At 36.8% G+C, this 72,089-nt stretch overlaps 1 protein-coding gene and 1 long non-coding RNA gene across 3 annotated transcripts; one reads left to right on the top strand and one right to left on the bottom strand.

Moving 5' to 3' along the window:
* The first annotated feature begins 24,991 nt into the window (after nucleotides 1-24,991).
* On the top strand, nucleotides 24,992-43,507 carry LOC121247633. The gene is made up of 3 exons (XR_005937267.1): nucleotides 24,992-25,002; nucleotides 29,290-29,296; nucleotides 43,368-43,507. It is a non-coding gene; the product is annotated as an uncharacterized LOC121247633 (long non-coding RNA).
* A 5,794-nt stretch (nucleotides 43,508-49,301) lies between these two features.
* LOC121247632 (protein trichome birefringence-like 25) lies at nucleotides 49,302-61,550 on the bottom strand. Of its 2 annotated transcripts, XM_041146025.1 has the most exons (6): nucleotides 61,326-61,550; nucleotides 61,036-61,189; nucleotides 58,425-60,621; nucleotides 57,957-58,017; nucleotides 57,632-57,855; nucleotides 56,162-56,628 (listed from the first exon to the last, which is right to left on the bottom strand). In XM_041146025.1, the coding sequence occupies exons 2-6, from the start codon at nucleotides 61,148-61,150 to the stop codon at nucleotides 56,571-56,573; spliced, it is 2,655 nt and encodes an 884-aa protein (XP_041001959.1). In that variant the 5' UTR covers nucleotides 61,151-61,189; nucleotides 61,326-61,550; the 3' UTR covers nucleotides 56,162-56,570. The 2 variants fall into 2 exon arrangements, with proteins under 2 accessions (XP_041001960.1, XP_041001959.1); XM_041146026.1 differs by lacking the exons at nucleotides 56,162-56,628; nucleotides 57,632-57,855; nucleotides 57,957-58,017; ... (1 more) ...; nucleotides 61,036-61,189; nucleotides 61,326-61,550 and adding exons at nucleotides 49,302-50,396; nucleotides 51,497-51,780; nucleotides 52,167-52,623.
* Between the last annotated feature and the right edge of the window lie 10,539 nt (nucleotides 61,551-72,089).

Here is a 72,089-nt window from a genome sequence, read left to right as displayed (position 1 = left end):
CCAATGATCAGATAAATCTAAGTTACAAAATTTCTACAACCACTGATGGGACACAAAGTAAGAAACTGTCAATCCCTCAATACATTGAGAAGATGTTGAGAGATTTGTTGCGGAAATGATCATTATAGATGAGATGCCTTTTCTCACCGTTGGGGGAAATGGCTTTCGTAAATCTGTACAATGTCTTGAGCCTCGATTTTTCATGCTTTCACGGTATACAGTAATGCGAGATTGTTTGAAGATGCATGTCAAGGAGAAGGTCCAGATAAAGGAGATATTTATTACCACTGGTCAGAGAGTGTTATTTACGACTGATACATGAACGTCAATACATAATCTTAGCTATATGTGTATTACAGCCTACTTTATTGACAATGAGTGGATAAGAAGGCATGAATATGAAAATTCTACCTAAAGTTAAAATGAGATTAGGGCATGGATAAGAAGATAAGTAAAGTTTTGGGCTTCCATCAACCGGATCCAATGCTCTGACTTTTTCAATCCAAACTATATACACAATTAAGAATTATACCACCAAATTCTTAATTGGAAAATATGACATTATATTTATTTACTTTCTCAAATTTAATTCTAGAATTTATTCTCCCTTTACAAACTACAGTTTTCATATATAAAAATGAATATCAGATCTAAAGACGACATTATGTTCTCAAACAATAATGTATCAAAAGATTACATCAATGGCATGAAAAGTCTGTTTAAGTCACAATCATATATTTATAATCTTATAGCTCAACAAATCAAACCATAGCAAAATTTAATATAATTGTCTCAAACTTATAATATCCAAAACAAATATAAAATTGAATCCTAGAATCTTAAATAATAAAGGTTAATCTATGAATTGAAATAAAGTCAAACTATTTTCACCGATCAATTTCCACCCTATGCTTTATCAAAGATTTAGTTCTCCATAGAAGAACTAAAAAATAAAAATGGTATTTTTTTCTTCTCTAGATCTATGTCTCCTCCATTCAAAAACATCCAATTTCGTGCTAATGATATGCTTATATAGGGTAGGAAAGAAACCCTAATGTCCTCATATTTTAGCTTAAAAACTTGCCTAAATTTTAAGACTCATCTTGGTAACTATGTATGCACTTCAGAAGTTCAAATTTAGAAATTCTTATTAGAGATAAAATTGTATCCCTTTAAGATAGCTTTCCAATGTATTAAGAATCGTATCAATCGGATGCGTGAGTGGAAAGTTATGATCAAAACACTAAGGTATGTTCAGACTGTCTCCTAACGCGTTTTGAACTCTGATCCAAATTACTCTCAAACCCCATCATTATCCTTATTTGAAGAGTCATACACTCGTTGAAAGTTCTTAGGTTGTTCCAACGTCTTGCCTACTTGAAAATCTTTTGAATTTGATTGGTTTTGACTTACTCTTTTATAGACCCTGAAATTAAATATAAAAATCTACTTAGAAGTATCCCACAGTAAATAGTAACTCAATTAAAGAATACACATTGATTCTTCTGATTTTTATTTACATTTTAGCATTTTAGTACAATAATAAGATATTTAGAGTACACTTTCATACACTCATCACACCCCTAACTTGCTTATTGCTAGTCTCTAGCAATTTCTAGACAAAAGAGATGAAAAAGGCTAAAGAAAATCACTTAAACAGGCCACCAATTCGCATTTTCCAGATTCACATATCAAAACAATCTAAGGAATCCAATAAACCATCAAGATTAATCCACTTATAGCAATTCATAGAGTGTGTGCGTTCTCCAAGCCATAACCATCTTATCACTAACCTTGACACATGCAATATCAAGAACATCTTAAGCAAAATGTTCAACTCTATAACTCACGGGTATAATAGTATTTCGTGTAAGGGTTCTCTCTATGGAGTTGACAACTGGTGTACACACATTCACATAAAGATTTAGGTAATTATGAACAAGTAACAAGTAAGCATTGATCTTATGATAAGAACACTAACAAATGAGAATTCAATAATTCTTTCCACAGGTTTACTTGGGATCAAAACGGTCAAAACAAAAGGTTGTAATGTGGCTTAGGTTAGACCATATGACAAGAAAAGGAAATAGATTCAAAAACTTCCAATTACATATCTAAGGAATCTTATTGAACATCTCAATAAACTACATCTCTCACTTAATGTACTCTTCAACCTTTCAAATCACCGAATAACGCGATTTTTTTTTTCATTTGTTACTTTTTTATTTTCAACTCAACAATTTGGTGAACAAGTATATGTCACCCTGATATTCTGCTATTTCTACCAAGCCTTAGTATTTTTGCCTTTGAAGCTCACTCACTTGAACACCTTGTAACTCATGTTCTTCCATTTTTTTTCTCTATTTTTTTATTCATTGCCAAAAAAAAAAAAAAGAATTACACATCTAGTACACACTTGGAAGTAAAAAGGGTAGGAAAAATCAGTGTATATGTTATATTCTAATGTGAAGAGGTATGAATAATGTAAGTATATGAAGAAAAAAATGTTATATGTGTTTCTTTGCTCAAAGTTGGCTACTAAGGATCTATAATTCAAGGGGTTGGCTTGAAAGGCTCAAACGTTAATCCTAAATTGACTTTCTTCATATCCCAAGTATATCCGCCATCATACCACAAACCATACAATGATATTCTCAAAAAAAGTGCCCAACTCAAAAAATCAATGAACGCTTATCACAATTTCTAGCATTTGTTGGCTCTCAATCCTCTCCAAAAACTCACAAATAAAGACTTAAGCAAAAGTTTTCTCTAGATACATATGTCAAACCACCATCTTACCACAAAACTTGGATGAGTGCATTAGATATCCTATAAATACCTCAGCATAATGATCAAGATGGGTTTCTTGAATTCACTAAGATGGCTATGTATGAGAATGAGTACGCATGTGAAAGACTATATGTCTGATGCTAAAAAAAAAAATTTGACACATGTAAATGTGTCACAGAGTTCTAACAAGCATTTGTAAATGCATAATTTGCACCACCCCTCAACTTATAAGATACACAAGGGTTTGGGGGCGAATGATCAGACGAATCTAAGTTACAAAATTTCTACAACCACTGATAGTATGCAAAGTAAGAAACTGTCAATCCCTCAATACACTGAGAAGATGTTGAGAGATTTGTTGTGGAAAGGATCATTACAGATGAAATGCCTTTTCTCACCGTTGAGGGAAATGGCTTCCATAAATTTGTGTAGTGTTTTGAGCCTCGTTTTTCATGCCTTCACGGTATATAGTAATGCGAGATTGTTTGAAGATGCATGTCAAGAAGAATGTCCAGATAAATGAGATGTTTATTACCACTGGTTAGAGAGTGTCATTTACGACTGATACATAAACGTTAATATAGAATCTTAGCTATATGTGTATGACAGCCTACTTTATTGACAATGAGTGAACATTGCATAAGTGAATTATTAGGTTCAAACAAATTGAAGATCACAATAGTTCATCCATTGGAAATGAGATGTATGATTGTATAAAAGATTGGGGAATTACAAAAGTACTTTGTAGTACAGTTGACAATGTCAGTGCTAATGACACTAAAATAGATTGGTTCAAGAGTAATACTACAGTAAAAGAGGGTACAATTCGTGATAACGAGTTTATCTATATTTGATGTTGTGCTCATACTAGCAACCTCATAGCTTTTGAGAGGTTGAAGGAGGTTGATGATTCAATTACAAAGGCCTGCAACCTTGTGAGGTACGTGAAGGCTTCCCCCAAAGGTTTGGCAAGTTTAAGGTTATACCCAAATATATTGAGATCCCATCTTCTTGTATATTGAGTTTGGACGTTTCCACTCGATGAAACTCCACATACAAGATGTTGGATGTAGCGCAAAAGTACCAGAGAGCGTGCGAGCGGATGAATGTCGATGATGGAGTCCTGAGAGATGCTTTGCTGGAGCCAATTAGGGGGGAGAAGGGAGCTTAGTGTGCCAGACACTGTTGATTAGGCAAATGTGATGTGCTTTGTTCAAATTTTGAAGTTATTTTACAATATAACTGTGTGCATATCTGGTTCCAAATATTGTGCTGCGAACATGTACTTTAAGGAGCTATCGAGACTTTATAACCACTAGCAACAAAGTTGTGATGATAGTATTGGATTGCTGAATGGTATGGCTATGAGGATGAAATCCAAATATAATAAATATTGGGGGATATTGAGGAAATAAACATTATTTGTGGCTGCGATTCTTGACCCCCGATATAAATTGGCTATTCTAGAATTTTAGATTAGGGAAGTCTTCAGTGGTGGAAGTTACTTTATTCCACCAAATTTTTAGTCCTTTCTCGAGTAGCCTGGGATGTGCTAGCCAATTCTATCACTATGATTGTCTCTAAGTCGGCGTTTAGTATCGGAGGTCACGTGTTGGATGCTTATCGGAGTTTATTGCCTCCAACCACCGTGGAGGCCCTCATTTGCACGCATTACCGGCTAAGGTCAACGTCTATTAACTTAGATAATGTTGATGATGATGAGAGATATAGGCACGAATTGGGTAACTTTATGCTTTTAGCTCTCATTTTTAAATGATTAATTACATATTTTAATTATTTAAGTTATAGTTTTTATATTTTGTGGACCTAGTTGTGAACCCCAAAACAATTGCGGATGATTGAGACGCATCGTGAGAGGGAGTCCAAACAATCCAGTAGATCATTAACTTTCATGTGAGATACTTTATTGCTAGTATGTTTAATTTGGCTAAGTGGTATAATGTCTTAACTTTTTTTAATTTTTAAAACAATGGAGGATGCTTGGAATTGGAGGAAATTGGTGCTGGTAATTTTTATTGTAAATTATAGCTTTTTGTTTAATTCTGATACATTATTACATTGTAAATTGGTTGAGGACTTTGGTGAGATTGGTTAGGGTTGGTTGTTATTGTGGTGGAGTAGTGATTGTGATTGTAATTGTGGTGGTTGTTTTATGGTGGTTGTAAACTTGTGATTTTTTTAGGTTGTTTGGTTGTGATTGTGGTAATTGTTTGGTAGTTCTAAGCATTTTTAATTTACATTGGGATTGTGATTGTGGTGTTGGGGTGTAATATTGGTAATTTCCTCTTTTATTGATGTGATTGTTGTGATTGTGATTGTACATTTTTTTACTCTTTTGTTTTATAATGTATGTAATTTACTCATTTTAATTATATTTTTTTAATTTTTTTTCACAATATTTTCTATAGTGGGTTGAAACATTTTTTTTTTCCACACACCACACAATTTTTTTTTTCTCTTACCAAATATGTGGTGTATAGATGAAAAGTAGAAGAAATCAATTACTATAGGAAGAATAAAACAAAACAAAATAAAATAAAAATTAATTGTAGTATGCGATGTGTGGAGATGATGAGTAGTAAAGTTTTTTCAGAAATGGAGAGTCTAAACAGATATTGGGCCTTGGGCCGGCCCAATTCCGATCATCAATTCTGAATTTCAATCCAAGTCAAAATCCACGGGAGTTGGAGTCAGAGTCGGAATCTGAAACTAGCTCTAATTCCCAACAGAGTAAGAGTCCACCCCTAGCCTTCATATAATTTTAATTTAAAAAATTATTTATATATATTTTTTTTAAATGAGATAGCTTACATGGTATATAGATGCAATATATCACTCCTAATTGGCTAACAAATGTTTCATCACATGATAATTCTCTCTTTTATAGAACATCGAGAGATAGACATTTAAACCGACTAAAACACAGATTTATTAAAATGTTAAGATGTAATATATATATATATATATATTTATATATAAAATTTGAAAATTCGGAGAGTTATTTTTAGAACATGAAAATCCATAACCTAGTTTTACAACTAACCCTAAGATTTTAGAATATGAAAATCTTAGAATATGAGACGGTACTTATCCAAATATTAGAATATGAAAAATTTTATTCTTTACTTTATAAGATTTTAATCTCAATCATGATTTATTACAAGTTAAGTTTGTTTCCTCTCCCTCTGAGTGGAGGTTCTTCTCTCTCGTCTTCTTGGTACGAGTTTATTTTGGTTTAGATTCGACGATGGATGATGATACTGAGAGCATGTATGCTAACTTATCGTTAACAGAGAAGGAGTGTGAGGATACTGTGGTGGATTTCCACCAAGTGAGGAAGTTCTGGCTCGAGGGGAGAATTGTTTGCTTATCAAGTTGTTGACTCGTAAGCATTATAACCATGAGGAAGATTTGGAGGCCTGTGAGAAGTATTAAGTACTGTGATCTTAGTTCGGTATTCACCCTAGTTGAATTTGAAGATCCACAAGAAGTTAAAAGTGTTGAAGGAGGGGCCATGGTCTTTCGACAAACAATTGGTCCTCGTAAAGGAGTTTGATGGTATGATTCAAATAAATAGTCTTATTCATGCACCTTTTCGGATCCAAATTCATGATCTCTCTTTAATGGCCCGTAATATGTATATTGACAAGTTGATTGGAGGATTGTTGGGGGAGGTCTTAGAACTTGACTTGGATGAGGGTGAAATGGAGTGGGGTGAATTTATGAGGGTAAGAGTGAAGCTGGATATATCACAACCTCTGCAATGTAGGAAACGACTGAATTTGTTTGAGGGAAAACCTGCTGAGTTCGATTGCCGTATGAACGATTACCAGATTTTTGTTTTACTTGTGGAATATTGGGGCATACTCAACGTGAATATGACTGTTACTGCCCAGAGTCTTCAAGGTCAACTTGTTCTGCTTATGGCTCTTAGTTATGGGCTAGTTTTTTTGTTGTGGAAAATCGAGGCAATAGGCCCATATGGGGGATATAGAGGGTGACTGAGCCACCAGTGCAAGCAGTGGTGAGAGAGTCTCAACTACACGAAAATGATGGGTCTCAAAACAAACTGAAAGATGTTGTTAACAGAGGTGGTTCGGCAGCGTGCTTAGTAGCTACGAAAATTGCAATAACAAGCGTTGGATGTGGGGGGTTAGTTTCGAAGTTACTTCCAGATGAAAGAGGGGAGGCTTCTATAATCTCAGGTGGTGAGTAGATTTCAAAAATGAGTGATCTCATAGTGGAGAATTTCATGGAAGTAGTTGAGGAAGTGGAGGTTGGGCTACGAATAGATGTTCCGATAACTGAAGACATGGGCCCTATGTTGGACTTAAAGTATGCTGACTGAGGTCTATCTATTGACCCACCTTCCCCTATTGACCCAGTTAGTGGGTATTCTATTTCGAAGGGCACCGATCCAATGGAAGGGACAAAGGAGAGTGCTAAGACTCTATTGAGGGGAAGAAAGTAAAAGGGTTCCATGATTTCTTAGTGTGATGAGGATCGAAAATGCAAGGAAATACAGTTGGATCTACACAACCAGTATGCGCCATAAGAGGTTTCCACTGGTTCCTAACTTGATGATATTTGGCAAGGGAGGAAGATTAAGTTGAGAAAACAACTATGAAATGAGATATCGGCAGTGGCTGTTGAATAACCCCGCCGGACGCCATGAAGCTCTTCAATTGGAATCCTCGTGGGCTTGGGAACCCACGGGGCATTCGCACACTTCATGATCTGCTCGTGAAGGAAGATCCCAAGGTAGTGTTTCTACAAAAAACTCTTTTACATTCTCGTCGTTGGGATTGTCTGAAATTTAAATTTGGCTATAGAAATTGCTTTATGGTAGATAGCGTGGGTCGTAGTGGAGGGTTAGCTTTGTTTTAGAGGGATGAAGTAGATTTATCTATCCTCAGTTTTTCCAAACATCATATTCACGCTAAGATGAAAATTAGTTCTGTGGAATGTGGGGAAATTAGGATTACGGGTGTTCATGGGCACCTTGAAGTGGCACATAGAGCTGAAGTTTGGGCCCTAATTGAGAGTTTGTGGCCAAATGAGGAGTTACCATGGGTGTTGTTTGGAGATTTTAATGAAGTTTTGTATCAACATGAGATATGGGGGGAAGAATGAGAAGTGAGTGTTAGTTGGCTACTTTCAGATCTGTTTTGGTGGATAATGCACTTAGAGATGCGGGTTTTGCAAGGGTCACTTTTACTTGGAATAACAGGAGAGAAGGATTGGAAAACATATCTAAGAGGTTAGATCGTTTTCTTGTTAATTTAGCTTGGTGTGAAGCATTTCCAAACTTGAGAGTACAACATGGGGTTGCCTCTTGTTCTGATCATGTTCCATTGTGGATGGATACTCTTGGGGCAGTTGTTAGAAGCAATGGAAAGAAGATGTTCAGATTTGAGGCTATGTGGTTAAGCAATCCTGAGTCTAACATTGTCGAGAGGAATTGGAATAGATTGAATGGCTCGGGTTCAATTTCTTAGTTGATGGGCTGTATTAAGCAGTGTGGTGAGGTTTTAAAGATTTGGAATCAAAACACTTTTGGAAATGTGAAAAAAGAGTTGGTGTTAGCAAAGATGAGACTGCAGCAAGTTAAAGAAAATAATCCGACTTGTTCGCATATTTCAGACCATAAACAGGCCAGTGAAGAGGTCCAGAAGTGGTTGGAAAGGGATGAAATCATGTAGAAACAAAGGGCAAGAGTTATGTGGTTGAAAGAGGGCAATTGTAATTCCATGTATTTTCATTCAAAGGCATCGGGACAACAAAGAAAAAACAATATTCTGCAGCTTCAAGATGAGTATGGAAACTGGAAAAAGGGGTTCCAAATGGAGCATTTGATCACATATTATTTTCAATCTTTGTTTACTATTGCCGCAAATGTTGATATGGAAGAAGTCTTGTTAGGAGTAGAATTAAAGGTGACTGGATGTATGAATGATAGTTCAACAGGGCCTTATGATGCTGAAGAGCTTGAGGTAGCAATCAATCAAATGCATCCTTCCAAAGCCCCAGGACCAGATGGGATGTCTCCAGTTTTTTATCAAAAGCATTGGAGGGTGCTAGATAAATCTATCACTAGTTCTGTTTTATTTATTTTAAGTGGTGAGGACTTTCCTAGGGATTTAAATCATACGCTTATTACCCTAATCCCTAAAAAGTCAGATCCGATTAAAGTGGCAGATTTTAGACCTATTGACCTTTGAAATATGCTTTATAAGATTATTTCAAAAGTCATTACTAATAGGCTAAAACAAGTCTTACCTGAGGTTATTACTGAATCCCAGTGTGTTTTTGTGCCTGGGAGACAGATTACTGATAATGTCTTAATTGCGTATGAGTTATTACATTATCTTCGTCATAAGAGAAATGGGAAAAATGGTTTTATGTCCCTTAAACTGGATATGAGTAAGGTGTACGATATAGTAGATTAGGGATTTTTGGAAACAATGATGGGTGTTTTGGGATTTAATTATGGTTTTATCAGCTTAATAATGATGTTTGTGCGGACTGTTTCTTTTTCAATTGTAGTGAATAGTAGTCCAACAAGTACTTTTTTTCCAAATTGAGGGTTAAGGCAAGGAGATCCTTTGTCTCCTTACCTTTTCCTGTTATGTATAGAGGGACTAATCAGTTTATTAAAAAGGAATGATTGTCGAGAGCGGGTGGAAGGTATTATGATATGTCGGGGAGCTCCTAGAGTTAATCATTTGTTGTTTGTGAACGACAGTGTGATATTTTGTAAGGATGATAAGAGTACTACTGAAAAGATTCATTCTCCTCTCAATAAGTATGAGAAAGTTTCAGGGTAGTGCATAAACAAGGAAAAGACTTCTATGGTCTTTAGTAAAAATGTTAGTGAGGCTGGAAAGTTTGAGATCATGCAGCTTTGAGGGGAAGCCACACTCAACAATATGAAAAATATTTGGATTTTCCTCCTATGGTGGGAAGGTTAAAACAGAGAGCTTTTGCAAATATTAAATAGAAGTCATGGTAGAAATTGTAGCTATGGAAGGGTAATTTGTTATCTCAATGAGGTAAGGAAGTCCTTCTTAAAGCTGTCACCATGTCCATTCCCATGTATGCCATGAGCTATTTTTTATTTCCTACTTCCTTATGTCACGAATTAGAAATGTTAATGGCTAATTTTTAGTGGGGTTATCAAGGTCAAGGGAAGAAGATTCATTGGGTTAGCTGGACATGGTTGTGTGACTCAAAGTTTAAAGGTGGTATGGGATTAAAAAATCTTAGGATTTTTAATTTGGCTCTCATTGCTAAATATGTTTGGAGACTTTTGCAAAATGAGGGATCTCTTCTGTTTAAAATGTTTAAAGCAAATATTTCCTAAAACATCTTTGTTGGAAGCTAAAATGGGTGTAAATTCTTGCTTTGTTTGGCAAGGTTTTGTCAAGGCCTTTGAGTATTTTAGAAGTGGGTGTTGCTGGAGGGTGGGTAATGGAAGAAGGGTGAGGGTGTTTCATGATCCTTGGATCCCTTATGTTGATGTACATGATCTTCAAACGTGTGGTCCAGATGTGGATTTGAATCTAAAAGTTAGTGATTTACTGGATGATGTATCGGGTTGGTGGTATGTTGAGGTGTTGAGAGCTATCTTTAATCCAAGAATTGTGGCACAGATTATTAAACTTAATGTGTCCTTCAATGTTGAAGATACTTTGTTTTGGTTTCCAGAGAAGAGGGGTCACTACTCTGTAAAAAGTGCCTACAAGCTGTTTTTGCATCTAGATGGACGCCGGGGGGTGTGGAAGCTCTAGGGAGAGATCCATTAATTCTTTTTGGAAGTGTTTTTGGCATTTGAAGATTCCAAAGAAGATAAAAAATTTTGGATGGAAAGCGTGTCATGGGAATCTCCCTACTTCTATTAATTTGAGAAGAAAGAAAATTATGGTGGGTGATAATTGTGCTTTGTGTAATCAGGCTAGTGACAATGTAGCTCATGTGTTGTTCTATTGCTTAGATGCTTTTAATATTTGGTCTCACTATTTGCCTATTTTGCATAATATTCAACCCGGTTTATCATTTTGGGAAGTGGCTGAATTTATTAAGGAGAAGGGCTCAATAGATGATTTCTCAAAGTTCTTTTGTATTGCTTGGGATTATGGTATAGACGAAACTAGTTTCTGTTTGAGCACAAACTTTTGGATATTAAATATGTTATTTGCTTTTCTTTGTTTGTGCATTACGAGTTCAAGCAGGTGCAAGTATTTGATGTGGGCTATAAAGATATTAAAAGAGTGGTTTGTTGGGCTCCTCCTCCAATTGGATTTTTAAAGAAGAATGTTGATGGCGCTACTTTTTTTTATCAACAGAGTGCGGGTATCAGTGTAATTCTTAGAGATGAAAAAGGTAGTGTGATTGTGGCCTATAGTAAAGTAGAAAGGGAGGTGCTCTCTTCAGAATTTATTGAAGCAATGGCTATGTTGAGAGGTTTACAGTTGTGTGCTCAGTGGGGGGTCCCGAATTTGCTACTTGAAATTGATTGTTTGGTTCTGGTCAATGCATTACAGGATGGCTCTACTTTTTTAACAGATTTTGATTATTTACTCAGAGATATAAGATGGTTGATGTGTGGATTTAGAGATATTTAGATTTCTGATATCAATAGATTGGGAAACTCAACTGTTCATCTCTTAGCAAGACATGCATGGGAGGTAGAAGATATTGAAATATGGTGGAAGGGGTGTCCTTCTTTTGTATCTCCAGCTGTTTGGCTTGATAGAAGTAATATTGTATAAGGACAATTGCTTTGTTTGATTCAATGAAATCTTTGATTATCAAAAAAAAAAAAAAAAAACTCTCAATCATATTATATGTTATGTGAATGTGAAATTACAACCTGTCTAAAAAGTTTAAACTGATCAGAAGAAGATGTAGAATTTAGTTGTTCGTATCTTAACACTTCTCATACGTAAATCGACCAGACTCTTCTTCAGGCCTCGTTTGAATTCAAAACCCACCTCAACTCATTTTATTTCATTTTATCATTATAATTTTCTCAAATTCCCACATAAAATATAATAAACAATTCAACTTTTATTCTACTATTCACAAACTATTTGAACTTATCTCTGAATCCAAACCACAGTGAGACCAACAGATAAAATCACTAATTAACTACAGAACTGATTTATAGGGCGGATCAAATGTGTTTTTGACGTATGTTCTTATTAAAAAATAGAAAAAAAAAATCATGATTTACATTCTGCTAAATCAAAATTGTTAATTCCGAAATAAGAACACGATGACCTTAAGAATTTTGGCTACTTGGGAATTCACTGGGACATAATCAGTCGGGCCTTGCGGCTCGTGCGCTCGTCCTAGGAAATGGGTTGCTCAAATCCTCAAAATTATCGTCTATATATAAATTAGCATTAAATATAAACGCACAATTAAACAACTGAAAAAAGACTCTTAATTTTTTGGTTTCATTGCATGAGTTGCTCTCCTTTGGAAAGAAAATAATCAAATATTAATTATTACCTATTTTATGCTCTATTTGGTGAGATTTGTCATAGTTTTCCAACCAAAATATAATTAATAATAATAAAAATAAAAGTAACAAAGGAATGTAGTACTATTGTAGTGATTTACAATGTTAAAGTGTGCAAGTCTTACTTCCCTTTGAAAAAAATAGCTAAATCCGAGATTTACATAATTTTTTTTTTTTTTTTTTATGATGGATCTTTTATTTTTTCAAAATGAGTGCACCGAATTTCCTAGAAGGCGGGCAACTAACACATAATTATTCATTGATCCTTTTGGATCGCCATGATGACGCATAGAGAATTTCTTTCTGTAATCAAGTTGTCGATTCCGTAGGGTCGCCTTTGCTTCTCCAACACTAGGATCAATATCTTGTGGGTTTTTGCTCTATATATATCTTTTGTGGGGTTTTTATTTTTTGGTCCAAACATAAAGAATCACGTGTTTGTTATCATGGCAAACCACGACTAGCAGTACCTAAAATTGTACCGAACTACCACGTCCAAGTTTATCTTTATGCGGTTGATCATGAGTGGAAGAAGAACCCATTTTTCGTATTGGGGCCTTTGTATATGGTTCGCCTGTCTTCCTTGCGATCTCTGCAATTCTTCTTTTAACCATTTGTGTCCATGTAAGGAATTTCTTGGTTATGGGGAAATTTGTTTCTCAAAAACTAAATCATATTCATGACAATTGCCGCCAACAAAATAGAATAGTTATATTGTTGAGTATTGATATTGTTAATGTAAAAAATTTCACAACAGGTCAAAATGGGATAAAGTCATTTTCGACCCACAAATGTGGCCCAGGTCTTGATGAAGCGGTTTGAAGACCATGGTGGCAGTTCAGGGCGTTGATATAGTGCCCTACGTACATTTATAACAACAAATAAAAAAAGAATATTGAAAATATAAATAGAGATGGAAACACACAAATTTACGTGATTTTGTAAAAGGCTTACGTCTAGTAGTCATTTGGAGGGCAAATCCACTATAGTACGAGTATTATACAGTGTCTTATGATCTCTCATTTTGCTCTGTGTAGTAAAGGTTGGAGATCCCTTTGCCTGTGGAAGATAATATCTATGGAGGTCTCATTGTGAGGTTGACAATGATCCATTTTCTTTCAAATCTCCCCCTTTTTCTCATCTGATCAATCTCCTTTTATTGAGGCCCTACCAGTGATAGGTGAGAAAATCAGCTTTATGTCACTTCTGACTCTTTCGTGTCTGACTTGCTTCCCTTCCTTCAACTTTTGCTTTTTCTTTCCTTCCTCTCTCTTCATTTTTCTTCCTGATGGCACCTTTATCATGGACTGGGCTTGGTGTGTCTTGGGCCTGGAATATTTACCCCCAATAGTTGTCTGCGATTCTTAAGGTTGATTTGCTTAGCAGGAAAGCCTTGAGAATCTTCAAGTCAAGTTGCGATAGAGATAGTCTGTACAAAACTATAGAAAAATAAATTATAGGAAATGATCTTGACGTGGAGAGGTGTGAGCACAGAGCTTGGCTTAGAGAGCTAGGCGGGGAGATGACTCAATGGTGCCAAGTGTGAGCATATAGCTCATCGTGGAGAGGTAGGCGAGAGATATGCTCAACCGTGCTAGTTGGGAGTGCGAAGCTCAGCTTGGAGAGATAGGTGGGAGATGTGCTCAACCGTGCTAGGTGCGAGTGTGGAGCTCGACTTGGATGCAAACGTGATAATCGAATGTTTAAAAGGCTGCATGTGACCATTTGTTGTTAGCAAAGTGTGTTTATTCTTTCGATCGTTTTTATTTTTTATGACGTTAGCGGATTTTTTGCCCCTTGATGTGAATGTTTGTTTGATGTTTCCATTTTGGTGTTGACGTTAGAGTTTGTTTGTAGAAACTTGCGCTAAGTGGTCAAGAAGCCCATCGACCACCTGGGTCCATCTCAAGCAATTTTTGCACCGGTCAACTCATTCCCGAAGTGAGGTAGTTGTGGAGTTTGGAGGCTCGTTCCAGGAGGTAACCGACTAGCAATAGTTGTGGCACGAGTGTAAACACACTATTTGCCAAAGAAGATGTTGTGCTAACGTTGTTGTCCAATACGAGCGTAAAGGCACGTGGCTCTAAGGAGCGAGGGTCGAAGCAGTCAAGGGACTGTCACCGCTTCATGGGCAAGGGTCGAATTAGTTAAAGGAGCGTCATCGTCGTTGTTAGCCATGAGTTAAAGGATTCGGCTTCGTGGGTGAGGGTCAAAACAGTCAAGAAACTTCCATCGCCATTGTTCGCCACAAGCCAAGGGACTCGGCTTCGTGGGTGAGAGTTGAAGCAATCAAGGAATTGTCATCGCCATTGTTTGCCGCAAGTCAAGAGACTCAGCTTTCGCGAGCGAGGTTCGAAGTTGTCAAAGGACTATCATTGCCGTTGTTTGCCTCGAGTCAAGGGACTTAGCTTTGTGGGCGAGGATTGAAGCAGGCAAGGGACTATCATCGCCGTTGTTCATCGCGATTCAAGGGACTTGGCTTTTGTGGGTAAGGATGAAAGCAATCAAGAGACTGACATTGCCATTTTTTGTTGTGAGTCAAGGGACTTGGCTTTGTTGAAGAAGTTGCTTGATCGTGTTGTTGCTGCTATAAGGAGGGTCCAACCCCACTCTGTGGTGGGAGACTGAGCTCATCCGCACTCTTGTAGTTAGAGGCCGAGCTCAATTGCATTGCTGTGATAGGAGGCTAGGCTCGACCGCGCTATTGTGGTGGGAGGCCGTGTTAGATCACTCTACTATTGCAGGAGACGGAGCTCGACTGCAATGCTGTTGTGGGAGACGGAGCTCAATCGTGTTGCTGCAGTAGGAGTCAAAGCTCGACTGCATTGCTAGTGTGGAAGGCATGGCTTAACCACGCTATTGTTGCTAGAGGAGAAGCTCGATCGTGCTACTATTGCGGGAGGTAGGGCTCGACCACGTTGCTGTTGCTGGAGGTGAAGCTCGACCGCCCTTTTGTTGTGGGAGACAGAGCTTGACCGAGCTGCTGTTGCAAGAGACAAAACTCGACCATGCTATTGCGACCGGAGAGATAGCTCGACTGTGCTAGGGCGTTTCCACAAAACCCAAAATGGTCAGTATAGATAATCCAAATTATAAGTTTGAGATTTGCAAACCTGAGCCATTTCGTTAGAGTGTGGTGAAGACCTGAGGTGCACAGGCGAGGCCAACAGTGGCAACACTTTCGCAATGATAAATATTCAGGGCGCCTACGGTATCAAGCGGTCTATTTTGATGGAAGCAAATTTAAGATGCTCGCACAGTATCGAGGAGGGGGTTTGCAGCCAGACGTGCCATGCGGGTGATCTCCAGCAAACTATGTTCTCAGGCTGTGCAAACATTGGTATTCTCCTGGAACTTGAGGAGTTTATGCGAGAAAAAACTTTAAAAACCAAATTTTTAGTAAATAGGAAATTTAGATAGAAAGTTTCAAAGAGACAAACTAAAGTAATTTAGTCATTGTTTTCAATTTTTCCCAACTGGGATTGCTCACTACCGACGAATGTTTGCCTAGTGGAAGTTTGTTCCCCTTGTTTTTGTTTTGTTTTTTTTTATTTGAACTATATCGCCGAGCGAAATTCACTGTTCACATAACTTTAATTTCCTTGGTGTTTTACTGAATACGACCTAAGAGCTTTATTTTTTAGACGGGATTGGTGGATCCATGGGTTGTGATTGTCGATCAAGTTTGGTGGCACTGTGGTGTGCAACTAACCATGGTGAGCAACCTCTTGCGTGTGGCTGAGTAACTCACAATGGCCAGGGGAAGTGGTGGTCAAGAAGCTGTAAGTTTTGACCGAGGTACTCACAGTGGTCGAGGAAGGTGTTGGCTGCGTTTGGTTGTTGTTGTTCAAGCAGCTTTACATGCATGTTCAGCTACGCAGCAGCGAGAGGGTGGTGAGATGTAGCTCATCATGAGGATGGTGAGGTACTACTTGTTGCCCACCATGAAAATGGAGCTCGACGTATCTGCATGTTGGCAAGAAGCTCGTGGTCAGTCAGCGCACGTTGCATGGTCCATGCAATGGTGACAAAAAACTCAAGTGGTTGCCCGCCACATGAAGTAGCAAGTTGGGTGCATGAGGATTATTGTTGAGTAACCCTCTACAGCCAAGTAAGCTTTGGACAGGCAAGCTCTAGTAGAGTAATGGTTAGGCAAGCCCGGGCCTAGGAGCTTATGGCCAAGGGACTTCGTGCGGCCGGGCAACTCCTAGGCTGCCGCGTGTTCGGTGGAGAAAGTCCTACCAGCACTTCTTGTTGTCTGGGACCACCATGCCAGCTATAGAAAACGTCGGCAAGTCCAGTAGTAGCCGCCGGCACCCTCACTAGGCTCACGACTGGTCCCCGCAAGCCTCCTGTGCCGTGCACCAGTTGCATGGACTGTGCATGACCCCGTGGTCGAAGAGCAGCTCAGGTTTAACAGAAGTCACGGCAGTCCACGTGATGGCCGTTGGCATCCTCACTAGGCTCACGACTTGCCGTCGTGAGCCTCCTGAGTGCATGACGACGTGCACCCAATACGCACTATGCATGCAATGCACAGTCTGTATGTGCATAGTGCACGCCCGGGTACTGATTCTCGCCTCTCAATTGTGACGTGCCCTACATGCACTATGCACTTTAAGTGCATAGTACTTGCCCGGGTACTGGGGTCTTGCCCCTTTTGTTCTTTCAGCAGCATCATTAATTAAAATAAGAGATGGTAAGTCAAAAACAATTTTCTTAGAGGAAATAATCTGCTCCTTCGGTGATGACTTCGTAAGCCAAAAAATCACCATTCTCTCACTTCCGGTGTAGAGAATAAACTGATTCCATAGACAACGCCAATTATTAATGTAAAAAATTGTACAATAAGCTGAAATGGGAGAAATAATCATTTCTAGCCATGGTCTGTTGAGTTCCAAGTCTCAATGGTGGAGAGTGGATCCCAATTGAGGAAATCAAACAGAATGATTCTTGTCCTTGGAGATGTTGGAAACAGAGCGTGTGTGTTGATTCTCCGTTATGATTCCCACTAGAGGACCTTTGTGAAGTGGCACTCCAAGAAGATATATGTTCAACGTACAGTCTCTAGCGCCGAGCTGCAAAGGGGACGACACATCATCTCCGCTTGTTCAGTGAAAGGAAATGAATCTTGCTGAAGATCATCATGTTCGAATAGGCAATACTACTTTCCAGTTGATCACCTTCCAAAGCAATATATAGCTTTAGTTTTTCATGAATTTGGGCCGCCTATAGTTTCTTCCTCTCTTTGGGACACACAGAATTATTACTATCCAACAGAATTAAGACAGAATTATTCACCTTGAATTCTGTCCACTTTTACTTGCCCTTTTCTTCTTTTGCCTGTTTTTTTTCTTGCGGAAAAAAAATTAATTTCTCGTCCCAAATTATCTCTTTCACAAACTACTACCACATTTTCTCAATTGGGATCCCCTATCCACCTGCCTAGCTACTTCAATCTAAAGAAAACTTAGGATCTGGAGTGAATTGTCCAAAATGCTGTCTTTGTAAAGGTTAATACGCTTTTTGGCTAAGGACTGGTTTGGATAGTGAAATGAGATGAGATGAGATGGTTTTAGATAAGTTAAATAAAATATTAATGTTAGAATATTATTTTTTAATATTATTATTGTTTTGAGATTTGAAAATATTGAATTATTTATTATATTTTGTGTGAAAATTTAAAAAATTTGTAATGATGAGGTGAAAGCATCTCTAAATCTAAACAGGACCTAAACTACGACTAGTACCTCTTGATCATCGACACGAGGAATGGTGGTAGGGATGGTACTTGGAGGCGGGGAGTAGAAAGTCCGGACCTTCCTCTCCAACCCCCAAGCCACCTAAGAAGTCCAAGCAGCAAATGTCAAGACAAGTAGTTATATATATAAAGATCTATGTAGCTTAATACAGAGAGACTCAACAGCAAATACATGAGTAAATTATAAATCCAGCACCAAATCACCTAGTCTTCGTGAGTACTGGGAATCCTATGCTTTTATTATAATGTTTGTTTAAGAACTGTTTGGCGTAAATCAAATGGGTTTGAGTTGGATTCTGGCCGTTAAATAAAGGTGATACAGTAGAATGAGTTAGATACATAAATATATTCTTTATTCGCCAGTCACTTTTGAGTTTATAGAGTTAGAAGACTCAAACAGTTTAAAAAAAAAAGAAAAATTAGGGGTTGGGGACTGGTTAAATCATCGATGCTGCATGGCTGATAAATTTAGAAGTATTTTATTTAATTTTTATTTCTTTTATATTTATTATTTATTATTTTTTTACTATTGTTATGACTACTCTTATACTAAACTCTAGAGTTCTATTTCATGATAGTATGTCTTGGACCTTCTCTCGAACTCAGAAAATTATAATAATTAAAGAAAAATGATATTTTGGCAAGATAAATTTATTTATAAGCCTCTTTATTGACATATTAAACAAGAGCAATTATATGCACCGGTTATTATTTATTTTCACACTTCATACTTATAATTTTTTTTTTCATAAGATGTGGGGTACTTTTCATAGGATATGAAGTGTGAGATAGTAAATAGTAATTGATGAGAAGAATTTTTATTTAAACAAATATAATACAGAAGTCCGTTACACCGATAATTATAAAAAAATTATTGATATTTTAATTTTAATTTTAATAAAATATAATAGATCTACAACAAGTGTCGTCCTATAAATCAGACTTCTAAATAACTAAATTTTAAAAACTTGTTTAAAAGGACAATAATATCAGATTGATATTGAATGGGAGAATTCATTTCAGGTGAGGGGATAATCTAAAAGCATCTATAAGGTTAGATTGAGATGGGTCATAAAACGGATAAGGGGATAGAAAAAAAAGGCACAAGTCTAGAAAAAACCTTGGGGGAAAGCCAAAAGCTGCACACACTTCAATGGGGAAGGTACAATCTTAGAATAATGAAGCCAAGGTCAGCTTTTTTTAAGGCAAAAAGCAGTGAACGAGTGAGGGAGTGGTGGATATGATTCCTCAAGCAAACTCATCTGCGTATAATACTCCAAACATGCAAGTTTGGCACATGCGTTGTCTTTCGTTCCATTCTTTCCCACACATCTAATACTCCAAACATGTATACACAGCTACAGCTTCAACAAAATTCATCAAATACGACGATCTACCATTCTCATGTCACAATCTACCATTCCCCCAACTTCTGATCATCTTTTTTATCATCTTTTTACTTATAATTAAGTTAGTGTACATGATATATTCTTTACATTCCTGACGTAACAATGTCAATGTCTGATTTATAAAATAAATTTAAAATAAAATTCTCTTATTTTCTCTTACTTTTAAGTGATCTCTTACAAATCAAGTGACGTGTTTGCTGCATTGACTTGTAAATATAATTTTTCTTTTTTATTATATAAGCGATCGGACTTTCGGTTGAAAACCCTCTCCCCATTCATAAAGGGTGCAGCAAGGAGGGGAATATCATAAAGGGTCGTAGCTTCTAAGGGTGCACTATATAAATATATAGTCAATTGTTTTGGCACTTTAAATGGGATTTTCCACTTTCGCTACCTTCAAACCCACATTCATGAAAGAAAGAATATAAGAAATTGTTCATATCACAGGCGACTTAAAGGTGGTGCATGCCAGTGCACTATAAATACTAGTGCGTGGGAATTGGGGAACATGCATGTGTGGGTGGTGGAGCGTTTGAAGGTTGAATTTGTTGTGAAAATACACAGCGATGATAAAACAAATTAAAGTAAATACAAGCAGATCAATCACACGATAGAAAATTAATGTGGTTCGGCAACATGTTTATGTCCATAGAGCTGCAAATGATTTTATTATACTGAAGAATCACAAAATACACTTTGGGGCGAAATATCATTGTTCAAAAAACTCAAGGCGTACTAAACTATTCATTAAGTATATATTTATAGTGTCATACAACGAAAACTTTAATTTTCACTTTTCTATGTTATTTGCTTGAGCGAGGTGTCAAGCACGCCTCGAATGAGATCTCTATCCGATTCTCGCTTAAACTACCTGTCAAGTGAGACTTGAGTAAATTTTCTGTCTGAGTTTCACTCGAGCCATCTGTCGCTATAATTATGCTATAATTCTTTACCAAGGGAGCCTTTTTCCTACTTCTTTCCTCCCTAATAAACTCTTTCCATCTCTCTAAGCAACTCACTGTCTATCTTTAAGAAAGGAGAGTTTTTGTAGAAGATGGAAAATATGAGGAAGCTGTGGCCCTCTTTTTAAGAGTTTTTGAACTACCTATTTTGTAACATTTGCCTAAGAGATTTTGAACTACCTATTTTGTAACATTTGCCTACTTCTTTGTGCCAAATTTTAGTATTTATTTAAACTTTTGATCAAAATTTAGCCATTAAATTTTGCAATATAAACCCTAGGATTAAATACCAACCTTCAAAATCCAAGTCATCTAATAATTTTATTAGCCCAATAACTCAATCAGAACCCATGCCTCAATAAATTATGGGCTAATTTAATATTCACTCAAGCCCACAATATATATACATATGCAGAAGTCTAAGGCCCGAACTAATGATCATTTAAGCCCATGAATTATGAGAATAAATGATTTTTTTTTTTTTCCAAGATAAGATATTTTCTTATGGGAAATTGAGATTTTCTACCATATAAAGTTGTCCCTTTTATACATAGAGAATTATTTAATTTTTCTAGATGGTTAAATCTCTAATTTAGTTGCAATTCTGTTGGATTGCTAGAGTACTGCATATAAACAAGGGTAGCTTCAAAGTGGATAAATCATAAATGCATGCAGAGAAAAATTTAATTGGAATACATTTTTGTTGAGTAACTCAAAATTACATCGTTACTCAATCTTATTATAATAACTAATTCGCATTTTACTAGGTTGTTCAGCATGTATGCTTTTGTGTATTTTTTTTTCCCTTCTATTAAATACTAAAATGTCTTTGGATTTTACCACCACCACCGCCGCCACCATTCATTTAATGAAAAGGGTAGGAGAGACATTCGAATGTGTCTTTCCAATTTGGGAGTCGCCATAGTAGCACCTTATCTATTGGAAACCCACATAAGGAGATTAGATGGCAGAAAGTTGTAGACGCTTCCTCAAGTCGGGTTTGAGTCATAGCTTAAGACAATTATTAGAGAATTTAATAATTAAATCCTTAAGCAGTTAATACTGATAGTAAGATGAATCTATATTTAGAATCCAATCCAAGACCTAATACATGCCAAACCAGTGTTTTAAATTTCGTACCGTATCAGCTGGTATGGCCGAAATTTTTCGTTCCGGACGTTCGGCCGGTACAGGTACTATACTCGTTTCGTACCGGCCTCAATTTCGGCCTGTACCGGCCTATATTTCGGCTTGTTTTTTTTTTTTTCATTTTTTCAAACTACAAGCATATTTTTTAACCCCCAATTCAGATTAAACTATTTATAATTTATATATATGTATTTATATATAATTTATTTATATATAGACAATTATTTTAGAATATAATTTTTATATATAATTTATTTATATATCGACTATCCCAAAACGTTATTCCGAAACACTATCCAGAAACGGTACCGGTACTAAAATATTTCGTTCCAGTGTTTTGACCGGTACGACGTCCGGTACAGTATTCAAAACATTGTGCCAAACCATTTGGGAGTAACTCAAGTACCATTGAGACAGCACCCCCTATGGTTTTCAATATCATTTATTTATCTTGGCTTTTATCTTTATTAGCAATGACACTACAAGAAAAATTGCCTATTACGGCGATTTTAGTATTGTTGGAAACGGAATCGTTGCAATAAGCAGTTAATGCAGCGATTTCGATGTCACCGCAGACTTTTAACATCAAGTTTCGAAACTGGCCTTTTGCAGCGATTTGTTCACTCATGAGTCTATTCTATCCAAATTAATAAATAATAGGTTTGTAATAAGACATTTATGCTATGTCGTATCCAATGAACACCCAAAACATGTAAATCCATGTTCTTGAAATCTAAATTAAAAAATGTGTCCACGTTTATGGCTCCTCTAGGAAACAAAGAAAGTAACACTTGTAAAGTTTGTTCTAATATCTGTCAGAGTAAAGGGCTCCTAACAAACTTTCTTTTTATGGACGAAAGTTTGTTTGTTATAAACAAAATGCTTTGTTTGTTACATGACTAAAATGCTTCAACCAGCCCGGTTTGGATTCAAGAAGTGTTTTATTTTATCTCATCTCATCATTACACTTTTTTTAAATTTTCACACAAAATATTATAAACAATTCAACGTTTTCAAATCTAAAAAATAATAATATTATTAAAAAATAATATTCTAACAATATTTTATTTAAATTTTAAATTTTAACTCAATTCACTGTCCAAACCACACCTATATAAGATACTTTACTATCAAATTAGGGGGTTCTGTAGTGTTGTGTGGAATTGCATGTCCACTTGGACTAGTGCCATTTAGTTTTGGGAATTTATATATATATATATATATATATATATATATATATATATATATATAAAAGAACCATTCTTTTTGTCTCAACTAGATGTTGCTTTGAACATGAGAAGCCGTGGCGACACTCACCAATATAATATGGAAAATTTTTGTTTTTAATCCTAAATTTCGTGATCAAGTAACACTAACTGATATAACATAATCTTATATCAGCTAACATAGAGTGTCTTTGTAGAAGACCCATCTTCAGTAAGAGCGTTTGCGGCTAGCTGCATCCTTAAGTTCCTTCATACGGCTCCTCAGCTTCTTCCCTTCTTCACCTTCCATTAGAGCCTTGACAACTTTGGCAATGCCCTCTCGTAGCAGCAGCCCATTTTCATCGGTCTTTATCAATCTCAACATCTTATGTCCTCGGTTAGTATGATCGCATTCGATTTCTTCTCTAGCCACAGTGGGTCAAGAACCCTCCAGTTGCGGCATGGCTTAGGACATGAGCCTATGGTGCCCAAGATGGCAGCACAAGACCTTGCCCCTTGGTCCTTTCCAAGAACGTCCCTTTCGACAAGAAATCAAAAGGGTCTTTTAGCTCCGGACACTAAAAAACGAGAAACTAGCATCATGATCGTTTGGGCTCTTCACAACCTACAAGAATCTCTGCTCACTCATTTCCGACTCAAAAGCCAACTCAGTTATCTGATCTGGAGAGAGCGTCCGGCTGCTGCCAAACAAAACAAATAACATTGACCCATGTGGCTGCTCATCCAATCATTCCAAAGACTCCCAGCCCTCAATTACCTTTCCCCTTGAACCCATGTTCATCATAGGCCCAACTGTAAGAGTTTTATTAAAATTCTATGTCACACAAACCCATATCTTAATGGGTTTAGACTAGTTCAAATATTACCACTTAATTAATGAGTCATAGTGGGACGCGAATATCTTTATTCTAGTTTTAGTGAGACACGAATGTCTCTAGATTTCATAATGGCCAGAAGTCTATAAATATAATACTGAGAGGTTAAAGGGTTCTTACATACAATATCATTGTACCTCTAGCCATCGGGATACACTCGGAGGTAAAGTTGTTAGGATGACCATTTTCTCATAGTCAGGCCAGATTCTTTATCAAACTGTAATGAAGGAATATACGTTTTCTAACTATTATTATTTTGTTATCGTAAATTATAGAAAATCGAAGATCCAATTATTAATGTTTGTGTTAAAATATTTAACATGTGGTATCACAGCTACAAGTTATATAATTTTTATGATCTTGATAAAATATTGTATATGTCTGTGCCTCTGTTATTTTTTTCGGTCTAAGACAAAAACATAAGTTGTTTGGGAATTCTATGTGAATGTCCCACCTGTTCATAAAATTGTAGTTTTGGTTTTGCATATGTAAAACTTTCGTATTGATATTATGCATGTGCATTTGAACTTGTTTCGTATTTCATGAACTGTAAATTGTGCTTGTAGTTGTTTGTATTGTGTCTGTGTTGGGTTGAAGAGGGATTTGAGGAAGGGGCCACTGTGTGGGTTGGCAGTGTGCGGTGTAAGGTGGCCAGTGTCACCGTGCTGGTAACTTGACACGTATGGCAGTGTAAAGGGGGTGGCATAAGAGGTTGTGAAGCCTCAAATGGGTGCTACTCGATAGTGATTTTCCTTATTTTTTATTGGTACAAAAACAAAAGGAAGGGTGTTTGGTGCTGGGAGGAGGCTGAGAACCTCCTCTGTGACACCTCTATGACGGCGGCTCAGAGGGCTTTAAAGCCCAGTGGATGTAGCGGTGATTTTGGTTTAAAAAAAAATAGATAATCGTGAAAGGAGGCGACCGGGGTCGCCATGCCGTCTTCTCCTTGACAGAGACGTCTATGGTTGTACCAAACTGAAGGAAGATTGAAAACTGACTAGTGCGGCACTGCTTGGATGAAGAAGAAAGAAGGAGGCATCTACTGGCTAGGTCAAACATTTACATAAAGGTTTGGGCTATGGGCCGAGTTGTGTGGGCTTTGGCCTAGTCCAAGAAGTTTTAAAACTGTAATAAGGGTACATGCCAGCACAGTGGGCCAGAAATCTGGCCCGGCCCAATAACATAAATAAAATTTTTTAAAAAATGGGCCAAAGAGTCAGCCCAATAATATAATTCATTCAATGCATGTCAACGAATTCATTCAATTTATGGAAAAGAGTGATGTTGCTGCCAAGGTGCATTGGAGTGATAATTTCTTGATTGTTAACTAGTTGCTTTCCGTATCTGAATTAAGTTCAACTTCATACTGTCATTTAGATTTTCTTTTAACATACTCAATGTTTGTTTCACTTTTTCATAGGAAAAAAAAAAAGAAAAAAAAGGGGAACAAAAACATTTTCAGATTATGTCAAAGGAAAAACAAATTTTCATTGTGAATGTCATTATGAATAGTTATAGGATATAATCTTCTTTTATTTTTTATGGTAGTTGAATTTGGGATTTAAGCTAACTGTTCCTTGAGGAAATGACTCAAGGACTTCCCTAATATTACTTGGTGTAACTCTTATACTTGGGAGAGATTTTCTAAATGTTTTTAGAGTGAACCGCTCTACTATCATAATAGTGCAATAAAGCAAACCTCCGTAGACATTGGATTTGAAGCATCAAAGCATAAAGGAATGTTATGATCCCGAAGATTAAAAATTTAACCAAATTAGTATCCACTCGTCTTAGAATTTATAAGTACTTTGTGTATATTGTCTCTTGCAACGGCAAGGCCTTTGTTCATTGTCATAACTGGTTTTCAAAACTTACAAACTAGCAGTATTGACTTTGTTTCCCTCTGTCCTATTTTGGTTTCTGTTTTAGTTAACAGAATGAAAAGAAAAAGGAAGACCATGTTTTTTGTAATGCTCTGTATTGTGTAGGTTGATACGCCCCCTCGAGTCCATTGGGGTATCTGTCAGCAACTATGGATTTGGTGAACACATCAGCTAGTAAATCTTTACTGTTACAAAAAGATACATGAAGTGTCTTGGCAGCTACTCTATCTTGGACAAAGTGAAAATCTATGTCCATGTATTTTGTATGAGTGTGATATACAAGATTTTTTGTGAAGAAAGTTGCTCCTAGATTATCACACCACAAAACTGGTGGGGAGGAGAGGGAACAACCAAGTTATTTGATGAGTATTTGAAGCCATATTAATTCAGCAGTGGCGGTGGCATTGGCTAAGGCTTTGTATTCAGCCTTAGTGCTGGATCTAGCAACAATGTGTTGTTTTCGAGAGCTCCAAGAGATAAGATATCTACCAAGAAAAATGTCATACCCTCCAGTTGAACATCTATCATCGTGGCAACCCCCCCCCCCCCCCCCAAGGTCAGCATCCGAATAAGAATGAAGAGAAAAATTAGACTAGTATGGAAATAAAAGGCCATGGTTTATGGTAGACTTTAGGTAACGAAGGATCTGCTTAACCGCTGTCCAGTGACTGATTTTTGGTTCATGCATGAATTGACAGACCTTGTTTACAAAAAGAGAAATGTTGGGTTTGGTCAAGGAGAGGTATTATAAACTTCCAACTACACTCCTAAGGAGAGTGACATTATCAAACACAGGTGTATCAAATTTGGACAATTTGGTTGAAGCAAACATAGATGAAAAGATTGAATTGGCTTCAAGCATGTTTGGTTTTTTTAGAATATCATAAATATACTTCCTCTGAGATACTAAAATTCCATCATGCAAATAATCAAGTTCTAAGCCTAGGAAATATGACAAGCACCCTAAATTAGTGACTGGAAAGGCATGACCAAGATCAGTTATAAGAGATTCCACAGCAGAGGAGGAGGAGGAAGTAATTACCATGTCATTTACATAAAGAAGGATGAAGATGCATAAATCAGTTTAATGAAGAACAAACAGAGATGGATCTCCCTTGGAAGCTGAAAAACCATAGTTGATCAACCATGAGCTCAACTGTGCAAACCACGCACGAGAGGCCTACTTGAGGCCTTAAATCGCCTTGTTAAGTTTGCAAACAAAATAAAGACGTTGAGGGTCAATTTGCCGAAGAGTCTATCTCCGAGAAATTGCAATGGATAAAACTAATTTGATGGTAGATGGCTTCACAACTGGACTAAAAGTCTCAGTATAATCCACTCCGTGTTGTTGACAAAAGCCCTTCGCAATGAGCCATGCCTTCCATCGCTCAATTGAGCCATCTGCATGCAACTTGGTCTTGAAGACCCACGTACAACCAACGAGATTAGAAGCAGAGAAAGAAGGGACAAGTGTCAAGGTGTGGGTTTTAACAAGAGCATCAAATTCCCTAGTCATTGCAAAACACCATTCAGGAGATTTCGAGGCAAGTGTGAAGGAAGATGGTTCATTAGGCATGGCTATAGTGGTCATGAGGGATTAACCATCAAATTGAGATTTCGAGGCAGCGATGTTGTGGATACAGAAATATACCATTAGTATACACTCTGGGTTGAGAGGAATTAGTGTGAGATCTGGTAATCATTTGAGAAGTGGAGGGATTAAGGGTGGTTCAGTGAGAAAGTTAGAAGCAGAGGTGGAAGAGGTTCTGGAATTAGCTTGATTCAAAAAGGAATAAGGTGAGGAAGACACAACTATTGGACTTGGTGGAGGTTGATGGGTTTGGCCAGGAGAAGTTAATGGCCCAATGGAAATCAAACGTAAGGAATCAGGAGAAAAATCAGAAGAATGAGAAATGGAGGGTATTGAGCCAAGAATTGAGTGCGGGAAACATGGAAGAGAGGCAGTTGATGGAATGGGTCTGTGAAACCCAGGCCCATGTAGAACCCAAGCAGTCACACGGTGCCATTTATTGGAAAGCTTTCTTTCTTTGATTTTTGTTTTCCTTCTTTTCTCCCGATGGTTACCCACGCCTCTCTTCTTTCAGTTTTCACCTTTTTGAAATATCCTCCCCCACCAAATCTCATTTTCTCCCTCCCATACTTTTAGTTTGACTCAAGCCTCATTAGTTGAGTCTTTTCTCTTCACGCACAGGTCTTGCTGCAGACTTGTTCTCTCTCCCACTCTCACACCCTTTGATTTTTTTGGTGAATTTTTGGTGTTGGGATTTGGGTAGATTTTCAGATTTAGTTGCCAAATCGAGCCAGAGTAAGCTCATCTCCCTCTCCATCTTATTTTCTTTGACCATCACAGCCCCTCACAGCCGACCCTTTCTTTCTCATCACTTGCAGATTTTTCTTTGTGATTTTTGTTACTGCGATTGTGGGAGATTTTCAGTTTAGTGGCTCAAACAAACTAGAGTGCTGAGTTTTCGTGGGTCTATGAAGTTTTTTAACCGTCAAAGCCCATCACTAGAGACACTATCATTTGTCGGTAGGCCATTCTCATTCTCTGTTTCTCACGTGCATACACACATTCACTTCAGGTTCTTTTATTTCACTCCAATGAAACTTTTGGGATATGATTTCAAAATGTGTAGTCCGTGGGTTTTTGGGCATTTTTGTGTAAGCAAACACCTTGTGTTGGAATGATCTTAAGTTTGGATTAATTGGGTTGGTCGTGCAGTGAATTAAATGGATACTCAAGGTTGAGTAATGGTAGATTTTGTACTATTCGTGTTTTATACGACCAGGTTAAATTATTTGGAGGTATATTATTGTTGTTTTGGTTGAGTTTTTCGTGGTTGCTTGGAGTTAAGGGCCATTGAAGTGGGGTTGATATATTGATTATTTGAGTTTGACGTTGGCTTTGGTGGGTGTATAGGTCAATATTGAAATTGGTATATAGTATTTTGGGTTGAATTGTGGGCTATCTTGATTATTATATAGTTGTTTAAGTTGAGTTAATTTGTTGAAATATGGTTTGGAATTATCGATTTTAATTATTTAGATCGAAGTTATGTTGTTGGTCATTAACACTTAGTATATATTATTTTTTATGAATAGGTGACGAGACTAATAGAAGTCAAATTCAAGGCATAGATAATATACTGCAGGAGTCAGGTAATCAGGGTTCCTATGCTAGGCTTTACACGTATAGTTTAGACTGAGGTGAATTTTTCTAAAAATTATGCTTGTTTTGTTATAAAATGAGAACTTGGTAAAAACAACATCGATCGTTTATTTGCATTACTCATGAAATCTGTATGAAAAAAAGAAAATTTTTCTGACACCCATTGTGTAGACATGAGCTATATTTTTTCATGATGTCTCTGAAATTTGGAAAAGAGCGATATTGAAAATCTGAAAAATTGTGCATTGATTTAGAAATATGCTCCGACTTCTGTTTTCAATATGTAAGAATGATCTGAATATGTTTTGGTACTCTGTTTTGTTTTGATATGACATCTAAAAACCTTTGGCATGGTGTAATGATTTTGTATTTGAATTTGTCTTTACTCTGCTCTGCTCTATTATGCTCTGCTCTGCTCTATTATGCTCCGTTCTGCTCTGTTTGGATTGGTACCAACCTTTTTGTCTTTGAGTGCACCCACTTTGGAAACAAAGTAGTTTTTATGTAATCTTTCTTGTGTGCACACTCGGGGTTCTGTGAGAAATAAGGGAAAGATTCACCTCTGTCTCTGCCCAGTTTGGCCAATAGGAATAGCACAACCCTACCACAGGGGTGAAACATAGTATCTGCTCTGTGAGATGCTCTATTTTGATGTGATGATGATGTTCAGGTTTTGGTCTGTCAAAGTATTCTGGGTTTTATGTGTCTTAAAGTCATCGCTCTGTTATATTTGAAAACATGTTTTGTTCTGCATCATAACTGGAAAATATTTTGTTCTGCATACTGTACTTTGTAAATGTTCATGTTTGCAGGCTAGTATATGTCATCTGCTTACTAAGTTGTTGAACTCACCCCTTATCTTCATAATATTTTCAGATGATGTGGAGGGTCTAACTAAAGACCAGGAATAGAAAACGTGAGCATGGCTAAGCTGAGGAGAGGGTGTCGAGTACCCTAGGGTACTACTATTAAAGGAAGGATTTCTGATGTCATTTAGATTTAATTATGTATTTGGTTTAGTAGGACTTAAGGATTTTTCAGTTTATTATGTTGTGACTACTGGGAGATTGTGGACCCCTTGGTTTATTATTATTATTGCAGTGATGACTTTGTGGAGTTTGTAATGTGTTTATTTGAAAAATATGAGATTGTTTACTGTTTATGAAATCTTTGGTGATCTTAGATGTGTTGGGAGACATGTCTATAAGTGACAGGTAGTAATTCATCGACTCATCCGGGTACGGGGCGTTACAATTGGGATCAGAGTCAGGTTTGAAGTTCTGCAGACTATAGTATGTGAGATTTTGGATTATAGATAAGACTTTAAGAGAAATCAATTTTTGATTTGATATGATAGTGGAGTGGACTATAAGGTAGAAAATTGTTGGTATTGGAGGTTTTAGAATTTGCAGACTTTAGGAATGATTTTGATGTGTAGGATTTTACGTGTTTATGAGCTGAATTCATGTTGTTTCAGGTTTTTCTTTTTATTCCGAAGATTTTTATATAGATTTGATGGGGTTAAAGTTTTAGACTTTGGAGATTGATCATTATTACTGTTGCGCGTACTTCTTTTCTCTTTATTATAGGTACCTTTATAACTTTAAAGTATTTTATATATATGTGTTGTTTTACAGGTACCACTAATTATTTATGTTTCTATGAACTCTATATTTTTTGAAATGATTATTAAAGATCCAAGTTTTTTTCAGGATGACACCTCGTCTTCGAGAACGAAGTATGTCGGATCTGAACGCAACCGAGAACAAAAGAGAAGCAAGTCCGAGTGCTTCCAAAGTACTACAAGCAGCAGCGTATCAATTAATAGATGATCTCGTGCAGAATCCCCTAGGTCGCCAATGCAACTATAATGAAAGAGGTTGTATCGTAGAACAATTCAACCGGATGCACCCCCTTCATTTGATGGGAGAGGCGAACCAACCCTGACAGAGGATTGAGTCAGGATATTGAGGAGATATTGCGGGTCCTAACTTGCACAGATGAACAGAAGGTGGCATACGCCACATTCAACTTGATCGGAGAGGCAAAAAGATGGTGGATTTCTGAAAGAACTATCAGAGAAGCATAGTCAGTTGGTTGCATTTCAAGCAGATTTTTCTTGAGCATTTCTTCCTAAGCTTGGTTCGAGACAACAAGAATATGGAATTCGCCACTTTGGTGCAGGGAGCTATGAATGTAGACCAATATGCAGCCAGATTTACTGAGTTGTCATATTTTGTTGCGTACCTGATTCCTGATGAGGAAAAGAAAGCACATAACTTCAAAAAAGGGCTAAATGAAAAATTTTATGAACGAGTGGTAGGCTTTCAGATTCGAAACTTTTTAGAGTTGGTGAATAAGGCCATAGTTTTTGAACGAAGCCTTCAAAGAAGCGATGCACTGCATGAGTAGAGGAAGAGGACTACTCCATCTGGGTACCATTCTGGCATGGACCAAGGACCGTGAAAAAAGAGAAACGAAGGGAGTAGTTTGGGTAAGAGGCCAGTTCAGGGTAATCAACAACTCTATCCGTGTAGGACATGCAATCAAGTACACTCCGAGGAGTGCAGAAAATGGACAGGATTATGTTTCCTTTGCGGCAAACTAGGACACTACATCAGGGACTGCCCATTGCAAATGGATAGCAACAAGGCGACCATACTATCACCTCAGCGAAACGAAGTTATAGCATGAGGTAGCAACCAACATCCTACTGCGCCTGCATGGGTTTTTGCACTGACACCTGGAGAGGCTAAGGATAGGAATGATGTGATCACTGGTATGACTTCTTTGTTTTATTTTAAGTTTTATTTTATTTGTTGGTTATGGTTAAGACTTTGGATATTTTAGTTCATGGATAATGTTGAACGTGATCACAGGTACTCTTTCTTTATTTTCTAATAATGTTATTGTGTTATTTGACTCGGGAGTGACACATTCATTTGTTTCCATGGCTTACTCTAGATTTTGCACTTTAGAAACCGAAAAGTTGAAGCACAAGTTAGTGGTCGCAACCCCAACAGAAAATTTGATAGTCTATGATGAGATTCTACCGAGGTGTCCTTTATCTATTGAGGGAAGGCTAAAGCCAGCATATTTAATAGTATTTCACATGATCGGGTTTGATGTGATTTTGGATATGGATTGGTTGGCTTCCTACCATGCCAATATTGATTGTTCTAAAAAAGAAGTGGTATTTAAACCCCCAAAAGAAAGTGAATTTTGGTTTATAGGATCGAAAGTGAGGTTGCATGCACCCATCATATCTGTCATTCAGGTTGGAAAATTGTTATGTGATGGTTGTCAGGGGTTCTTAGCCTACGTGGTAGAAGCACCAAAAAAGGAGTTGAAGTTAGAGCAGATAACTGTTGCAAGTGAATATCCAAAGGATTTCCTAGAAGATTTATCTGGACTGCCATCCGAGCGAGAGGTAGATTTTGCTATTGAATTAATCCCAGGCATGGCACCCCTTTTAAAAGCACCTTACCGGATGGCACCGTCTGAATTAGTGGAACTCGAGGAGCAGTTGCAAGATTTGTTGGACAAAGGTTTCATCAGGCCCTGTGTATCACCTTGAGGAGCTCCAGTTTTTTTTTTTTTTTTTTGGTGGAAAATAAGGATGGATTGATGAGAATGTGTATTGATTACAGGGAACCTAATCCATCAATTGAAGATTAGGGCAGAAGACGTGGCTAAAACGGCTTTCAGGACCCGTTATGGCCATTATGAGTTTTTGGTCATGCCTTTTGACCTGACTAACGCCCCAATAGTATTCATGGATTTGATGAACAGGGTGTTCCGTGAATTTTTTGATAAGTTTGTGGTTGTTTTGATTGATGATATACTAATATACTTCAAAAGCAAGACTGAGCATGAAGAACATTTCAAGCTGATACTTGGGACACTCAGAGATAAAAAGTTGTTTGTTAAATTGAAGAAGTGTAAATTTTGGCTAGATTCAATCGCATTTCTAGGGCATGTAGCTTCGAAAGATGGCATTTCAGTGGACTCGGAAAAAGTTGAAGTAGTAGTTAATTGGTCAGCATCGAAGAATTTCATGAGGTTAGAAATTTTTTGGGTTTGGCAGGTTATTACCGTCGATTCATTTATGGTTTCTCCAAGATAGTAGTTCCTCTCACTGCACTCACCAGAAATAATAATAAGTTTGAATGAACAACAAGGTGTCAAGAAAGTTTTCAAGAGTTGAAACAGAGATTAGTGACAGCTTCGGTGTTAACAGTGCCCACTGCTTGAGGAGGATTTGTAGTTTACAACAATGCATCAAGGCTTGGTTTCAGGTTTGTATTGATACAACATGAGAAGGTTATAGCATACGTCTCATGCCAACTGAAATTTTATGAGCAAAATTATCCCACGCGTGATCTGGTACTCACGACAGTCATTTTTGCACTTAAGATTTGGAGACAATATTTGTATGGGGAAAAGTGCAAAATCTATTCGGATAACAAGAGTTTGAAATATTTCTTTACCCAGAAGGAATTAAATCTGAGGCAGAGGAGATGGCTTGAGTTGATCAAGGATTAGGATTACACCATCACTTGTCACCCATGCAAAGCTAATGTTGTAGCCGACGCCTTAAGTAGGAAGTCAATGGGACCGGCAATTGCAACCCTTACCACTCAACATAGGTTGTTAATGAACTTAGAAAGAGTTGGTATTGAGATCATCACTAGTGATACAAGTACTTTCATGGCCAATTTGATAGTTCAACCAGCCTTAATAGATAGAATCAAAGCTGCTCAAAAAGTGGATTCAGGGTTGGTGAAGCTAATGGAAGGAGTTGGGAATGGGGACAATTATGACTTTAGCATTTTTGATGATGGAGTTTTGAGGTTTAGAGTTCAAAGAAGCACACCGTTCTCTGTACATAGTCCACCTGGGGAGTACCAAGATGTATCAGGACTTGAAACAGTCTTTATGGTGGAATGGTATGAAAAGAGAAATTGCTAAATTTGTGGAACAGTGCCTAACTTGCCAACAGGTGAAGGCAGAGCATCAGAGACCAGCAGGATTGTTACAACCACTCCAAATTCCAGAGTGGATGTGAGAGCATATCTCCATGGACTTTGTGATAGGCCTATCAAGGACATTGAGCAGACAAGATGCTATATGAGTGATCGTGGATCGCTTAACGAAGACTGCTCGTTTTGTGCCCATTAAAGTTTCTTATAAACTGGAGAAACTAGTTGAGCTATATGTTCGAGAGATAATGAGGTTGTATGGGGTACCGGTATCCATTGTGTCGGATAGAGACCCTCATTTCACTTCCAAGTTCTGGCAAAGCTTACAAGAGGCAATGGGTACTAAGTTAAGTTTCAGTACTGCCTTTCACCCTCGGACAGATGGGCAGTCAGAAATGACTATTTAGATCTTAGAAGACATGTTGAAGGCATGTGTGATGGATTTTAAGGGAACTTGGATGCTACATTTACCATTGGTCGAGTTTGCTTATAATAATAGTTTCCAGGCTAGCATTGGAATGGCACCCTATGAGGTTTTGTACGGCAGAAAGTGTAGATCTCCATTATATTGGGATGAAGTAGGTGAAAGGAAACTTTTGGGGCTAGAGATTATTCAGCAGACCATAGAGAAGAGAGATATCATCCGGGCTAGAATGAAAGCAGCTCAGAGCCGACAAAAGAGTTATGTAGATAAACGTCGCCGCCAGTTAGAATTTGAGGTTGGAGATAAAGTATTTTGAGGATAGCACCGATGAAATGAGTTATGAGATTTGGAAAGACTGGTAAGTTGAACCCAATATATATTAGACAATTTGAGATTCTTGATCAGATTGTACCAGTGGCTTACAAGGTGGCATTACCATTGGCACTCTCGGGAGTGCACAACGTGTTTCATGTATCTATGTTAGGGGTGTCAAATCGTGTTAACTGTTCGTGTTCATGTCGTGTCAGAATATGTACATTACAGTTAATGGGTCAACACGAGCACAACCCGTTAAAGGTTTCATGTCAAAATCCCAAACACGAACACAACAAGGTAAGATAACGGGTTGGCACGACACGACCCGTTATGACACATTAAGAAATAAATTGATACGACACGATCCGACCCGATCCGTTCCAACCCGTTTAGGTTAATGGGTTGAACAGACACGACACGACCCATTTAACTTGATTATAAATATTTAAATATAAATAATATCTATAAAAAAATTAACCACAAGTCTAAAATTACAATCCAAACAAATAGAATCCACACATTGTAATAATATATTAAAATTATATCCCAAATATAATAAACAAAACACATAGTAAATATATTAATGTTACAATCTCATATAATAAAAATACAAGTCTAAACAAATTTAGAACTTAAAGAATGAGGTGGAGCGTCCTTCAAGTCCTTACCCTTGTTGTTCTCCAACTCCATTACATCTTCGGTTAACTCGTCCAATTTAACTTCTTCTTGTGTTTCTATTAAAAAAAAGACATCAGTAAAGTTTTATATTATTGAAAAATTACAGTCATTTATTCAATAAAATAAAAATAATATTATCTTGCTCCTCGCCATATAACCAGTCTCTAGTGCAGACTAATGCTTCAACAATATATGTTTTTAGTGCACTCCTAAATTGATCAATGATACACCCACCCACCAACACTAAAAGTAGATTCAGATGCAACTGTAGAAACTGGAACATTCAAAATGTCACGAGCCATATAAGCAAGATCATGATAACGAAATTCATTTCCTTTCCAAAAGAAAAAAATATCAATCTTTGCATTTCTATCTGCCATAGGTTCATCCAAGTAAAGATCCAATTGACTTTTTTTCATATGGGCAGAAAGTTCATCAGGTCTAAATGCGTCAAATTCACGTGCACAAAAAATAAATAAAAATATTTCAAGCCAATATGAAACCACAATATAATATAAATCATTAAACAAAATATATTATTTGATATTACCTCCAATTAAAAATTATCATATGAAGACTGACTTTCCTCTCTACTAACAATGCTATCAGAAGTCGTGGTAGAACATGTCATTGTGGGAGCACTAGAAGAACCATATTCCATGAAAAGAGATGACATTTTGCTCCGAACATTCATATACTCTATGGAGCATTCTCTATAAAGTTTTGTATAAGAAAAATCAACAAAATGAAGTTTGTATCGAGGATCCAATATAACTGCTATAGCCAACAATACATTGAACTCGGACCAATATTTCTCAAACTTAGCAAGCATTTTACAACACATTCTCTTCATGTAGTCATCTTGACCCTCAGAGTGCCGCTTTAATGTAAAATAAATCGAAAACACTGATGGAAAGTAGAGATTGGTTATAGGGTATTTCATCCCAAAAAAATTACAAGTGGCTCCATAAAAAACTCTCAATAAATCGTTAATCATCTGTACTCTTTCTCACTCAGATATTGATGGACAATGCTTAAAATTAGAATCAGTCAACTCCAAATGAGTAAAAGCACAACGATAGAAAAGAGCACTCTCAAGCATAAGAAAAGTAGAATTACATCTAGTTGGGACATCCTGTCTCAACCCTTTCTTGCTATCCAAAGACATTTGATTTGTTGAATTTTTAAATTTTACTTTCCTTATTTGTGATCCTTTGACATATTTGATACTTTCACGAACTTTTTGGATAGCAATATCAATCTCTTTTAACCCATCTTGTACTACCAAATTTAGAATATGAGCACAACAACGAAAATGAAAGAACACCATCACAAAGAAGAGCTATCTTAATGGTCAATTGAGTTCTTAACAAATCTACTGAAACATCATTAGAAGAAGCATTGTCTAAAGTCAATGTAAAAATTTTGTGTTTGAATTCTCCACTCATATAGCAAATTATAAATTTTTTCAGATAAAGATATGTCATTATGTGGTGGTGGCATAAAAGAAAAGTTCAAAACCCTTTTTTGCAGAACCTAATTCTTATCCAGAAAATGTGCTGTAATGCACATATAACCATCAGTGGTTATAGAAGTCCACAAGTAAGATGTTAGATAATTCTACCAAGGAATCATTTAATGTGCATTTAATCTTTTTTTTTTCTCGATGATACATCTTAACCAAATCAGCCTTGGCAGTATTCCTAGAAATAATTAGAACATATGGACACAAATATTGTAGTAAAGATCTCACCCCCAAATATTCAACAAATCGAAAAGGCTATTCATGCTTCACAATGGCAGCTACCAAAATTTCTCTATATTGTTCAGTATCAAATTTAGGAGCGCTTACCGAAATATTTCCACTATTTTGTGATAACATCATCTCACCAATATCTCATGAACTTTTCCTAGGGCATGTGTCAATGTGAATCTTCATATTTCCAGTTCCATATTTGCTTGTTGCCATGTAAGTAACTCCACACATCTTGCACTTGGCTCGTGGCTTGCCATCATTGATCTCAGAATCAGGAACCATTTCAAAAAAAGCCCACACGTTTTACTGTTTTCTTCTTTTTGCTTTAACTTCCTCATTTTGAAAACTTTATGAGTCAAACGAGTCCAAATCAATCAAATCGTCATTTTCACTTACTGTCGAACTCATCTGACAACAAACAACAAGAACAAATGTAAGAGTAGGACATTATATATAAGAGTACGACAATGACACTAGTCCATCAAAATGGTCATAATTAGTGTAAAGCTTAACCAAAATGTATTAAAATTAAAATTTAAGCATTACAATTTATAGTAGATAATAGAAATGATGAAAGCAAGATCAATATCATTTGAATCTCTTTTTTTTTTTTTTTCTTCTTCTTCTTCTTCTTCTAGTGTAAAGCTTAATCAAAATGTATTAAAATTTAAGCATTAGCACGTTCAATCAAGCTTGCAGAACGAAAGGGCGATCCAATTGTGGTTGCAATTAAAAAGCTGAATGAGGATGGTTTACAGGTAAGAGTTTTAGATCATGTTCTCAATAAAAAAAGTTTCATTTTCCTTCAACTTTCAACACAACACATTTTTACACAAAATACTTTTCCATCTATCCAAAAAAGGAAAGAAAATCATCAAACTTCTTATCAATGGTCCCCACGAGTCTCACAGATAGAAACGCAAAACGTAAATCACCACTTTTTCTCCAAATTTGCAAACATGTAGTTTTTAGGATAATGAATATTGTGTTTTAAGAATAATGTTGGCTTCATACTTAACTTTCTTAAGTGCTCTGTCTCTGTAATTTTGGTGCAATAGCAGCCTGTCATTACATTTTAAATTATATTATCTTTCCATTGGCATTCTTCTGCTCACCTATTTTCCAAACGGATATTGTTTTTTCATGGATCTAAGCACACTTCTATCTACTTCTGCTTATTACTCTTACCTCTAGCCACTCTCTGCAAACTGTCCAGATGGAGGAGAAAAAATAGCTCTCCAAATGGTAAATCGGTATTCTTACTAGTGTAAATGTTTCTATGTTCATCCTAGATTCCTACAGATTTATAACTCAAAAAAGTTTTTTTTTCAATTTCTTTTTTTTCGACCTTTTAGCCCCTCTACTGCAATTTAAATGCAAATATATAATAACGACCCGGATTAACAGTACACAAAACTAGGTTTTCAGTAGACATATTATGGATAGTACACCGAGTATTCGCTGAGTACAACACAGCAAATATAGAAACGAAAATCAAGCTAATCTTCTTATAGTGGGCGGCGGCGTGGGTGACAGGGCGCGGGCGGCGAGCAGTGAGAATCTGTGACTTTAAGTCTGCATGGGCGACTCGACGTCACCGTGAAACTGGAGAGGGGCGACGTCACTGTGAAGACTGAAGAAAACTTTAGGGTGGCGGCGACGCGGCGTCACCAAGAAGAGGAGTGGAGCCTGGCGAGGCGGCGTGGTTGCAATGACTTTCTGAAGAAGAAACACAGAGTGTGAAACGGGGGGGAGGGGGGGCTGGTTAGAATCTTAGATTAGAGTTAGGGTTTTTTACTTTTTTTTAGTTTTAGGTCGTAAGGGTATAAGGGTAATTTAAAATTTTTTAACGGGTCATAACGGGTTGACCCGTTAGTGACTTATTAAGCAATCGTGTCTTAACGAGTCAACCCGTTTTGACCCAAACCCATTAACACTCAACCCTAACCCGCTTTTATCGTGTTGTATTCGTATTGGGTTAAAATGTTGTGTCACATATTGCCACCCCTAGTCTATGTTAAGGAAGTACATCCATGACCCCACCCACATTACAGATCATGAACCACTTCAAATTCAAGAGAATATGACCTACACCGAGGAACCAATATGGATTTTGGACAAGAAAGAACAAGTTCTATAGTCTCGAACTATCTCTTTGGTTAAAATGTTGTGGAATAATCATGCTATTAACGAAGCTTCTTGAGAATTGGAGGAAGAGATGGAGATAAGCACCCATGACTATTTGATGGGGATTTTTGATAACTTGTAACAAATTTCGAGGACAAAATTTTTATAAGGGGGGAGGATGTGAAGCCTAGACCCACGTACAACCCAAGTAGTCACACGGTGCCGTTTACTAGTTAGCTTTCTTTCTTTTATTTTTTTTCTTCTTTTCTCCTTCCAGTTTTCACCTTTCAGAAATATCCTTCCCACCGAATCCCATTTTCTCCCTCCCATACTTTCAGATTGACTCAAGCCTCATCAGTTGAGCCTTTTATCTCCACGCACAGGGCTTGTTGCAGACTTGTTCTTTCTCCCTCCCTCAAGCCCTTTGATTTTTCTGGTGAATTTTTGGTGTGGCAGTTTGGGTAGATTTTCATATTTAGTTGTCGAATCGAGCCAGAGTAAGCATCATATCCCTCACCATCTTATTTGCTTCCACCCTCACAACCCCTCAATGCCGATCCTCTCTTTCTCATCACTTGCAAATTTTTCTTTGTGATTTTTGGTGCTTTGATTGTGGGAGATTTTCAATTCAGTGGCTGAATCAAACCAGAGTGCTATGTTTTCGTGGTTCCCTGAAGTTTTGTAATTGTCGAAGCCCATCACTAGAGACACTATCATTCGCCGGTAGGCCATTCTCATTCTCTATATCTCACACACACACACACATTCACTTCAAGTTACTTTATTTCACTCCAATTAGACTTTTGGGATATGATTTCAAAATGTATAGTTTTTGGGTTTTTGGGCATTTTTGTGTAAGCAAACACCTTGCGTTGGAATGGTCTTGAGTTTGGATTAATTGGGTTGGTCGTGCAGTGAGTTTAATGGATACTCGGGGTTGAGTAGTGGCTGATTTTGTACTATTCGAGTTTTATACGACCGTTGGAGTGGAAGTTAAATTTTTTGGAAGTATATTATTGTTGTTTTGGTTGAGTTGTTGGTGGTTGCTTGGAGTTAGGGGCCACTAAAGTGGGGTTGATATATTGATTATTTGAGTTCGACGTTGGCTTTGGCTTTGGTAGGTCTATAGGTCAATATTGAAATTGATATATGGTATTTTGGGCTGAAGTGTGGGTTGTCCAGATTATTATATGGTTGTTTGAGTTGAGCTAATTTGTTGAAATATGGTTTGGAATTATGGGTTTTAATTATTAGATCAAAGTTGTGTTGTTGGTCATCAACACTTAGTGTATATTATTTTTTATGAATAGGTGGCAAGACTAATAGAGGTCGTATTCAAGGCATAGATAATACACTGTAGGAGTGAAGTAAGCAGAGTTCCTATACTAGGCTTTACACGAATGGTTTAGACTGAGATTGATTTTTCTGAAAATTATGCATGTTTTGTTATGAAAGGAGAACTTGGTAAAAACAACATCGGTCTTTTATTTGCATTACGCATGAAATCTGTAAGAAAATGTTTCTTACATGTATTGTGTAGATGTGAGCTACATTTTGTCATGCTATCTCTAAAATATGAAAAATAGCGATATTGAAAATCTGAAAAAATTGTGCATTGATTCAGAAAAATGCTCCGACTTTTATTTTTAGTATGTGAGAATGATCTAAATATGTTTTGGTACTCTGTTTTGTTTTGATATGGCATCTAAAAACCTTTAGCATGGTGTACTGATTTTGTATCTGACTTTGTCTTTGCTCTGCTCTGTTTGGGTTGGTAACAATTTATCTGTCTCTGAGTGCACCCACTTTGAAAACAAAATGGTTTTTATGAGGTCTTTCCTGTGTACACACTCGGGGCTTTGAGAGTAATAAGGGAAAGATTCACCTCTATCTCTACTTGTTTTGGCCACTGGGAATAGCACAACCTTATCACGGGGTGAAACATGGTCTCTGCTCTGTGAGATGCACTGTTTTGATGTGATGATGATGTTCAAGTTATGTTATACCAAAGTACTCAGGGTTTTATGTGTCTTAAAATCATCGTTCTGTTACATTTGAAAACATGTTTTGTTCTGCATGATAACTCCGGAAAATATTTTGTTCTGTATACTGTATTTTGTAAATGTTCATGTTTGCACGCTAGTATATGTCCTCTACTTACTAAGTTGTTGAACCCACCTCTTATCTTCATAATATTTTCAGATGATGTGGAGGATCCAACTAAAGATCAGGAATAGAAAATGTGAGCATGACTAAGCTGAGGAAAGGGTGTCGAGTACCCTATGGTACTATTGTTAAAAGAAAGATGTCTGATGTCTTTTAGATTTAATTATGTATTTGGTTTAGTAGGACTTAAGGATTTTTCAGTTTATTATGTTGTGACTACTGAGAGATTGTGGACCCTTTGGTTTATTATTATTATTGCAGTGATGACTTTGTAGAGTTTATAATGTTTTTATTTGGAAAATATGAAATTGTTTATTGTTTATGAAATCTTTGGAGATCTTAGATGTATTGGGAGACATGTTTATAAGTGACAGGTAGTAATTCACCGACCCATCCAGGTACAGGGCTTTTCAGGGTGGGCTGGGCTGAGTGGGAGTAGAAGAATTGATTTGGAAAGGGAAGATATGTTCAACAAAAAGAATATCACGTGAGATATACATGCGTTTGTGAGTGAGATCTAGGCACTTGTACCTTTTATGGGATGAACTATACCCTAGAAAAATGCAAGGAGTAGACCAAAAATTCATTTTATGACGATTATAAAGTCTTAGTTAACCAACATTGACACCCAAAGACTTTGAGAAATTTATAATCAAGGGATTTATGATAAACAAAAAAATATGGAGATTTATTTTTCATAATCGGTGTGGGAAGTAAATTAATGAAATATGTTGCCATTTCAAAAGTATCATCCCAAAAGGAGAAAGGGAGTGATGATTGGGCAAGGAGAGTAAGTCCGATTTCAACAATGTGACGGTATTTGCGCTCAACAACCCCAAAAAATATGGAGATTTATTTTTCAGAATCAGTGTGGGAAGTAAATTAATGAGATATGTTGCCATTTCAAAAGCATCATCCCAAGAGGAAAGGGAGTGATGCTTGGGCAAGGAGAGTAAGTCCGGTTTCAACAATGTGACGGTATTTGTGCTCAACAACCACATTTTGTTGATGGGTGTGAGGACAAAAGAAATGATGAGTAATACCTAGTTGTTGATATAGATTTGTTAAAGATCGAAATTCACCATCCGCATCTGTTTGTATGAAAATAACTTTGGTATTGAAAAATCGTTCGACAAAGGTAATGAAGGAAGTAAAAATTGCTAATACATCAGACTTATATTTAAGAGGAAAAAAATCATGTAAATCTAGTAAAATGGTCCACTATGAAAAGATAATAACGAAATCCATTTCTTGAAATAAAAGGGGCCGGGCCCCATAGGTCAGCCCAAAGTTTTTCTAAAGGCTTTACAGACCTAGTGGAGCCTTTTGGAAAGGAAAGTTAGTGAGATTTAGCTAGTGGGCAGTTGGGACAAGTTAAAGGAGAGTCACTGTGAACAAAAGGCAAACAACTTCTATTCACAATCTGAGACACCAAATCAAGAGAGGGGTGACCCAAACGCTTGTGCCATTGAGGAAGAGGAACTCGTTCACCGATTGTATTGTGGCAGAAGGATTGGATGAGGACGAAGGTGAAGGAAACTAGTAGAAGCCATCACGTAGAGGTCTGCTAGTGAGGAGCATCCTCGTCAATTTGTCCTTAACCAAAAAATAGTTGGAACGGAATTCAAAGAAACATGCATTATCAGAACAAAATTTAGCAACTAAAACAAGGTTTTTTGTAATGGAAGGAGCATGAAGAACATTAAAAAGTTGAAAGGAAGTAGAGGAGGAATGAAGAGAAGAGTCATCGATGTTACTGATTGGTAGCCCATTGCCGTTGCTCACACGGATCTAGTCATTCCCACTGTAAGGTACTGATGAGAGGTTAAGTTGTGATAGGTAATGCGTAATGTGGTGGGTTGCGGCAGAGTCAGGATACCAAGTGGGGTCTGCTTTGGACGAGGGAGAGGTAGTGAGCAGAGAAGGAGTTCGGAGGTGCAAACTGGTAGGCATGGTCGAATTGGTAATGGCATTGCAGTGCAATATGGCCAGGTTTATTACAAACCTAACAAGTGGGTCTTTTGTTGGTTATAAGATGAAGGATTAGAGGTGGGGTGGGAAGAGTTTGAGCTACGACCTCGATGATTATAGAACCTGCTTCGTCCTTTATTAAAACAACCACCTCAGTAAGGTGTGTTAGCATAACTGACTTAACACTGGAGCATTTCAACAAACAGCAGACGAGCATGCACTACGCGTCAACTGTACCAGAGAGGTTGAGTAGTGGGTCATGCCATTTATAACAGACACACGATATTTCTTCTAGAATAGCACAGTAGAAAAATCTGTTATTATTCTCTCAAGTTATTGTAACAGTATTATTCCTTTATTCTTGTCCTATTCTGTGTATAAATACCACAAATATTCAATGAGAAATCAAGGAAGTTTTCGCATATTCTCCTTCTGTTGACATGGTATCAGAGCGATTTGACTAATCGTCTCTCTGAGCTATGGCTTCATCAACTTCCACTACCACCCTCTCGTCCTCCTCTCACATAGTTACTACCAAACTATGAAACGAAAATTATCTTTTATGGAAGGTACAGATTTCTGCATGTTTACGCGGCCAAGATATCTACTCCTACGTAGATGGGTCTCTTCCCTCACCCCCTGCTCTTCTACCCACTACTTCAGATACTATCCCAAAAGCTAATCCTACCTTTTCCTCATGGAATCGGACTGACCAACTCGTTTTAAGCATTCTTTTCTCTTCTCTTAGTGAATCTATTCTCGGTCATGTCCTCTCAGCCACAACAGCTCACGAACTTTGGAAGTCCTTGGCCTCCATGTGCACATCCCACTCTCAAGCAAAGGAGTTTCAGGTTCGCTTCTAGCTCACAAATCTCTCAAAAGGAGACCAATCCATCACTGATTATTTTGGGAAGGTACGTTCCCTAGTGGACTCACTGTCTGCCATTGGAAATTCTCTCCCTGACAAAGAGGTAGTCACCTATCTCTTAAATGGCTTAGGCAACTCATATGAGCCTTTTATCACTTCTATCACAACTCGGGCATATCCTCTCTCTTCCCATGAATTGTTTCAACTTTTGCTTATTCATGAGAGTCGTTTATCTCACCAAACTAGGAGTGTTATCTCCTCGGTTGAGCCTTCTGTAAATTTCAGTACCTCTGGTTCTCGAGATCATCGTGGTCGTGGCACTTTTCGTTCTGGTCGCCAGGGTCGTGTAAGGGACCAGTACTTCAACAACGGCAGATGAGGAGGACGCAATTTCTCTTCCAATTCCTCTTCACAGCAGACGCCTGCTCTAAACAGACCCACATGCCAAGTTTGCAACAAGTCAGGACACGTTGCTCTGCAGTGTTACTATAGGTTTGATCATTCGTATCAGTACGATGCACCGAAGTCTCTTTCTGCTCATTATACTACCTCTGATTCTGTAACTGACTCTGCTTGGTATCCAGACTCAGCCGCTACTCACCATATTACTAATGACTTGTCTAATTTGAATGTTTCATCTGAACAATATTCTGGTAGTGATTCTATACGAGTTGGCAATGGTTCTGAAATTCCTATTCAACATTTTGGTGATTCTTGCTTCTCTGCTAATTCTTCCATTTTTACTCTTCACAATTTACTTCATGTTCCAACTATCACAAAGAATCTTGTCTCTGTTTTACAATTTTGCATTGATAATTCGTGCTACTTTGAATTTCACTCTTCTCATTTCTCTGTGAAGGACAACAAGACCAAGAAAGTGCTCCTCACTGGGCCCACGCATAATGGGCTTTATGTCTTTCCATCTCACTCATTCAACTCTTTCAGCCCATCTGTCCATCTTGGTGAACGTACAAGTTTGGCCCAGTGGCATCGCAGGCTCGGGCATCCATCCTTGGACCTTGTCTCTCGTGTTTTGCACTCCAAGTGTCTTCCAGTTTCTTCAAATAATTCTGTTTTTTATTATCCTGAATGTCCACTTGCTAAAAGCCATCAACTGGCTTATTGTAATAATCAGTCCACTTTAACTAGGCCTTTACATTTGCTTTGTGCTGATGTTTGGGCCCAGCTCCCTACGTTTCCAGACTTGGTTATAAATACTATCTTTCTTTTGTGGACCAATTCACACATTATACATGGTTTTTTCCACTCAAACTCAAATCTGATGTTGCCAATATATTCACCACTTTTTTACCATATATTGAAAGATTATTCAATACCAAATTAATTACTCTTCAAACTGATGGTGGAGGAGAGTTTAAGCCTCTCACCTCCATTTGTCAAAAATTTGGCATTACACATCGTTTCTCTTATCCTCACACGTACCAACAAAATGGACTCGTTGAGCGAAAACATCGACATATTGTCGAAACCGGATTTGCTCTTTTGGCTCATTCCTCTTTACCCTTTAAATTTTGGGCAGATGCTTTTGAGACTTCTGTCTACTTAATAAATCTTCTCCCCTCACCAATCATCAAAAATAAATCTCCTCATTTTCTTGTCCATCACTCTGAGCCTGATTATAAATTTTTTAAAGTGTTTGGGTGTGAATGTTGGCCTAATCTTAGACCCTATCTCTCACACAAACTCAATTTTCGGTCTGCCTCTTGTGTTTTCCTTAGTTATAGTCATTTTCATAAAGGCTATAAGTGCTTAGATGTGAGTAAAAATCGTATATATATTTCTAGGGATGTAGTTTTTAATGAGGCTTCCTTTCCTTTTTCAAATCCTCAGCCCATTACACTTGCTCATTCCCCTGTTTCTAAAATTGTCCCCTTACCAATTCTACCTTCATCCATACTTGGACCAGGCCCAAGCCCAATCATTCCCCTTCATGTTTCCACGCCCACATCATCTTCAAGCTCGCATCCCACTCTTCCGTCTGAAACTAATTCCTCTCCCACTCTATCTTCATCAGTGCTCATACCTCCACGTTCTCCCATCATCACACGTACCCAGACCAACTCTTCCAGACCCAGAACCTTCACTGACTCATCTCGTTACTGTTTCACTACCACTATTTCAGTTCCTGATGATCCATCAAGTTACTCAACTGCATCTAAATTTGCTGATTGGCGAGCTGCTATGCATCAGGAATTTTTGGCACTATAGCAGAACAATACTTTGACCTTAGTTCCTCCTTCTCCCACAGCTAATGTACTCGGTTGTCGATGGGTCTTCCGTACTAAAACCAAAGCTGATGGCTCGCTTGACAGAAGAAAAGCACGTTTGGTCGCTAAGGGATTTCACCAGCAACACGGTTTAGACTATCACGAGACCTTCAGTCCTGTGGTCAAGCCATCCACAATCAGATTAATACTATCTATTGCCGTTACTCGTGCTTGGCCATTAAGACAGCTTGATATAGAGAATGCTTTTCTACATGGTTCCTTAACTGATGAAGTATATATGCAGCAACCTCAGGGATTTGTGGATCCAGGTCATCCAAACTACATTTGTAAGTTGCACAAGGCCATCTATGGCCTCAAGTTGGCCCCGAGAGCATGGTTTGCTCAGCTAAGCAGTTGGTTGCTTGACTATGGCTTCAGTTCCTCTAAAGCAGATCCCTCTCTTTTCATATTCAACCACAATGAAGTTCAACTTTATTTTCTGGTCTATGTTGATGACATATTGCTCACTTCATCTCATCAGTCTGCTATTGATACTCTCATTCAAAACTTAAGTCGTGCCTTTCCAGTTAAGGATCTCGGCACTCTCTCCTACTTTCTGGGTCTTGAGGTTGATCATCTGTCAAATGGTTTACTATTGTCTCGGAGGAAGTACATCAAGTCCCTACTTACTCGGAGCAAGATGCTTTTTGCAAAATCCATTTCCTCTCCTATGGCAACCTCACTAAAGCTGTCCAAACATGATTCACCAAACTTTGATGATCCCACACTATGTAGAAGCATCGTTGGAGGCTTCAATACTTGTCTTTCACTCGGCCAGAAATTTCTTTTGCTGTGAATAAGGTATGCCAGTTCATGCACAACCCAAAGACCACACATTGGACTGCTGTCAAACGTATTCTAAGGTACCTCAAGGCTACAATCAATTTTGGTCTGCTCTTCAAACCACAAACCAGTTTTCAACTTCATACATATTCAGATGCGGATTGGGGAGGCTGTCCCGATGACCGTCGATCCATTGGAGGCTATTGCATCTACTTGGGTCATCACCTCATCTCGTGGAGTTCAAAAAAACAGAGCACTGTGGCTCGCTCATCTACTAAGGCAGAGTACAAGTCCCTTGCCTCCTCTGCCGCAGAAACCATATGGTTGCAGACTGTCCTTCGTGACTTAGGCATACCTTTGTCCAAAGCTCCAAACTTATGGTGCGATAACATAGGGGCCACGTACCTCTCAGTGAATCCAGTATATCATGCCAAGACCAAGCATATGGACATCGATTTCCACTTCGTAAGAGATCGGGTCGCTACCAAAACTTTACAAGTTAATTTCTGCAGTTCCAAGGATCAAATAGCAGACATGTTTACTAAACCAGTTGTTGCAGATCACTTTCATCATCTTCGAACGAGTCTCAACGTGGTTGATACCCCTTTGGACTCGAAGAGTCGTATTAGCATAACTGACTTAACACTAGAGCATTTCAACAAACAGCAGACGAGCATGCACTACTCGTCAACTGTACCAGAGAGGTTGAGTAGTGGGTCACGCCATTTACAACAGACACACGATATTCCTTCTAGAATAGCACAGTAGACAAATCTGTTATTATTCTCTCAAGTTATTGTAACAGTATTATTCCTTTATTCTTGTCCTATTCTGTGTATAAATACCACAAATATTCAATGAGAAATCAAGGAATTTTTTGCATATTCTCCTTCTGTTGACAAGGTGGTCTTCCTCTTTGATCACGAGATGGATGTCCAGTACTCAAGTTTGCAGATGGCTCAAAAAGATTGGAAGTGTTGTTGCTACAAGAGAGATGAGACATTCGACTTTCTTGAATCATGAGTAGATTATATAATTCATGAGAGGTACCAGGCTCAGCTCAAGTAGTTATGGAGGTGATAAAGGATTCGTAGATGGTCCAAGACCATTCAAGAGATAAGTCACAAATTCTTTATCAGGTAGTAGATTTCCAGTGGCTGAAAGAGTGTCAGCTAGCATACGCACTTTGCTAAAATAGTCTGAGATGGATTGGGTCACCTCGAGACAAGTTGGTAAGTTGAAACCGAATTTGGAAATCTTTAGCTTTTGAGTGGGAGCTGTACATGGATTCAAGAGCTAGCCAAAGCTCACGAGATGTAGTTGCAGAGGCAGCATGCCTAATGACTGACTTAGTGAGGGAAGAAAAAAGGATGCTGAGTATTAACTGATCAGTCCGTCTCCATGAAAGGTAAGAAGGATTGGATTGAGTAGTGGAGGAAGAAGAAGCATTTTGTGTAACTAAGAGAGTGGGAGAAGGAGCTGTTAAAGTACCATCAACATAGGAAAACAGGTCTTGGCCTCTCAAATATGCAGAGGTCTAAACTCCCCATATGATGTAATTTTCTGGGTTGAGTTTAATGGTGACTATATGAGAAAATGAGGACGTAAGGGAGGGAGGAGGTGTGCTGAGGTTGGTTGGTTTAGTGGCCATGGTGAGAAGAAGGATCAAGAGACTACTAGTCAGCAGCTCTGACACCATAACAGAATGAAAAGAAAAAGGAAGACCATGTTTTCTGTAAGAGAAATACTTTAACCACAAAAAGATCTCATAAAAGTAAATCTACAAATTGACGTGGTTTGATGTAGAACATTAGATTGTAGAGTTACTTTTATTGTAAAATAGATCTAACGTATCATATAAAGCCATATTAGTTTATAGATTTACTTTTGTAAGATCTCTTTCTATAATGCTATGTATTTCATCGAAACGGTTTACAATGTGTACGTCTCTTTTATATAGACATCAGTACAAGAGTAAGAAAAGGCAATAAAAAAAGAAACGGTTATAGCAGTGGACCACTACTAACAAACTAAGGAATATTTCCAGAATCTTCTATGGCAGAAGTGGACGTGGCAGAGTGAATTTTCTTTGGCTGTGCACCTGCATTGTTCTTTGTATTGTGTAGGTTGATATTAGTCAAATATTAGATCTTAACCAAAAAAAATACAAGTGTAATAATTAACCTATGGGAAACAAAATTTAATATTATAATACAATGAGACCAACTCAAACGCATTTTGTAAGTTCTCTTCCCAACGGGATGCAGTCTGGCCAATGCCTTCCTAGCAGCTTCACAGATAAATCAGCATGCAAAGAGAACAACTGGAGATAAACCCAATGGAGGGTATATGTGCAGATGGCAACAGGGCCTCATCTCAAATATACAAAATTGATGAAGCCAGATCCCAAGGACCTCGGAAACCCAGATAGCCCAAAGACAACGAAAGCAGTCATCTATATTTTTCACCATTAACCAGCAATTCCATCACCAAGTCATTCCAAGAGTCAATTGGCCCTGGCAAGCACCAATGTAAGCAATCATTCTGAACTTTTGCATTCTTATCTTTCCCAAAAGGATGGAATTTCCTGTAGGGTCCCGGGTGCCCGTCCGGCCGCAGTACCGAAAGGCGGGTTGTATCTAATAGCTTCAAAATTACCCCATTTTCAGACCCTACACCTGCAGCCTTCTCAACTTCTTCTAACTCGATGTCACGCATTATGGTGTCGACATCTCTTATCTCAATCTCGCCATCCTTGAATGGCACTGTTCGATTGCAGTACCCTCCGCTGAACCACTCTCCATTCTCAAAGTGATCAGGTGTGGTAGTTCTGAAGAAGACAAATGGCTTATGGTTGTGGTACTCATCATGCATTACAAAGTTGAGAACCAGCTGAAGTGCCTTGCGGTATGCATAGTCAAATCCTAGCTCCGTTAAGTTCTTTCCAGGGCAGTAATGACAGCCTGCGATGGTGTTGTTCTCATTGTAAATTGCTGTTTTGAGAAACCATTTTCCACCGGCAATCACCACGTAATCAAAGTTCTTGTATTGATCCGTCCATTTTTCGTCAAGTTTGTCAAGGTAAAGCTGGACTTCTGATGAAGACACGCCATTCATGTCCTCGAAGATTGCTGCTTTAACAAGGAAAGGAGTCCATATTACTGAAAGCGTGAAGTTGTGAGCAGGAAAATGCCATCTTTTGGATCTGTATTCCTCATCGTGGTAGACCTCAACAGCTTCTTCGACCTGTGGAACATAATCATGGAAGATTGATTAGTTGCATAATATGAAGGACCAAACTGTTAAAAACTGATAGGAGGATATGTATCTGAGGCTCTAGAACCAACAAAACATCGATGGAAACTTCTTCAGACAGCAAAACTAAGTAATCATGACAGGTACTGGCAGTAGGTCCTAGTGTAACTTTATAATTACCACACTTCTTTAACGCTAATATGTTTGGTAAGTGAAGTAATATGAGATTATTTCACTACTATTCGCAATCAGTTCATTACTACTATTTTTCATTAATTTTTCACTATTATTTACAAATTATCTGAGATAACCTTAACATTCAAACGTAGCCCGAAGATGATACAGATAAGAGAGAACTACCTCACTACTATTTTACAAACAGATCACTACTATTCACTATTTTTTCACTATTATTCATAGATCATCAGAAATCATCTCAACATCCAAACATAACGCGATGATACAGATAAGAGAGACCTATCCCACTTTGCATTTTCTCCCAGTCGTGTAAACCCTTTTTATGAAGTACCCAGATTGTTTCCAGAAAGATGGTGAAAATGGATCCGCATTAAGGAGAAATGAGAACATAGAACACTGTCAGTAGTTATAGAAGTTGTTGGTTTCCTTGCTTCTTTCTGTTCCCTTATTCTAGAGGACTTGATTTAAATAACCGGAATCGTGCTGGTCACTATTAGTGCTAATGACAAGTGCAGACGAAAAACCAATTACAGTAACAGTAATGCCCTCACAACTAATTATTGACTTTCAAGAGAAAGCCAGTACTCCACATGGTAGGTAAACCTGCTTAGCCAAGCCAAGACAAGACACCACAACCTCTTCAGAGCAGTAGTCTAACATAAAAGGGACAGCTGTGCTCCACAAATGAAATCAGCATTGATGGTTGAAGTTGGATTATGACAGTATCCTTATGATCTACCAGCACAGAAAAAGAACTGAAAAATAAGAAGAGTGGTACCTAAAATGTATAATATTCATAATTTTGAACATATCAATATCAATAGCTTAGCAGTTGTTGTGTGCCAAAATCTGATATTTATAAGCAAAACATAAACTTCAGCTTAAAAGTGTACCTGAGAGAGGATACAGAGTAAAGACTGCACATGGTTACGAGAGATGGAATCACCAATAAACGCCCAAGATTTATCCCTCATAAGGTCTAGAAATCTGTGAGAATTGAACCTTGGTAATTCACAGTCCCTTGGATTCCACCTCCAGTAAAGATAACCTGAATCTGGCCGTCCATTCCTGATACAATTTTGATGGTCTTCAATCACATGGCAGCTCTCATTGGTGTAAGCTGGGCCTGATTGCTCAGCTATCCAATCTCCCTTGAATATATCACATTTTACTGAAACTATATTGCGTAAATTAAAATCAATAGAAATTAATGTATGATGGAAGATCATGGTGGGCAACAGTCAGCAGATCCAACAGTATTAAGGAATTAAACTCGAACAAGAAACCACTTTCATATACATTCTTGGAGATAGATTTCAGATATAAATTAGCATAAACTACACAAGTTTGTTAGTGCCCAACAACTGAAGAACCAGTGAGTAGTTGAGCTTAATGATCTGGCTGGACTGCAATGTGAATTGCATCAGTTTCACCTCACAGAAAGATGGTAAAAACAGGAAGAAGTAAATAAAAAGATTCAAGATCCATTTTTAAGTTAATCATTCATGCACATCTTAACATAAACAAAAACATATATATTAAAAAGATGGAAGACTTCCTTACCATTCTCAGATGGGCAGCTTTCATTTTGAGGGAATGGAGAAGAAACAGGCGCTTCAATGGGAAGAGAAACAACAGGGGACCCTGTTCTCTCCTCTGCAAGAGGGGGTGTCTCTATGTTTGAAACAATCCTGATAGAATCAGAGGATAAAAGGCGAAAAGCAAGACCCAATACGAGAAACGAGATGGCAAACTTCACAAAGACATGATTGTGTTTCTGGAGTGATAACAGTTTCGAATCCCACCTCCTTTCCTTCGCCATTTTCGTGTCAGAAAGACCAAGAAAATCTCCGAGCAGATACAGAAAGAAGAACGCAAAAAGAAAAACTAAAGTGGCATTACTTTTCACAACAGAAAAATCGGTGTTTTAGCATGAAAAAGAGAGAAGGTTTTATTACAAAGGACGTGTACGTGTGTCGTCTTTTCGCTCCCTTGCAGCTAGCTGTCGCCGAGTAGATACGTTAAACCCGTTGGAATTTCGACCTCCAAAGATTTATGAAGCCATTCACGGCCACCGAGGCTGTTAAGACAAAGACAATCGTTATAAAAAGCTTTTGGCACCAACCCATGCGTCTGCGGAATTGGTGCATGGGGGTACATGAATCTGCAGCTGAGCAGAGAATATTTGTCACCCAGTCCATATCCAAGTATATTGTTTGCTCTGATTGTTTTGGTAGCAAGTTGGAAAAGGCAACAAACAGAACATCATGATCATGATGGATCCGAAGCACATGTCTTGTTTCTCATCTGAACATTTTAGTGCATTGTAGAGTGGATGGATGGCTTCTTTTTCAAAATATAAATCAGTAGTAAATGCAAGTTGGATAGCTCAAGCACAGCTGTCTGCAACTTCAATTATCTGACTGCTTTAAAATGTTAACATCATAGGTGGACCACCTCTCCCACCCCATTAATAATATTTAATCATTAAAAATAATTCTCAATATTTCTAATAATACTTTTTTTCATTTTAATTTTTGCTTTTTTTAATCACAATTAGTGATGTGATAGATTTCAAGTTTGTGTCATTTAAATTGTTAATAAAAGAAATTAGTTGAAATGGTGCATCACAAAAAGTAACATTACTCATATTTACATATAGATAAATATTTTATTTATAAAAATAAATTTACAGACTGATATTATTTGATATGGTATATTAGATTGTAAATTTACTTTTATAATAAAGTAGATCTAACGTAGCATATGAAGTCTTATCAGTTTGTAGATTTATTTTTGTATAATCTTTTTGTAGTTATAGTACTTCTCTTACACTTAATTGGTTAATCAATTTTTGTTTTTTTTTTAAAAAAAGGTTGAACACCTTGATTAAATAATTTGAATAATGGGAACATTTACATTTAAGATGGAACAAATGTACAAGGTTTGGTATGGGGTTCATATCAGTCAAAGTAGAAGACCAACCACACCCCCAACAACATGTAGAGTGGAAAGAATTTTAGACGTTAAACATCCTTAATCATTGATTAAGATGCTTAAACTAATATCAGGAATGATAATTGATCTCAACTAGTGTCGGTCCATGCAGGTCCAAGAAATTGATTGTTAAAATACAGATTGTATTTACCCAAAAAATAAAAATTAAGTATTGATTGGTCCATGAACTCTAAAAAAGTGAAATTTTTAGTGTGTGACATTGTATGATTGAGTTTGTAAATTCCTTGAACATTACATGAAGAACAATAATAGCTTGACACTTGTCGATTAACAAACATGTAAAAAAATTTTGAAATAGAAACATTGCATTTTTTTTTTTTTTACATTTTAAATTAATATGTCAAAGTATTTTAAAGAAATCAAATAATTTGAAAAATTAAAATAAATTGGAGAAATCGGAAAAAACGAGTGCCACCCTGCACCCATTCCCGAGCTATAAGTAGGGAAGAATATATTTATAAAATATTTTTTTATGCATCAGTTATTATTCACTCTCACATTTCATACCTGACAACTTTTTATTTATTTTTTTATAAAATGTTAGGTTTGTGCAGTTAATATATAGTAGCTGATAAGAAAATTATTCCAGAGGGTGAGAAATGCACATACTTTCTTTCCTTTTCAACACTTATTTCTTTCACAGCATCCATATATAACGATTAGATTCACGAGTTGTCTTCGTGCTTTGTAACAATTACAAAGAAGTAGTGGGTGCGCATGAGGAGATTAGAGCATGCAACTTTGCATTTTTGTTAATTTGTTGCTACAAAAGAATCATATTTCAATTAAATAAATAGGTTTCTAATAAAATTATCAAAGATTTGCATTTCTTGCCTAAACCCAAAACATTTCATTGCTTTCAAGTTCTAGATGTTAATGAATCTCACGTCCTGTTGAGAATGTTTGTACCGTTTCGCCCGTCTATCCCAACCGTCCAAGCATTTAATTGGAGTCTGCAGAACTTTACCATCATCATCATCATCATCTCTATTTCTTTTCTCTAACTCGGTGGTTTTTTAACATTTAATATCAGCCCATGGTTACTCCTTGTTTAAATTTCTTGGAAAGCCGGAGTTCATTGTTTGGCCGGAAAGAAAACGAAAAGATTGACCCACCACACACGAAATAGCGACGAACCTGCCCATGCATGCTAGGAGAGGGTAGCATGGAGGTGCGAGCGCGCACCCAACAACATGCAGGCAGGCAGGGTACCTCCTTGGCTTGCCCCCGACATGCACAGCTTGCAAGGTTCTATCCTTTTTATTGGGAAAGCAAAAAGCTTTTAAAAGAAGCGTTTTCCGTCTCAATTTTAGTCCTAAGTTCAATTTCACCGAGTCAATCTCAAAAAACATACTCTTTTTGCTTCTCTTTCCCATCTTTTATTTTTGGGCCCACTTGAAAGGGCCATAGGTGGGCCTCATGAATTGAAGGTGGGCCAACCATTAGCCATAAAACTTTAGGGCCCAGTGTCTAAACATTGGTCTTTGTGCGTTTGTACCATATAGGCCAATGATTGGTATGCCATATCTCCTTAGGAATTCCAACTTTAAACTAGATTACGGTTTGAGTAAATTCCGCTGCTCAATCCTCTTTTACAAAATAGAAAAGTCTATTATACCGCTCAAATTATATTCTTTGGTTTGACGGCTCGGTTTTTTTTTTTTTTTTTTTTTACCGAATGATGAAGAAAGTGATTTTAAATGTATTGATGTATTTTTTGATTTTTTAAAAATATTTAAATACATTAAAAAGATGTGAATAAAAAAATGAAAAAAAAAAACTAGTTTTACAACTAGCGATAATACCGATAGGTGCTACTCGGGCGGCAGAGTAGCACCGCTCTTAGAAAATAAGATCTATTTTCGATTTTGAATTTTAAGATAGAACTAACGCTACTATCTTATCACATTTTCCTTAACATTGTTTATCAATAGTTAGATTAACTCTTATTTTTTAAGATAACAAAGTTAATGATTGATAGACAATCTCATATTAAAAATAATACGATATAAATAAGATGACAATTTAATATATAACATATTAATCCTCCTAATTAGGAAAGTAGTTTATTTATGATTGAAAAACTATTTACTTTTTTGCTAATCATTTATAGAAAATACTTTAACCACAAAAGAATTGCACAAAAGTAAACTCACAAATTGATGTAACTTGATCTAGTACATCAAAATGAAACATTATTTTTATTTTAAAGTAGATCTAACGAATTTCATAAGATCATATCATTTAAAGCTACGCCAAGAGATGATAAGATGATAATAGTTAAAAGAACAATTATTAATATTTTGTGAATTAATTAATTAATATCTTTTTATTATAATCGAATTTCTTCGGTTATATTTGTTATAGAACATCCTCAAGACTTTCTTTTACTCCTACCCATAATTAATGTAATTTATAGGTAGTTTTAATTTGTTTTTGAAGAAGGCAAGAGGATCGGTTTTATATTTAACCCTAGAAAAAACATAGGAGAAATTATTTCAAGTTGTTCATCGGCTAATACCATTAACTGGGAAACAGAATTACTAATATGACCATACCATTGCAAAGTAAACTTCAACCTCAAGAACAACAAATAGCACAATACAATTTACAACAATGAAACGAAACCAGGTCAAGGGAAACAAACCAAGTGATTTAGTGATTTACATATAAAAATACAAAACTGTGGTGTGCAACAAGCCGATCAATCCCTTCAGATGAATCAGGCATGACAACCATCCCATGTTTAGCAGTAGATATATGGCTTTCAGACGCCAGTGGTGGAACGATCATCCAAAATCTTTATTATTCATGTCCATCAAGGTGAGAAAACTTCGTGCAGATCCTCCAAAAGAATTTGTTAAGATGGTTTTTTGTTTTTCCAAATCTGGCACAGGACGGCTTACTATTTCCAACATGTCAGAAGTGGCAATAGAACTTTTGAGATTTCTATTGATTACGATCTCTAGGAGCCTTCATGCCAAATCCATGCTTTGCCTTCTCAACTCTGTTCAAAATTTCAAGTCAGACGTGCTATGCGTTGTTCTTGGATACCCACAAGTGTTCAGATATTAGATGAATAAATATTATACATTTGTAGATAGATTCAAGGCAACCGGAAATGCCAGATGTTCTTGTAAAGTGCAAAATAGATTATACCATGACCTTAGAAAATGATAGAGGATAAGGTCAGTCCTAGAACAGAAATAGCAGACATTTTTCTTTTCATGCAATTGAATAATAGGATTGATGTGAATAAAATTGAAAGTAGAATTGGTTTTGTAGACATGTTGCTGCCACTCAAGTGGCAGGAGTAGTGCAGTACATTATAAACTGAATGTAGCAGATCTATGATGCGGCAGATGGAATGATGCATATGCTACACTGAAAAATTGTCTTTGAATAATTTTTTTTTCCCTTTTTTCTTAACAAGTTCAACACACACTCCCCCTTGTGGGTCTCGAACACAAGACCTCCCTCTCATCTCATTCCAAATTTCTTAAATGCTAAAACCAGCTCATTGGCATAGATATTAAATCTATGTTCTAGTATATGCATGACCAAATTTCAATTTACATCTTACAAAACTGTTAAATGTTTCCAAGAATATAGAAGATTATATAACCCATCTTTGCGGCTATTGTTTATCTACTCCCCCATCAAATTGAATTATTGAACACGCCATCTCTACTGCCCTTGGGTCACCAAGAAATGCTATCTCTGATTAAACAGTGATGATTTCCTCATTGTCTTACCATTTATTTGTCTCCAACCTAGATAGCCTCTAGCTATTGCTTAATATTTGAAGCAAGTGAAAATGCAACATCGAATCTTGAATAGTGAAAATTCATCTAAGAAGACATGCATTGAAAGAATCATTATCCTGAGCAGATTTTGTTTTTTATAAGTATTATCCTGAGCAGATGACTACAGCAATTTGCATATTTCAAGTAATTAATGGCTGAACAGAATTGAGGAAGAGAAATATCCACAAAAAAAATGGTACTTACGTTGGGGCAAGTTTGCCAAGGCCATCTAGCTCTTCACCAGTGTCTTCATCCAGGACACCCCCAGAAATTTCAATGATGTATGATCTATCTCTAGCGGTTGGAAGCCCTCTATTAGCAAGCAAATCTAAATCTTTTTGGTGAAGCTCTCTTCCATTTACAAAAACACCAGTATTTCCTCCAGCACAATTATCTGGCATGGGATAATTGAACTCTTCAATGAATGGCTGCAAGAGAGATATCATGAGCAATACAATTACAACCAGGAACAAAACCAGCAACATATGACTGGTGTTCAAATACTGCTTTTATAATCAGTTGGTCTTACAGGAATGATTCCAAGACAAGGTCCACCCATTACACCCCAGAATCCAGCTCGGGAGTCATACCTGGTTTTTAACAAATTGAAAGAAAAAATTTTTATTAATAGAACTGGAGTATTAGAGACAAGTATGAATTTCTGTTGATAGCCCAGTTGCAACAGCAAATATTTCGATTTCCAGGCAAAAGAATTAAATACAATCCCCGTAAGGCAGATTGATTTCTATGATATCAGATATCCAAATGAGGAAACAGTTAGCTGAATCCAATGCCCACAATGAAATTCATTTTCAGCATAAGCATTACTATTATTGGTCTTTACTGTTATTACTGATCACACAACTTTGTTACTGTTTCCCTTAGCATAGGCACCGTAATATCTCTCACTATACAGTACTACAACAAAATTAGTGTTCATTTGAAGCATGCATGTCTGGAGGATTGACACAACACAGGCTTTTGAATGTATACTCACCAATATTTTCCAGGTTGAATTGGTCCAGCACGCTTTTCAGCCTTCCTAAGAACGCGGTCTGGTATGAGATTCCCATTTACAGATACATTACTTCTGCTACGTTCATCTGTTTGGTTAGATCGGGAAAAATCCTTAAAGCTCTTCTTGATAATATTTGCAAAAAAGGATTCACTCCCTTTGTTTCTTGGCCGATCATCTTCTCTGCTTGCATCTCCAGAATCTTGAGAGACGCCTGTGTTGGAGTACTCATTGAATGATACATCCATCTCAGTTGCATGTGATGCCTCTTTTAAAGAATTCTGGCGTGAGGTAGCCTTGCTAGGTTTCACTTTCTCTTGGTCTGAACGACTACTTCTGTTTCCTTTCGCAAACCGGTTCACTACATTGTTATTAGAAGAATTGTCAAAATGTTCTTGAAGAGGTGAACCTGGAGGTGGCGGAGATAGAATGACTCTGGTTGGTTGCTGAGTGGAGTTGTCTTTTGAACCAATTAAGACTTCTGGACCACTTTCATCCTCAGAGGGGCTTGGGGATGAAGAATGAAAGCTTCCCATCTCTCCAGCCTTGTTTGAGTTCAAACCCGTGCCCATAGACAATGAAACAGGTTCTACATCTATAGACTGAAAGTTGTAATCAGATTCATCATAATCATCAGAAGAGAAATTTGCTTTGGTCCTATTCATGTGGCCATAAAAATGTGAAGAACCGCCTTTAACCAGTTCACTAGAACTACCATCGCAGTCTATGGGAATATCCTTTGTCTGTGCATGAACCGAAAGGACTAGTTTCTTGTCGATTACAGCAACATTGATTACCGCAGAACAGGCCCCACACCGCATTTTTTGTTGTTTCTTCAAAGTAACAGGCACTTTCTTGGGCAGTTGAAGTATCTTAAAGCAATTATAACATGTTAGGAAGGGTGCACCACCTGCCATGGGACGGCAATGGCGGGCACCACTAGCTACCACAACCCTACGAGGATGGCAACAAACAAAACCACCCATCTCCGAATTAAGGTCACTTGGCCATCTTGTGTGGTGTTGTGGATCGCTATTGCTTGATGGAGGAGGAATTGTAGAATTGTGAACAACTTGACCAAATGCCCCAGGTTTCTCGTGATGGTACGTAACGGGATGGTTTGGGACATTGGGAAATCTTTTATTACTGAAAGAAGGGGCAGGTGCTGGTGCTGAAACTCGCTGAAGTGTGTCATAGCAATGTAAACAAGAGCAAGAAGGCTGGTGAAACATTGAGTTAGTTGGGTATGGCTCAAATGATTCTGGATTGTGATCAACATATTGTCCAGAGAAGTATGGATGCAATGGTGGGTGTGGGCATTGACTAGGTAAGTGGTGCGAAGCTCTCCTCAGCCCTTGAGATCCAAAAGGATCTCCCAATCCAGGATTATGATTAGGATTGTGCATCGACGGGTAGAAGCCATGCATGGCCATTTCATGCCTTTTTGTACAAGGAAATGGATCAGGCCAATAATTGGAATAGGGTTGTCCTGCCACATGCTTATCATGTCCAGAGAACTGCATTGAAGCCCTATTCAATGCTGAAGGACCATTTCGAAACCAATTATCACACCCACCATAAGGATCTGGAGGAACCGTCCTACCATCAAGTGGAACCTTCTCTGTTGGTTTATCAACCACATTACAAGACCGACTAAGTTGATCCTTTAGCTCATCCAGCTTCCTCAAAAGTTCGGCTCGATCTTGTTCAAGATACTTAACCCTACTAACCCGATCAGGGTCATTATCATTCCTCGACAATTCCCCATAGCTGTAAGAAGAGTCCACATTGTAATTTGATGGGCCCTCATCAGGATGGTTTGAAGTTGAAAACCTCACACCCTCAACATTACTTTTTTGGTTTCTTTGGAACCCGTCCATCTCATCTCTCTCCCCAAATTTCCAATCAGACATCCATCCTGACCTTTGAAACCCACTTGTCGATTTTATTTCAGAATTACGTTCCCCTTTATCCCTTCCCATTGTATCATTCTTTTCTGAATCCCTTTGACCACATCCCAAAGGGTCACCATTTGGCTTAACATCTGTATCAGAAGCATCACTCAAATTAACCGCTCCTTTATCCAAGTAATTGTCTGATTTTGTGGAAAGTCCGCCTACCCTTTCTTCATCTGACTTATCTGACAAAGCAGCATCTACTTCGCAATTCTTTTTTTTGGCTGCAGAGTAAAGAAATAAGTATACTACATTAACGTTTGGATAAATAAACTGATTTTGGGGCGGAAAGAAAACCGGGTCATGCTCTATGTGGTTGCAAGATCAAACAAAGGAAATGGTAACTGAAATCTTAAACCAAAAGCTTACAGATTTCTTTTGGCATCAAGAAAATTTAAAACCAAACCCTATTGTGCTAATAGTTGTGCTGATGGAATTTCTTGCCCATGGGTTATTTTGGTTACGGAGAAATGGTAGATACAAAAAATATTACGAAGTTTCGGACTTTTAAGGAAATTGAAACGCACATAGTTCCAAATGTCACTCTCTATCCCTCCCTCCCTCTCCCTCTCTCTGTGCTCATTTTCTCATAAAGCAATAAACAGTTGCAGAATACCATTCAATAGGTGGAAAAGTACCTCGAAGAACAGCACCACAACCACCGCACTGATAAACAGAGTAATCAGCGAGCTCCGGGAGGAGATTTTCGCACTTTGGGCAACGAACCAGCCGTACTTTAGCCGAGTCCGCCATTGTTGACAACCAAAAGAAAATTCGAACGAATCCAAAAACCTAACAAAAAAAGAGCGAATAGAAAATATTAAAATGGAGTAAAACTGTGTATAGTCAACGAATGGTTGCTGGAGACTACAAGGGAAAAGACAACACATAAGGGTAAATTTTTTCTACAGGGAAAAAAAGAAAAAACCTTGAGTGGTTAACCAACAGTTTTCTCAGGAATCAAACAGAGGGAAGAGGAAGACTGAGAACTTTTGTGTTCTGAGAAAACTGAGTTTATTCTCTGTTCATGATTTCGGATTAAAGCGAAAGAGTTGGACTTGCAGAGAGAGAGAGAGCCAGCGAGTTCTTGGAACGGGCTCCAATGTTGTATGGAAATGGAAATGGAAATGGAAATTGACCGGAGAAATGCAATTTCTTGGCCAAAAAAGCGACGAAACCAGTTAAAAGTTAAAACGACTCCGTTTCTAATAAAAACCTTGGCCACATCAACTTCCTTTCGAGAATCGCCCATCTATTGTCTGGCCTGCAAAAAGAAAAGAAGAAACTAATGGGACCACTTTATGCTTTTATCCGAACATCAAAATTGGACTAAGGTCGGTCCTCTACCCAATTTATTTCCTATTTATTACTATCAAAAATTTTAAAGATACAATAATAAATAAAAAGTGTTTCAATAAAAATAAATATATAAATTGATATGATTTCTTATAATATATTAGATTTATTTTATAGTAAAAATAATTTTATAATTTGACATATCACGTCGAGACATATTAGTTTATGAATTTATTTTTTAAGATCTCTTTTAACTAAAGCATTTCTATTCTCGTAATAAATATCGTAGGATTCAGTTAATGTGTTCTTTGCTCCTTTTTGGATCAAATAAACCCATTAAACTTTCAATCATTACTTTTTATTTCATTCATGTTCAATAGTCAAGATAATTAATATAGTAAGTTCAATACTCATAGAATCTTAACGATGAATATTATTTTTCAATTGTTCAATGCAAGTTGTATTTCGTTTTATAAATTCTTTCATGCATCAACAATCTTATTTTTAACATGCATTGTTTTAATATGATTGCTTTCTTTCTACAACATCTTTTTTTTTTTTTTTTTGAGAAGAAGAATGATGTTTATTCAACTTATTACATTAAGTGATGCATACAAGGAGGGACTCCCTCCAAAATAATGCTCTTCTCAAAGATTTTAAGTATATACTTAGCCATACAATGAGCTAAATTATTGAAAATTCATGGAACAAAAACAACTTTTCATTGCTGCAACTTCTGAAGTATAACTTGAATGTCTCAGATAATGATGCCTACTAAACTCCAGCTTTCATTCACACCATTGATTTCATCAATAACATTGTGAGCATCTCCCTCAATGATCACATTTTACAGCCTCAATTGATCACATAGAATCACTACTTTTAGAGTAGCAACTGGCTCAACCATTTTTGCCTCTGGGAATAATTATTTGTTTGGCTGCAAAAATGCCACCACATTCCCTTCTTAAATCTTAATCTCTGATGATAACCCATATCCCCATTCTACAGTTTGTGTGATCAACTGCTGCATCCCAATTCACTTTTAGCATGGTGGGAGGAGGAGTTGTCCATTGAGTTGATACCTGCCTAGCATTGACACTTGTTGTAGAATCCCTTTGATGTACTACCTGGTAATCACCTACCACTTGAACTGCAATATGAACAATAGAACCTGGTGACAGAAACTTTTCTTCAAAAACAAAAGCATTTATTCTCTTTCATACCTGATAAACAGTGACTGTAAAGATAGCCAGATCCTTTTCACTTAATATAGGAACTAGAGATGACACCAGTCACAGAAATTAGTATACATTGTCTGCATTTTTTGTAGCTTTCTAGAACAAGAGCCCCAACCATCTTGTGCAGAAGGACATGACCACAATGCATGAATTATAGACTCTGGCTCCAATTTGCAAATGGGACATAAAGGAGAGTCAACAATCTTCCTCTTGTACAGATGGCAAGGATTCATGACAGGCCCTCCAAAACATAATTCTCACTGCACTCGGGACAACAACTAATCTCCGGAGCATAGCCCAAACCTCACTTTTAATCGATTTAACATAAGGTTGCCCCTTGTCTGATGCCTCCATTTCACTAAGAATGTGATAGGCACTCTTATTTGTAAATTTGCCATATGTTGTGCATCTCCAAATCAACTTATCAAGAGCTTTACTAATACTAATAGAGATTCTACTAATAGTTGCCACCTCTTTGTCCGAACAAAAACTTGTTATTGTACCTTTCTTAACAATGGTAAAATAGAAAACAAGGGTAATGTTATCTTTATACTTATTTTGCCTACTGTTTTACTACTTAGCTATTTTTTTATTTTTGCTCTTCGAATCTCGATTAAAAATCTTAAAACATAACATTCTTGCATAATTTAGAAAAAAATAAATTAAATTAACTCATATAATCATGTAAATTAATTAAAAAAATAAATTTAATTTTATAAAATCTGACCTTCTTTTGCTCTTTGAGTTAATTTTTATACAATTAAATTTATTTTTCATCAATTTGCATGATTATGTTGATTGATTGAAATTATTTTCTTTTAGATTATACAAGAAGATCATGTTTTGAAATTTTAAATCCAAATTCAAATAGCAAAAAGAAAAAAGAAATAACTAGATACTAAAATAGTAATAAATAAAGTGTAAATGTATCATTACCCAAAAAACAATATCCATTTAGAAGTTTTACGAGTAATGTTATATATCACACTCTCATCCTATTTTGATTATATTAAGTAGTATGTGACACATTTATCACCATTAAATGATAAATAAGTATATAATAAATGATTATTTAATAATGATAAATATATCATATCATACTTAATAGAATGAAAGTGAAATAGTAATATGATATATAAAAGTTTTCCATCATAAAACAGTCAAAGCTTAAAAAGTAGGGGAAAAAACATCTATTTAACCCTAAAATAAAACACAATTGCTGGCTGAGTGGGAAAAAAAAGAACCAAATTTCACTTTGTTCAATCGGTTCGAATCCTTTTTTGTTTTCGCTCTGTGGACTTTAACTTTAATGGCAGTCTCTGAGTCTCTAATTTTCTTTTTCTTTATCTTTATCTTTTTTTATCTTTGACGTTGGAGAGTGATGAGAGGAAAAAAGCCTGGTTTTGGCCGTTATGAAAAGGCGTGTGAATGCAATAAATAGTTTTAAAGAGGAAAAGGAAAGAGACGCAGCCGCGTCAATGACTATAAAATGCTGACAACAACGCTGGATTTTCTGACTGACTGACTGCTGCTCTATGATTCGTTGCCCCCACACCTAATTCTTCTATGGTCCCTCCTTTCTTTTTATCTGTGCCATCATTTTCTTCCATTTCCTACTCTTCGCTGCCATTTTTTTGACTTTTGAGCACCTGAGTGTGAATATTAATGATAATAACAATTTTTATTACATCCTGGTGGGTGCGTGGAAGTAGGAAATAGATTGAGGTGCATTTTTCTTTCCATCGGGTTCAACACCAATTGTATTGTTGAATGATCTATGATGATGCATGGATATTCGGTAAATACTAAAATCAGTCTAGAGTTCTTGTATTTATTGATGAGAAATGATATTTTGTTATAGTAGAATATTTAAGTATCGCATAACTTTTAAAAAAAAAAAATGAATAAATATAAAATATATATGAAAATAATTAATTTTTTAATAATAAATCTTACTCTTTTTTAAAATAATTGTGTAGTACTTATACACTCCATGACTGTATATAACATTACTCTTTACTGATATAATTTTTTAAAAACAGTTTCTACTGTGCATTTTTTCAATGGGTGAATACTAATATATTGTTTATCCATGGATTTTTAAATAAATGTGTGCAAAATATATAAAGAGATATTGAGATTTATGTGATTCAACACTAAAACTTATGTTCATAGGTCTTTTGGAGATTGAATTCACTATGTATGATGATGATACAAGCTTTTTTGACATTGCGTGTTCTCTATTATAGTGTTTCCAACAATGTTTTGAATATCGTACCGGACGTCGTACCGGTCAAGGCACTGAAACGAAATATTTTGATACCGGTACCGTTTCGGGATAGCGTTTCGAGATAATATTTCGGGATAGTCGATATATGAATAAAATATATATATAAATATATATAAAAATTATATTCCAAAATAATAGTCTATATATAAATAAATTATATATAAATACATATATATATATATAAATTATAAATAATCTAGTCTGAATTGGGAGTTAAAAAATAAACTTATAGTTTGAAAAAATGAAAAAAAAAAACACAGGCCGAAATTCAGGCCGAAACGACCGGTACCGGCTGGTACGGCCGGTATTTTGGCCGGTACGGAACATTTATAGTACCTGTACCGGCCGGACGGCCGAAACGAAAAATTTCGGTCGTACCGGCCGGTACGGTATGAAATTTAAAACTATGGTTTCCAATGGTGAATGAAACGTTGAAGAAAATGAAGATGGTTTGGTATCTTAGAAGAAATCACTTCGTGCCAATTGTGTATCTCCTCTTGATGATGGCATGCTCCCCTCATTAGTCTAGTTATTTCCTCATTTTATGTCACTTCCTTGGTCAGAACTATTATGGGTGCTACGCGCACCTCTTGGATGGGGGCCACCTTGGTTTGGAAAGGTCTTGGGTGCCAACAAAGTCATTGGTGGAGGCTGTTGATCAGTTCTGCCAATTGCCATGATCATGTTAAGTTGGAACTGTAGGGAGTTTCGAAACCATTGGACAATTCAAGATCTTTGCCTATTGATGAAGAATATGCAACCCAGTGTAGTTTTTCTCATTAAGACAAAACTAATGTGTTTTAAATTTGATTCCTCAGAAAGAATGTTGGGGTTTGAAGGTTGTTTTCTGGTAAAACAAAGGGGAAGAAGTGGTGGGTTTGCATTGCTATGAAAATCATAAGTTGGAGCAGAGGTACAAAGTTTCTCACAAAGACATATAAATGCTCTGATACTAGAGGGGAATATGGCTAAGTAACTTCTTATAGGTTTTTATAGGCATCCAAAGTCTAGTAAAAGGAATGAATCTTGGGCTTTGCTACCTCTATTTAGACCATCTAATCATCAGCTTTGTTGTATGACAAGGGATTTCAATGAAATTATTTCACAAGATGAGAAGTGTGGAGGTAGACAAAGAGTAGATAGCCAAATGGAAAACTTTAGGAAGGCCCTGGAAAATAATAGTTTATTTGATTTGAGGTGGAGGGGTGATAAGTTTACATGGAGCAACAGACATGAGGACGTGCCATTTATAAAAAAGAGATCGGGCATGGTAGTTGCAACTCCTCAATGGTCAGAGGTCTTTAAAGAGGTTAGTGTGGATACTTTGGCTTCTAGGAATTCATACCACAAACCCATATTGATGTCCTCCAAGATAAAATAACAAAGACCAAGATGGAGGAATAAGGTGTTCAGATATGAAGCTAGTTGGGCCATGGATGAAGAATGTGATCAAATTATTAAATCTAAATGGTTGGAAAGGGATGCTCCTTCGAGGCCTATCAAAAGGGTTCAAGAAAGGCTAAAGTTTTGCAGTAGAGTACTAAGCAGATGGAGTTCTAGCAAATTCAAGAAGAATGAAAAGAATATTGCCAGTCAAACTGAACTGCTTAAGAAAATGCAAGAGGAAAAGAGCTATCACGATGTTGCTTCTATAAAAAGCCTTCAAGGAGAATTGGACACATTGTTGGAACAAGAGGAGAAAGTGTAAGTAGAGAGCAAAAAGGAACTGGTACCAACTAGGTGATAGGAACACCAAGTACTTTCATGCGTATGCAACTTAAAGAAGAAAAATGAATTGGATAAATCAAATTTTAGACTGCCAAGACAGAGTGTGAAGGAACAATCTGAGATTGAAAGGGCTTTTTTGCAACACTTTGCAAAGCTTTTCAGATCCACAAATCCTTCAAGGGAGGCGATCAATGACTATTTAAATCATGTGGAGAACTGAGTGACATATGACATGAATGCAGACTTACAAAGATACTTTAGTAGAGTTGAAGTGGAGGAGACTCTTCATCAAATGGATCCTCTAAAGTCTCCAGGCCTTGATGGGTATGGTGCATGTTTCTATTAGGACCATTAGGACACTATAGGAGAAGAGGTTCGTTACGCAGTTCTCAGCTTTTTAAGAGTGGGGGAGGGTTTGGATCATTTTCTCAATTTTACTTATATTGCACTAATTCCCTCAGCGACAACTCCCAATCTTGTTGGTGACTTCAGGCCAATCAGTTTATGTAATATTCTGTTCAAATTAAAGAAATTACTTACAACCATTATATATGCAAATTAGAGTGCTTTTATCTTAGGGAGGCTTCTCACTGATAATGTAATGGTTGCTTATGAGATCCTTCACTCTATGAAGAAAGTATGGCTCTCATGTTAGACAAGTCAAAATCATATGATCGAATTGAATGGGACTACTTAAAAGCTGTTACAGAGAAATTGTTTTTTGGTTAGAAGTGGATTAAAAACTTGTATCTTTTTCAACTCCAACATAGATCATCTAACCAGGAATTAGATAATTCAAGTAACTGGTATGTCTCCCAATGGTGGTTATGAAAAGTACCTAGTACTACCAACCATAGTGGGGAGATCAAACTATAATACCTTTAGAAGCATTAAAGAGAGTGTGTGGCATAAGATTAACAGTTGGAAAAATAACTTTTTGTTACAAGAAAGGAAGGAGGTACTCCTAAAGGCAGTGTTTCAAGCTATTCCTACTTTTCCCATTAGTGTTTTTAAGCAGCCTAAAAAGCTTTGCAATGATATATGCTCAATAATGTCTAGGTTCTGTTGGGGTCACAAGCAAGATAAGAAAATGATCCAATGGAGAAGCTGGACAAAGATGGAGGAATCAAATAAGAGAGGGGGACTAGGGTTTTGAGACATGAAATCCGTCAATGGAATGCTGGAGTTTGCTTTCCAATCAATCCTCAATGGAGCACAGACTATGAAGGAAAAGTACTTTAAAAATGTCAATATTTTTGGTTGCTAAACTTGGACATGGGCCATCAATGATTTGGATAAACTTATGGTCTTCATTAGACTTACTTCAATAAGAACGGATTTGGAGGGTGAGAAATGGAAAAGAGAGTAGGATACAAGGTGACAAATGGCTCCCAATTTATTCTTCTTACAAAGTTCAACCCCCTGTGAAGATTTAACTAGAGATTCAAGAGTAGCAGAACTCATCAATGCTGAAACTAGATGTTGGAAGGAAAATTCTATTGTTGAAATTTTTAACAATCAAGTGGCTGAGACAATCATTAGTATCCCTTTTAGTAAATGAGGAGTTGAAGATAGAAAGGTCTGGAGGCTTACTAAAGATGGGAAATAATCAGTTAGAAGTGTTTACCATTTTGAGCTATCAAGGAAAAGGGCAATGAGATCTTCAAAGCAGACAGATGGAGATGTTTGTTGTCAGCATCTATGAGAATTAAAAGTTCCTAGGTATGTCAAACATTTCATATGCAAAACCAGTCATGAAATTCTGCCTAGAAGAAAAAATTTATTTGATAGGCATATTGTAGATTCTCCCTTATGACCTATTTGTAGAGAAGTCAGTGTGTCATGCCCTATGGGGACGCCCAACAACCAGTGATGTGTGTGGTCTGAAGAGAGTAGCCCAGTTCACAAATGGTCAAGATCAGCATTGAGTTTTCTAAGAATGTGGAAGAAGCTAACATAGAAGTTGCGAAAAAAGGATCTAGACCTAATGGTTATTATCATAAGAAAAATCTAAGCTAGGAAGAATTTTGTAATTTTTATAAACCAATTTGAATGCCTAAAGAAGTTAATAACAGTAGCCATGGCAGGTCTTGAGGAGTTCGATCAAGAGCAGACAAATATAAAGGAACAACAAGCAGATCCAGCAAGTGCAAGAAATATGACTAGATGGAAAACTAACAAAGGGCTTTGAGAGTTAAAGCTAATTGGGATGCAGCAACAAATGTAAAGAATGGAAAGGTGAGTCTTGGAATCATACTGAGAGATTCAAAGGGTGAAATTTTAGCTTCCTTGTGTATAAGATACAACCATATGATGGCACTATGTGTGGCAAAAGCCTATGCTTTGAGAAGAGCAATAGAAATTTGTGCTCGTCTTAGTTTCTCAAGGGTGATTTTTTCCCCCCTTTTTGGGGGAGGGGTATCGAATTCTGGACCTCCATTGTGAAGGTTGAGGGTTATGACAACCAAGCCACAGACCTTTGGCACTCAAGGGTGATTTATGAGGGCGATGCCAAGACTGTCATCCAAGCTACTACTAGCATAGAAGAAAACTGGTCTATGAATGGAAAGGTTATTGAAGATACTCGAAGATTGCTTAGTGGAAGAGCGATGTGGAAAGTTATTTTATTTTTTTTAATATGAGATGAGATAAGTTAAGATTAAAGTTAAAAAATTAAATAAAAAATTGTTAGAATATATTTTTTAATATTATTTTTGTTTTGAGATTTGAAAAAATTGAATTATTTATTTTATTTTATGTAAGAATTTAAAAAAATTATAATGATGAGATAAAATACTTTTAAAATTTTAAATTTTAATCTTGAAAACAAACCAACCCTAGAGAAGCAAAAGTAGTTGCTCATATATTAACAAAACATGCTTTCCTATGATACCGAGAGGGTGTGAATGGTAGGGGTTCTAAAAGTAACCACTCATGGAAAATTACGTAATTTACTAATTTGTGCCAATTTAAGAGGGTCCCATCAATTGTCGGTCGGTTGAATGGCATGAGATGCACGACTAATAACTCATGTCACAGGAATTGGGAGTAAGAGATGATCATTTAAATAGAAATCTTGAGTTTCAAGGCAGAATGATTGCTTGGACGCTATCTTACTATGGATCTTTCTCGTAGATCAGATGGATTGAGACACTACATATATTACGGGGTATTATACCCGTGGATTTCTATAAGCTAAATACCCGAATTACATTCAAATTTGTACATATTCCAACAATTTAAAGTGGCAATCCATACCATACTCGTATTGTTTCCATAAGTTCCTAGAATTCAGTCAAAAACTCTTAAGAGATTTGATCGTAGATTTCAAACTATCTAGATCAATAAATCTTTATGATGTACTCATGGATACCCATAAATAGACAAAAGTCACAATTAGAAGTGACAATATGTGACATGACTCGTGAACTCAAAAAACTCGTTATGAACTTAGTTAGCTTGGGTTTGATATAAATCGGTTTGGGTTAAAATGGGTTGACTTGCTTATCCCGTTAAGATATGATTAATAAATGGGTCAACCTACATAACCTTTTAAATTTTATTTTAAAATTATAATTTTATTATTGTTGAGTTGTAATATTAGTATTTCTCAATATGCTTACATTTTTATTGTTAAAATTGTAATTTTGGACCTATACTCATATTTGTTATTGTTGAGTTTGTGATATTAGTTTATTATAAGTTAAAATCTAAAAATATTAATATTTTTTGTTAGCATATAATCTTATTGGTATTTTTAGATATTGTAGCTATTAATAAATATATATTTTAATTGTCATATGAAATTATATTAATCAGGTCAAATGAGTTATGCATGTCAATTCAACAGATTTACATGAGGGTTGAAATTGGTCATATCGTGTTGAACCATTTCTAATTAATTATTAAATGTGTAATGTTGTATCATCCGCTATTTAAATAGGTCTTTTTAGAGCTAATTTAAATGTCTAACCTATTTAGCTTAATGAGTTATGTTTGGGTTGATTTATATAATCAAATGTTCGTAACTTAACACGACACAGACACGACTTGCGAACACAAATTACCACCGCTAGACGGAACCTATGGGGAAGGCCATTCAAGTCACCATTGCCAGGGTACCCATATTAACAAACTATGCTGAAAACACTTCCAATATTTGATGCATGCATATAATAATTTACATAAATAGTTTTTTCTTCTTTTTTTATTTTTTATTATAGAGGTGGTACCAATTTATTGTATTATACTTTGATAATGATAACTTGAGAGTAGTTGCTGGAGTTGCTAACAGAGATTTTGTAATGTCACGTATTTTTTATTGATACTCTCGAATTAAATAGTAAACTTTTTACTTACCATAAAGTTTTTTTTTAATGGTTCGTGATTTGATTGAAAGAAACACTTAAGTATAATTAATCAACATAAGGGTTTTATGATGTTAAATATCTCAAAAGGAAAATGCTAGGTTGCTCCTTGGTTTTGCCTCTTAGATTTGACCGCTCATGTATTTTAATTCTTTCTTAAATGGTTAAGAAAGTTATTTCTAGTGAATTTGTTTTTTTTTTAATATTTCTTCTCATCAACTACTATTCACTAACACATACCTCACATCCTATATAAAAAAAAGAAAAAAAAAAAGAAAAAGCTGTCAAGTGTGGGGTGAATAGTGACTGATGTATAACAAAACTTTTTTTTTTTAAATATTTAAAGATATCTAAAAACTGTTTTAGAAAAAATGCAATTGTTCTAGAGATACACCTAGTGGTAATGTTAGGCAGCAAAGTAGTATGATCCTATCTCAAATAAAGGAAATGATAGTCTGTCGCCCCACTCTTACCGCTCTAGTTGACCACTTGCTTCTTTTTTTTTTTTTAACTTAGTGATTAAGGAAATGATTTTAAGTGTATAACTTGCAATTATAACTGTTCATCACTTTTTGTAAAACTTGCAATTATAACATTTTATAAATAATTATTATATTCTCAAGCCGATGTGTAGAATATAATATTTACATTATTTAAATGTTAATATTTGATTTGTAAGATTTAAATTTTAAAATTTATCTTTTAAATTAAATTATATTACGTAAATATTTTATTAGGTTTACTTTAAACATTGGCTTGAGATAGAATTTTTT

This window comes from Juglans microcarpa x Juglans regia, chromosome 1S (genome assembly GCF_004785595.1).
Source record: "Juglans microcarpa x Juglans regia isolate MS1-56 chromosome 1S, Jm3101_v1.0, whole genome shotgun sequence".
NCBI lineage: Eukaryota > Viridiplantae > Streptophyta > Magnoliopsida > Fagales > Juglandaceae > Juglans > Juglans microcarpa x Juglans regia.
The sequence above is the reverse complement of the archived record's forward strand: the minus strand, read 5'-3'. Positions and strand labels throughout refer to the sequence as shown.

Bases quoted from the DNA above. Each gene is read 5' to 3' on its own strand.
- LOC121247632 (XM_041146025.1), bottom strand. From the start codon at position 61,150: ATGGCGGACTCGGCTAAAGTACGGCTGGTTCGTTGCCCAAAGTGCGAA. The intron at 58,018-58,424 runs GTGAGTATACAT...GTTAAAAACCAG, and splicing joins ATTCAACCTGGAAAATATTG to GTATGACTCCCGAGCTGGAT. The intron at 57,856-57,956 runs GTAAGACCAACT...TCTCTCTTGCAG, and splicing joins CTTGTCTTGGAATCATTCCT to CCATTCATTGAAGAGTTCAA.